Raw genomic sequence first — 72,089 nt, 5'->3', positions numbered from 1 at the left:
ACCCCTTTTGATATGTCTCCTAGAATATTCTTCATAGGATGGTCCTTTGAAGATTTCCATTCAATAGGTAGATCACTTTTATTACTTGAAAATGTGAAATGTTTGGCTTTCTTCCTTTTAAGAGTTCAGATGGTATTTTGTTTTAAATAGGAGGTATTAGGATCCTATTTAAAACATAGCACGCCGTATTTATGGCATCGGCCCAAAAATATTTTGGAAGCCCATGTTCATTAATCATAGTTCTTCCAAGTTCTTCTAAAACACGGTTTTTACGTTCCACCACTCCATTTTGTTGTGGAGTCCGTGGTGCGGAGAAGTTTTGATTAATGCCATGATTTCCACTAAACTCTTCAAAAAGATGATTTTCAAACTCATCCCCATGATCACTTCGGATGGAGACAATGCTAGTGTTCAATTTATTTTGAAGCATTTTGGCAAATTTTTCAAATGCGGAGAAAGTGTCACTTTTGCTTGCTAAGAAGATCCTCCAACGATACCTATATAAATCATCTACTATGACAAACCCATAACGGTTCCCACCTAGACTTTTTATTCTAAATGGTCCAAAAAGGTCCGTATGAAGAACTTCAAGGGGTCTCATTGTTATTAGAGGGCTTTCTCTTCTTCTTATCCTTCTCAGCAGTCTCCTTCTTACTCTTCTCATTTGCAACTGAAGTAACCTGAACTCCTTCAGCAACAACTTCTTCTTGAACAGCTTTCTCAACAGTAGCAGCAGCTACACTTTGGACTACCTTCTCTTGGTTATCAGAAGGATGATCAAATTTTCTTTTTGTTCTTCTTTCCTTCTTGACAACCGCTTCAGGGGCAGCTTCTGAAACATCTTCTAAAGCAGCAGGCTTGGAGGTGGAAGCTTTCTTGCGACCTCCTTTAGCAGGAGCACCTTTTACTTTTACTTTTTCTTCTTTTTCTTCCCTGAGAGAATTCAGATATCTAGTTCTGACTTCTGGCATCTCACTTCTGAAGAAAGGTTCAAAGTCAGCAAGAATAAGATCTCTTCTGCTTCTTGCTTCAGGAAGAGGTTGAGGGGTTTTGATGATAGCATCAATAATACTCATCTTTCTCAAGGTGAGAGCATTCAAGCAACTTCCAGTATTAACAACCAGATCTTTGATGGTACCTTCAACTTCCAAGTTCTCAACAATCTTGGAATGAACCAGAAGGTTTCTAATGATTCTTCCAAAAGGAATAATAGTACACTTCTTTATTCTGAAGGCATTTCTGGAATCCCTCACAGCATTCCACATGTGGTTGAAGATTATGTAGATAACATCAACCTTCTTCTTAGTGGCAATGCAATACAGAATGTATTTCTGCTCATTGTTGACAAAATCTGCAGCATGTGTTCCTTTCCTGTGATAGAAACACCCCAGAAGAATCTTGGTCCAGATTTTGGAGAGGTCCCTCATGTCCTTGACACGCTTTGTCTCCTTTACGTCTGTATAAAGAGTAGTCAAAACCTCTTCCCAATCAGCCCTTTGATCAATTTCATGAGCACCCTCAGGGTTTCTTAGATCAAACATCATTCTCAGGATGTTTTCAGTAACAACCACAAACTTCCCATGGACAAAGGACAGAATAGATTTAGGGGCAACAACAGCATGCACCCAAAATTCCTTTACTAGATCTGGGTAAACCGGTCCATAGAACTCAGCAAATAAAGAGGTCCATCCCTGAAAGATGATATCTTCTTTAAGATGATATCCATGTTCTTCAAGATTGTCAAAGTCTACCATAAGTTCACAGATAACTTCTAACTCCTTTTTGGGAATAGAGCAGGAGATAACTGGAACAAGTTCCTGATCTACTTCTTGAAGATGGAGAGGAGCAGATTAACCGATGTTGAGAGATGATGAGGCAGCCATTGAAACAGTACTGAGATTGCAAGAACAAATTATGGGTTTGCGCTTAGGGTTAGAGAAAAGGGCAAAGAGGTTACAAAAATGCATGCACAAGGAGAGAGAGAGAATGGGAGCGAAAAAGATAAACGTTATGATTTGAAATGTATTTATAGAGACGGATTTGAAAAAGAATGCAATAAAATTATGAGAATGAACAGTTACAGAATCAAATGAAATCAACTGCATTAAATGATGAGTGACGTTAAGTGAGAGAACGTGGTAATTGAAATGATTTACACAGTTACCTAGGACGGCGTCCCATCAGATTCACTCACGCTTTTACCATTCGTGCAGACACGTGTTCACCATCAGAAACACTTCATGACAGTTGTGTTGTATTGCATTTGCTTCTGATGATGAGTAGAGCTTTTCATCTTCTGATTCTGGTCACTGATTCTGACTACCATTCTTTAGAAATGATCTAGTTCTGATAGGATCATCTTTCTTTCCAAGGATCACATCTTCTGAGTGAGCTGAGGTGAGTCTAGAAGATCTTCTGACTGTTGGCTCTTCAGAAATTCTGAGATTCTCTAAAGATGCAGCAGCTTGATCTTTTGATTCTTTGCTTCTGAGATTTTCAGCTTCTGAAACTTTGCTTCTTGGTTCTACAGCTTCTGATATATCAATATCTATATCTGCAAAATTCTCAAACTGCTTTGGCTTTTCAAGACCAAGCTTATCATCAAATCTGATATTGATTGATTCTTCTACAACCAACGTTTCAGTATTGTATACTCTGTAGCCTTTAGAGCGTTCAGAATATCCAAGAAGGAAACATTTTTGTGCCTTAGAATCAAACTTACCAAGATGATCTTTAGTATTCAGAATGAAACAAACACATCCAAAAGGATGAAAATATAAAATGTTGGGCTTTCTGTTCTTCCACAATTCATAAGGAGTCTTATTTAAAATAGGTCTTATAGAGATTCTATTCTGAATATAACATGCAGTGTTTATTGCTTCTGCCCAGAAGTGCTTAGCCATATTGGTTTCATTGATCATGGTTCTGGCCATTTCTTGAAGAGTCCTATTCTTTCGCTCTACAACTCCATTTTGCTGTGGAGTTCTAGGGCAAGAGAAATCATGGGCAATACCATTTTCTTTGAAGAACTCCTCAAAGAATCTGTTCTCAAATTTACCACCATGATCACTTCTGACCTTTATGATTTTGCACTCCTTCTCAGATTGAATCTGAGTGCAGAATTCAAAGAACACTGAATGAGACTCATCCTTGTGTTTTAAGAACTTTACCCATGTCCAGCGGCTATAATCATCTACGATGACTAATCCATATTTCTTCCCTCTGACAGATGCTGTTTTGACTGGACCAAACAGATCAATGTGCAGAAGTTCTAACGGCCTTGAGTAAGAGACAACATTCTTAGATTTGAATGCAGGTCTGGAGAACTTGCCCTTCTGACATGCTTCACAAAGAGCATCTGATTTGTATTTCAGATTTGGGAGTCCTCTGACCAGATTTAGTTTGTTAATCTGAGAAATCTTTCTCAAACTAGCATGTCCTAATCTTCTGTGCCAGACCCATTGCTCTTCAGAAACAGACATAAGGCAAGTCACCTTCTGCTTCTCAAGATCTGAAAGATCAATCTTATAAATGTTTTTCTTTCTCTTTCCTGAAAATAGGATTGAGCCATCCTTCTGACTTACAGCCTTGCAAGACTTTTGATTGAAGATTATGTCATAAACATTGTCACTTAATTGACTTATGGACAATAAGTTATGCGCTAATCCTTCTACAAGAAGTACATTAGTTATGGAAGGAGAGTTACCAATACTTATGGTTCCAGAGCCAATAATTTTGCCCTTCTGATCTCCTCCAAACTTGACTTCTCCACCAGACTTAAACACCAGGTCTTGGAACATAGACCTTCTTCCTGTCATGTGTCGCGAGCACCCAGAGTCCAGGTACCATGACATTTTGTGCTTTGTCTTCTTTGCTGCTAAGGATATCTGCAACAGAAATTATCTTCTCCTTAGGTACCCACAATTTCTTGGGTCCTTTCTTGTTAGTTTTCCTCAAGTTCTAATTGAACTTGGGTTTAGCATGATTAGTAACAGGAGGAACATCATGATATTCTTTAGGTTTGGCAGCATGATATTTTTTAGGTTGTGTCACTTGCTTTTTGGTGTGTGTAGTGTTAAAGCTTTTGGCATGTGAAGTGAGCTTAATATCATGTGAATGGCCATATTTGAACTGATCATACAATGGCTTGTATGTGATTTTCAAATCATCAACAGGTTCAAATTTATGTGAGGTATCACCCTCATAGCCAAAACCAAACCTTTTGTTTCCAGAAACACCATATATCGTAGAAGCAAGGTGACTTCTGCCAATACTCCTAGATAGGAACTTTCTGAAGCTCGAGTCATATTCTTTCAGAATATGATTGAGACTAGGAATGGATTTTTCTGATTCAGAAGGAGATCCAATATCTTTGGATAATTTTAAAACTTTTTCCTTCAGTTCAGAATTTTCCACTTCCAGCTTCTTAGTTTCAAATTCAAATTGCTTTTTCAGCTTTTTGTATTTGATACTAAGATGAGCCTTGAGTTCCAGAAATTCAGTTAAACTGGAAACTAACTCTTCTCTAGATAGTTCAGAAAATACCTCTTAAGAATCTGATTCTGATGTAGATTCTAATCCATCATCCACTGTGGCCATCAGTGCAAGATTTGCTTGCTCTCCTTCAGAGTCTGATTCTGATTCTGATTCTGATTCAGAATCATCCCATGTTGCCATAAGACCTTTCTTCTTATGAAACTTCTTCTTGGGATTCTCCTTCTGAAGTTTTGAACATTCATTCTTGATGTGTCTAGGCTCATTGCACTCATAGCAGATGATCTTCTTCTTGTCAGATCTTCTGCCTCCAGAAGATTCTCCTCTTTCAGGCTTCTTTGAACTTCTGAAGCTCTTGAATTTCCTTTGCTTGCTCTTCCAGAGATGGTTTACCCTTCTGGAGATCATGGACGGTTCATCTTCTTCTTCTGATTCTGATTCTTCAGAATCTACTTCTTCAGCCTGAAAAGCGTTAGTGCATTTTTTAAAATTAGATTTTAATGCAATAGACTTACCTTTCTTCTGAGGCTCATTTGCATACAGCTCTATCTCATGGCTTCCTAAGGCACTGATTAGCTCTTCCAAAGAGACTTCATTCAGATTCTTTGCTATCTTGAATGCAGTCACCAATGGACCCCATCTTCTGGGCAAGCTTCTGATGATCTTCATTCATTTCTTGTCTTGTAAGCCGTACGCCAGTAGCTTTCACTGGATGTTTGTAACCATCCATCAGCAGATCCCATAGGTCACCATCTAGACCAAGGAAGTAACTTTTAAGTTTATCTTTCCAGTATTCAAAGTTTTCACCATCAAATACTTGTGGTCTAGTATAACCATTGTTACCATTTCCATTGTATTGCTCAGTAGAGCCAGAGCCTGATGTAGATGTATTTGATGGATCTTCACCAGCCATCTTGTACTGAAGCGTTTTTCTCTTCCTGAATCTTTTCTAAACACGGTTAAGTGCTTGCACCTTAGAACCGACGCTCTGATGCCAATTCAAAGATAGAAAAACACTTAGAAAAGGGGGGGGGGTTTGAATAAGTGTAGCTTTTAAAACTTGTAAGATAAAAACAGTTTGCACAATGATTTTTATCCTGGTTCGTTGTTAACTAAACTACTCCAGTCCACCCCCTTGGAGTGATTTACCTCACCTGAGGATTTAATCCACTAATCACACGAGATTACAATGGTTCCAGTTTGACAACTTCTAAGTCTTCTAGAGTATACTGATCACAACCTGATCACTCTAGGAACAATCTGCTTAGATACCCTCTAAGACTTTCTAGAGTATACTGATCAACAACCTGATCACTCTAGTTCTTACAACTTAATGTAAACAAATTCTTTTAAGAGTTACAATGCTTCTTATAAAGCTATTATCACAACTGTGATTTTCTCTTAAGTTTAAGCTTAATCTCACTAAAGTATTACAACAGCAATGTAGTGAGGTTGATGAAGTTTGAGAGCTTTTGATTTGAACAGCATTTCAGCGTTTTTGCATAAGAGTCTTGTATACAGAATTCGTAACTTAGCTTCTCATCAGAACTTCATATTTATAGGCGTTTGAGAAGATGACCGTCGGGAGCATTTAATGCTTTGCGTATTCCGTACGACATTGCATTTAATGTTTCACTCTTTTGTCAACTACCTCGAGCCTTGCTTTCGTTGTGTCTACTGACGTTGCCTTTAATAGCTTTCAACGTTCCTTTTGTCAGTCAGCGTAGCCTGTCAGCTAGTACTTGCTTCTGATCTGATGTTTGTGTGAACAACGTTTGAATATCATCAAAGTCAAACAGCTTGGTGCAGAGCATCTTCTTGTCTTCTGACCTTGAAGTGCATCTGAGCGTGATACCATGAGAACTTCAGTGCTTCTGCTTCTGATCTCAAGTCCTTCTGATGCTTCCATAGACCCATGTTCTGATTCTGCTTGACCATCTTCTGATGTCTTGTCAGACCATGTTCTGATGTTGCATGCTGAACCTTCTGAGTCAGTGCTTCTTGCGTTGATCTTGTGCGTACTCTTTATATAATTCCTGAAATGAAAATTGCATAGTATTAGAGTACCACATTATCTCATACAAAATTCATATACATTGTTATCATCAAAACTAAGAATATTGATCAGAACAAATCTTGTTCTAACATATTTTGTGTGCCTTGTACAAAGCCCAAGGTTGTGGCTGACTCTCTAGGGAAAGGACTAAAAGGGTATTAATCTTTTGACATAGAAGAGGATGTTTATCTACCTTGTACAAAGCCCAAGGTTGTGACTACTTAGTGGGGAAAAGATCCTAAAGGTTAGAAATCTTTTGACACATGGAAATGATATTTATTTGCCTTGTACAAAGCCCAAGGTTATGGCTGTTTGATGGGGAAGGACTCACTGTGGAGACTCTATTATCTGCCTTGTACAAAGTGTAACACCCTCCTAAACCCCGCGGAAATTAAATAAATATTTCAGAGTACATGAAACAAGGGTGCCACAATTCAATTTAAAAGATAAACATCATACGTCATTGCCATGCATTCACTGGGGAAATTCAACATAATTCATCATAACTCATAAAATATTCTCATGTCAACACAGCGGAAATCCAACATTCGGATGAGTATAACATCTTTAATACTACATCCCAAAATAAAATCAAGATCATAAAAATAGAGTTATTAAAACATGAACCTTAAGCTAACGTTCCCCAGTGTTACAATTATCAGAGCATGACATTTGACGCTAAACTAACACACTGACTCATGAGCTAATCCTCACCGAGTCGAAAAACGCTATCATCAATCTGAAAATGACAACATGTAAGGGTGAGTCTCATTCAAAATTAATGAGTATTATACATTCATCGGCAGTAAAACATCATACAATTATTTTTCACCCAATTATAACATGTATTTCAGATACCCAACAGTTAATCAATTACTCATGCCAACCAAACACATCGCTAAACATAATACACAATCCATCCAGTCATACTCTATCATTATGCACATGAATGAACTGACTCTATGCATGTGGTACCATACATGGGCTAAACCCATCCAACTGATCTTTTCATCATCAAGATACAGTCCAACCGGCACAAATTCCGCACAATGGGAATTATGCCCACCATTTTGTCCACAACATCACCGGGATCCATCACCAAAATGCGTATGAATGAATGCACACATATGACATACTTACAACATCACTGATCCGATGAATAATATCGTCTCACATAACTCAGCATAGTTATCACCATCAAGTATGTACATGTATCATGCATCATTCAAAACAAATCAATCATTATCATACGATCAAACAATCACCACATGTTCATGTTATACACACATTATCAACATTATAATCATGTTGTCACAGCATCACCACTGGACCAAAATGAACAATGTCATCACCAATAACTCACCAAAAGCAACACCGAATGATATATTCAGTTTCAACACCATCCACAATTATATCACACATAATCATACCAACATGTATTCAATCCTAGCATCTTCATTATTCAATTATATCACATATATTCATGTCAAAATACCACCCAATCACAATGAATTCGAAGTGGTTACATCACCATAACAACACATTGTTACATCCACACATATATGCACACAATGCTACAATCCATCAATTTAATTAAATCAACATTTAAAATAAAATAGGGCCACTGCCCATTTCATCAATTCATCATATAAAGCTTTAAATCAGCTTCGCAACGCTCAAAACGGCGCTCAAAACGGATGTACGGTTTGAAAGTTATGGCCTTCGGAAAATTTGTCAAAAATTGGAAGTTATGCGTCGACGCATTAGATTTTTTGTCCCCCTCGGGTATGCGCACGCTGACCCTATAGGTCGACGCATTCTTCGCAGATGCAGAATTTTTCTGTGATTTTAACATATTTCTTCCCCCAATCTCATCCAAATCGCACCAAAACAGTTCCATACCAAAACCACATCAAATAACATAACATAATACAAATATAACACGTTTTAAAGTCATCTAACACCAAACCATTCATCAAGTTCATCAATTGCATCAAATCAACATAAACAACCTAAATCCCCAAAAACCCCAAAAACCAAAACATGCCATCGAACCAAACAACAATCCTAATCAGTTCAACTACCCTTGATTGCATAATTATCACTAACCCGAAGAGTCCCCCCTTACCTCAGAGTCGAATCTTCAAAGGTCCTCTTCTTCCTCTTCTTCTCCTTTTCACGTATCTTCTCTGTTTCTCAGACTTTTGCTCTTTTGCTTCTAATTTTCCTTTTTCGCAATTCCTTTATTTTATTAAAACATAAAATAAATTAGTAATGGGCTCACTCACTTAGCACCCCCACATTACTAACACCACCATTTGGCCCAACGACTAACATTTTATAATTTCCCAATAATTCCAATAAAAATACCAATAATCCAAGAAATTAATTTAAACTCCAATTAAATTAATAAATGTAAAATATGGGGTGTTACAACTCTCCCCCACTAAAAGAGTTTCCGTCCTAAAAAACATACTCCCAGTGAAAAGTTCCGGGTAGGAGTCCTTCATCTGACTCTCTAGTCCCCAGGTAACATTTCACTAGTTGATCCTCAAAATTCATTTGAGATAACCAACATAAAGCATGTCTCATGCATTCAATCTCTGCTCTTACGTCGCATTCGACCAATCCAAAGGTGTACCACTCACTATACCTCCAAAAGGTTAACAACAATAGAACATTAAGGTACAACCCCTACAATGCGCCCAAAAACCGAATAATATAATTACACAACCATGGTATGACCACATCTGATCAACACTCCAGTAATGCATTCCATCCACCGAACATACCAACCTTAGACACACTTTTCCATCTGAGCGATAAAATAATGCTTACACTTTTCACCAACTGCTCCCTTCAAGAAACTCAATAATAATATTCCTATACCATTGAATTTCAACTATCTAACTCCTCTCAAGTCACACCAGCAATTATCTGACACAGTACATTCCGCTTTTGCTGCACTATTCTGATTACTCATTATAATCATCATCACCAATTAGATTTCTTAGTTTTACCCAATTCTTGCTCTCTTTACTCATTCGTTAAAGAATCATTCTTTATCATACATGGTACTAATATACCACTTAGCAACACTTACTCGCACTCAAAAACAATTTCCAAATTTACTTCACCCTTTAAAACATTCCAACCATCAGAACGAGTACACACAAGTAATTATAATCATGCTCATCAGCCTCAATATACCATTGCTTACAAAATAGCTCAACTGAGTCTCGCTCTTCTTTAAGGATCAAATCAACTTCGTCCTTCATAGGGTATAATTCCTCATTATATCTGGAAATCTACAATAACATCTTACAACAGCACAAAATTATTATAGCATCATATAATATCAACTCGTCCTCTTAACTTCGCCGAATACATACTTGTCAACCACGTACAACCATAATAACATGCTCATCATCTCGACAATTCAAAAGGGTTCTCATTCTCTGGTACAACACCCTTACATCCACTAGATCCTAAATCCAACACATAGATCAATACATACTCTCTACATTAGCTTCTGACATATTAATTCCTTACTGCCCACGAGTAGTACTCCTAGCACCACTCCATATCACACTTCTTCATAGGTTCACACAACATGGTGAGTGATTATTCTCATGGCTTATTATTCATCACATCTTATACCATTAAGATAACAAACAATCTCATCCCATATATATGATTCCGTCTACTATCAACAAGAGATTAAGGGTCATCAAGTCCTCAATTTGTCAATAGATAGTTGACAACCATATTTAAGCATAAACTATCGTTACTACATAATAGTGTCCTTTCTGAGTTTGCACTCAAACTCATTAAAATCGTCATAGTCCAATAATTCACTATTGTGTCCTTCTTCTAGAATATTCTTTCGAAGCTCAAAACATTAGTAACACAAACCCGATCACCAAACCACATTATATTATTCTTGTCGATCCTGAGTTTACCGCCTTTACCTCGATACTTCAAAGTCAACTTATCGCTCGACTCAACATCAGCTGTTTGGCCTCCTCTAATCTCGTCAAGAATACCACTAGTCAGCTTAGCATACCCAATCTAACACTATTAGGAGTGCCTGCACATACCAACTCAAATCTCTTAATTGTTCAATTAAATCCAACTCTTCCACCATTAGCACAACACTTTCTTTACCAGGATGGTAATTCAACCCAAAAGTCATAATCTTAAAAACTCTATCCATATTCGTTGCCTCATATTAAGCCCTTCCTGATCAAAGAGGTACTTCAGACTTTATGATCACTAAACACTTTGAATCTCGAAACAGACAAATAATGTCACCGCAACTTCAAAACAAAACCACGGCTGCCAACTCTAAATCATGAGTCGGATAATTCCTTTCATGCACTTTGAGTTGTCTCGATGCATAAGCTACTACTTGCTGACTTTGCATTAATACACCACTCAAACCCATCAGTGACGCATCACAAATACGACTTCAACCGTTCTAAAGTTTAATTCGGCTTTACTACTAATTAAATCCTTACTAAGATTTGTCGGAACTAAAATCATCTATATTACCGAACATCTCCTCCACTTATTCATCAACAACATGTTCTACTCAACTTTGTTTAAAACAATCGCGGTAGTAGGCATTCGTTTCCAACAAATTTCACGCTTCCTTAACCGACCTCAGAATCTCTCCTCATAGGATCACTCTACTGTATTTATAACTCTCCCATAAGGTAGAATATAATCTCTCCTCCTCGTAGGTTCAAACGGCACACTAATCCGACGCTCGGAACTCAAAATATGAATTTTCCAACGTCGTCTGAAATGCAACATCGACATCATGCAGCGACACTCTATACGATATCTCCAAAACTCCACGAATGGTACATTTAATTCCTAAAATTTATTCTCAACCAACCTTTTAATTATTCCTTCAATCCGTTCAACTCTGACACTATCATTCCGTACAGTACCAACAAACAAGTCTAGTTCTAAGAAAAAGCGTAACCACGACTTCGCCTCTTTCCAACATCATTCTGTCACACTTAAATATCTTACAACTGCTGCAACCATTTTTATAACAAAGTTCATCTCGTTAGCTTTCCGACGCTTACAACAAAACTCAAATCGGATGTCCAGAACTCTAGTTATGAATTTCTGAAGTTTCATAATGATTCAGCAACCTTCCTGCGTTTTTCTTACGGAAATTCCGCTCCAAAACTCATCATCTTCAAATCAATCACATTCCAAACAGCCCTTTATCCTATCTCTTCGCTTCCAGAATTCTTATATCTTGAACAACATATTCCATCGCTGAAGTGCGATTTCTAAAACATCACAACAGCAATCAACTTTGCAAACTTGCAACTGAATTTCTTCCGAGACGCAAGGCTACTCAACTGACAACTTCGCAGTCCACCAGCGGAGCTGATACATTGCAACTTTCTAATTTCCCTCTCCTACAAATAATCATCAATTACATATAATCATCCTCCTTCAAGATGCTCCAACTTAATTACTAGTCAAGTCCTAATTCCAGGTCACCTTCGATTCGGGAAGCAACAACTCCAACAACGCTTGCACTATTGCCAATAACAGTCTACTGAACCAATCATCTTATAACTGAAACATAACCGAGAAGCAAACCTTCTCCCCCACTTGTTTCAATCCCATCTATGCAGAAAAATAACTAGGAACACCCGAGTACCGACAGTGTTTTGCACACATGTCGCATACCAAAGGAATAATTAACAATAAGACTCTAGTCACAACGACCGACTATGCTCTGATACCACTATTGTAACACCCTCCTAAACCCCACGGCAATTAAATAAATATTTCAGAGTACATGAAACAAGGGTGCCACAATTCAATTTAAAAGATAAACATCATACGTCATTACCATGCATTCAATGGGGAAATTCAACATAATTCATCATAACTCATAAAATAATCTCATGTCAACACAGCGGAAATCCAACATTCGGATGAGTATAACATCTTTAATACTACATCCCAAAATAAAATCAAGATCATAAAAATTCAGTTATTAAAACATGAACCCTAAGATAACGTTCCCCAGTGTTACAATTATCAGAGCATGACACTTGACGCTAAACTAACACACTGACTCATGAGCTAATCCTCACCGAGTCGAAAGCCGCTATCATCAATCTGAAAATGAAAACATGTAAGGGTGAGTCTCATTCGAAATTAATAAGTTTTATACATTCATCGGCAGTAAAACATCATACAATTATTATTCACCCAATTATAACACGTATTTTAGATACCCAACAGTTAATCAATTACTCATGCCAACCAAACACATCGCTAAACATAATACGCAATCCATCCAGTCATATTCTATCATTATGCACATGAATGAACTGACTCTATGCATGTGGTACCATACATGGGCTAAACCCATCCAACTGATCTTTTCATCATCAAGATACAGCAAACCGGCACAAATTCCGCACAATGGGAATTATGCCCACCATTTGATCCATAACATCACCGAGATCCATCACCAAAATGCGTATGAATGAATGCACACATATGACATACTTACAACATCACTGATCCGATGAATAATATCGTCTCACATAACTCAGCATAGTTATCACCATCAAGTATGTACATGTATCATGCATCATTCAAAACAAATCAATCATTATCATACGATCAAACAATCACCACATGTTCATCTTATACACACATTATCAACATTATAATCATGTTGTCACAGCATCACCACTGGACCAAAATGAACAATGTCATCACCAATAACTCACCAAAAGCAACACCGAATGATATATTCAGTTTCAACACCATCCACAATTATATCACACATAATCATACCAACATGTATTCAATCCTAGCATCTTCATTATTCAATTATATCACATATATTCATGTCAAAATACCACCCAATCACAATGAATTCGAAGTGGTTACATCACCATAACAACACATTGTTACATCCACACATATATGCACACAATGCTACAATCCATCAATTAAATTAAATTAACATTTAAAATAAAATAGGGCCACTTCCCATTTCATCAATTCATCATATAAAGCTTTAAATCAGCTTCGCAACGCTCAAAACGGCGCTCAAAATGGATGTACGGTTTGAAAGTTATGGCCTTCGGAAAATTTGTCAAAAATTGGATGTTATGCGTCGACGCAAAACCCCCTTCAGGTCGACGCATTAGATTTTTTGTCCTCCTCGGGTATGCGCATGCTGACCCTATAGGTCGACGCATGCTGACACTTAGGTCGACGCATTCTTCGCAGATGCAGAATTTTTCTGCGATTTTAACATATTTCTTCCCCCAATCTCGTCCAAATCGCACCAAAACAGTCCCATACCAAAACCACATCAAATAACATAACATAATACAAATATAACATGTTTTAAAGTCATCTAACACCAAACCATTCATCAAGTTCATCAATTGCATCAAATCAACATAAACAACCTAAATCCCCAAAAACCCCAAAAATCAAAACATGCAATCGAACCAAACAACAATCCTAATCAGTTCAACTACCCGTGATTGCATAATAATCACTAACCTAAAGAGTCCCCCCTTACCTCAGAGTCGAATCTTTGAAGGTCTTCTTCTTCCTCTTCTTCTCCTTTTCACGTATCTTCTCTGTTTCTCAGACTTTTTCTCTTTTGCTTCTAATTTTCCTTTTTCACAATTCCTTTATTTTATTAAAACATAAAATAAATTAGTAATGGGCTCACTCACTTAGCACCCCCACATTAATAACAACACCATTTGGCCCAACGACTAACATTTTATAATTTCCCAATAATTCTAATAAAAATACCAATAATCCAAGAAATTAATTTAAACTCCAATTAAATTAATAAATGTAAAATATGGGGTGTTACAACTCTCCCCCACTAAAAGAGTTTCTCTCCTCGAAAACATACTCCCAGTGAAAAGTTCCGGGTAGGAGTCCTTCATCTGACTCTCTAGTCCCCAGGTAACATTTCACTAGTTGATGCTCAAAATTCATCTGACATAACCAAGATTAAGGAATGATTTTAAGGAATGATTTGAGACTTCTTGTTTAAAGCCCAAGATTAAGGCTGACTCTAACTGGAGATATTCAGATATGGAACCTAGACTCTATTAAGGAGGAGACTCACTAGAGATTAAAGATATGTGTGACAGAGACTGTCCATGTCTCTCATTCCAAAAGGTGAACTCAATACTGAGATTGAGACATTCTTAGCTTGTTTAAAGTCTGGTTTGAAGAATAGAAGAAACTCACCAGGGTAAGCTAAAAGGTGACTAAAGACCTGTTCCTATGTTTATAAGAAACCTGATGGGTCCTTGTATACAATATTACGAGAAAGCTGGGAATATGATTTTTAGAAGCCTGTGGGTCCTTGCATTGTAAGCCCAAGAGGAGGCTAATCGAGGGTCATTGAGGGTCCTTGTTATAGCACAAGAAAAAGCTATGTTGGTTTTAAACTTATTATGGCTCTAAGAAAATGGGTAAGAGGTTTCACCGGGAATAATTCCTCTTGGGTGGATGTGTCCTATTTTTGTTCTAAGGCTTTTTTCAAGATGTTTCACCGGGAATAATTCATCTCGAGGTTTGAACTAAGGAAATCTAATTAGGAAAGAGCCTTCACCGGGAAGACATTCTCTATCATAGGCCATAGTCCTATAATATATATGTATAGTTTATTTGTCCTAAGGTTGTTCTCAGACGGAGTTCTAAACAATAAATATACAGTTTATGTTTGACAGTAATTTAAATGAAAGCTGTAAATTGAAAGCTGTAAAGCCTAACCTGGATGGAGTGGAGGCCTTTGAAAGATGTATGTAAAAAGCTTTACCATCAGCTTGGTTGTTTATTGATAATAGTTGAATGTTTATTGAAAATAGTTTTGAAATGTTTTTGTTTTGAAAACAAAAGAAGTGAAGATGGACACTAGGTCACATAGGTATCTGAAGAGTTTCACCGGGAATAATGCCCTTCAAATACCAGAAGAAAGTTTTGAAAACAGATGAGAAGATTTTGTAAGGAAATACAGTTTTGAAAACAAACTATGAAAAGAAAAAGGTGTTGGGTTTTACACTCTATTAGACGCCCAAGTGTTTATGATTTGCTGTTGAAAGATTTTGAAAGATACAAGGTTTTGTTGTTTGAAAACCTATATCGTCTGTTTAATCGGAGATTAGAAAACAGTTTGAAAATTGACAAAAGTCAACTTAATTAAGGTAAAGACAAAATTTATACCTAATTAAGACCTAAATGATTAGGGTTTTATCACAAAATATTTACAAAGATATTTAGGTTTTGAAAATAAAAAGGAAAATTATATTTTAAAGTAATAAACATACTTAAAAACATGTGATTTTAAACCTAATTAAAATATATTAAGATTAATATATTTTTGTGATTTTTTTAGATATTCATAAAATAGATATATTAAATGAAGAGTGTGTGAAAAATCAAGTGAAAATGACTTAATTTGAAGTGTGAATCAAATGGTTAAAGTTGTGAAGAAATTGTATGGGAAAAGTGATAAAAAATATGGTTTTGTCTCCCAAAGGGCTTGAACTCACGCCCTCTAGGTCACCCCTCAAAACACTTACCATCTGGACCACGCGCGTGGCTTGTTTAACAAAGACCTCCAACTTATTATATTTGAAAACAATTGCTTAAAATGAGTTAAAAATAAAAAGAACAAAATAAAAGGTTTGGGGGGGGGGGGGGGGGTCGAACCCCAGACCTTGGGCAAGGCAAAGGCTTATTGGATGCGCGTTGTAACCATTGGGACACTGCGATGAATTCGTAGGTTAAACACAAACCATTCAAAATATAATAAACTTAAACCTGGGAAATTTGAAAAATGGCGCCATCACCACCATCGTCTTCAACCTCAAGTTCTCCCATTTTGAAATTCTGAACTCTCTCAATTCTCAACCATTTGCAAAGATGTAAAGAGCAAACTTGCTCTAAATCCACTCACGATTCCAGATATATGACTAATATAAATTTATATTAACTATATCTACTGAATTAAACAAAATACGTGAAGAACCCTAAAATTCAAAAATAAAATTAAATGATGATGCTGATGAATAAATGCATGAGAGTAGAGGGCTTTTGATCCTCTAATGACACTGAATGAACTGGCATCAAGCTTTATCAAAAATAGGTACGTGAATTAAAGAGGTGGAGTTCAAAAACTTACCTCTAAAACTGAAGGTCGTGAGGATGGTGGAGAGCTTCTGGCTATGATTGAATGATTGCAAAAGCTTCCTGGGACCTTGTTAATGCTATCTGGGCACTTGAATTGCTTTGAAAGCTTCTGAAATGCTCTGCTCGACCCTTCTTGCTCGAGCTCCAATGAGAATGGCTGATGATGATTCTACACTTACAGATGAGATACGACTATCTGAATAGCTTCACTACACCCCAAGGAATGTGTTGGAATGCTTAGAATGCTTTGACGCCTTCTGAATTGTTCTACAGACCTCCAACCGACCTTGCTCCAAATTGAAAGCGAAGATGATGTTCTTGCACTTACAAAAGTATTCCAGGTGTTTGGATCACTTTTGATGGACCTCCTTGAGATGTTTGAATGCTTAGTTTCAAAGGAAAAGCTCTGGTTTGAAGAACCCGAGTCTTATTGCCAAAGAACCTTTGAAAAACCTAAGTATGAGAGGGAGGAGGAGAAAGCAAGAATTGGAGTTGCTTTGGTGTGCTTATTACTGAGGTATCCACTTCTATTTATAGGCAAATGATGCAGAGTAGTTTGGGAGAGTGAGCTTGCTTAGTGAGGTAGTCTTGGTTTCTTGGCCATGAAGAAATTCAAGGAATCTCACAAATGTTATGATGGCCAATCCGAGCAAGCTCCCTAGCCATTGATCTTTTCTGATATTAGGAGACATTTCTGATGTCCAGAGGCTTTCCATTGGATTAGGAGAAGATTCCATTTGATGAATCATCATTTACCATAAATTCTCAAGAGATTCAATCTTATCCCTTATGATGTTTCTGAAGTTTAGAAGCACCAATTAGTGTAGGCTCTTGCATAAAAATGACCAAACCCAAATTGGTCATGACTTGTAATTTCACTTCATGAGCCCATCTTTGGACAAGCATAACTCCTAGCTCAAAATGAATTTAGAGGAGGTTAAGGACAATTTGGAAAGCTCTTAACATGTACTTCAATTCATTAGTTTGAAGTTTCTTCAAAATCATTTGGGAAAATTGTGTAAAATGGGTTTAAAGTTTGAAGAAAACTAGGTTAAAAAACACTTAGAAATTTTCTAAGTGTTTATGACCTAAAACTTCCAAAACTCATATCTCTCAAATGATTGATCTTTTGAAAAAATCTCCAATGTGAAAATTTGTTTTATTTTGTAAGATCTACAACTTTCATGTTGGAAGTTTTTTGAGTTGTGTAGGTGAAATTTTGAGATCCATGAACTAGGTCAAAAATACACTAGTTTGACTTTTTGTTGACTTTTTTATCCTTGATGGATTTTCTTGATTTCCTTTGGTCAAATGAATTCAATAATCATATATTGATAATACTAATCCTTAAAAGTCATGGTTTGATCCAAAACCCTAAAAGTCAAAGGTGATCTTGTATAGTATCTAGGAGTAATAATCATGAATAATGTCAAAACGTGGAAGCGCACGTACTGAAGGAACATTTTGAAAATGACAATACGTCTTTGAAATAAAGGTCATAAGTGATTATGACGTTATTCAGAGTCTTGGAACTCAAGGAGATCGAAATCTCATAATGACAAGAAATGCCTATGTCCATTTACTTCCCGAAATAGACATTTATTGAGGGAAATTTGTTAGCTGGAGATTTCAAATGTTATATATATTCTTCGAAGATTTAAGTTTAGAGGAAAGAATGGCTTTGGATGGCTATTTTTGAGAATGTTATTTGTGATGAAGATTCCTAAATCGAAGCTGAATCGAGATAGGTGGTCTTCGAGGCCTTGAATGGTCTTCGAAATACAAAGGTCGTTGAAACTTAGGATATTTTGACACATTCTCACGAAGGACACATTTTTTCGCGAATCGAATAAGGTTCAAGCGGGAAGGTTTGAATTTCGAAAAGTTCTGTTTGAATCGGGAAGGACAGTTGGAGCCTCAGGGATTCGAAGCGCATGCATACGGGCAACGTGGCGTTCCGTTAGTGTATGACCGTTAAGGTCGAACTAGTATAAATAAGGGTCTTAGTATTAGGATCTGGTGTGTTCATTTTGTACAAATTACTCACAAATCACTCAAGTATTAAGCGTTAGAGAAAGAGTTTCGCTGAGAAATGTACGTGTAACACCAACACCTTATATATGTTTATCTTTCTATTTAAGATCTAAGTGTCTTTAATTTCCTTTACTTTCTTTTCAAGTCTTTCCATATTCGCAATTTAAATTTCCTTTACATTCTTGTTGAAATTTATTTATGTTTATTGTTTAACTAGTTTATTTCGTTGCAATTTTACTTAGTTTTATTTCGTAGTCGTTCATAGATTTATACCCTCACATTATAACATAACCAAAAAACCAAGAGAACATGAACCAAATTATCATAAAAGATGACTTTTTGCCAAATGTCCTAGGATCAATCTAGTCGATCATGCAAGTAACCAAAGTATATTCATAGTTTGGAGGACTAGCGGTTGTTTACCGGAAATCACCGTAAACAGATACATCCTCTCTCCCTCTCTCTCTCTCTCTCTATATATATATATATATATATATATATATATATATATATAGAGAGAGAGAGAGAGAGATAGAGAGAGAGGGAGAGAGGGAGATAAGACGTATCATATGAGAATGACACTTTTATGAGAACATGAGAATATCTGAACCCTTAGATTTAAAAATAAATGGTGGAGATTATGTGTCAATATTATTTTCTTTCTCCTCCATCATTTATTTTAATAATGGAGGAGAGAGAAAATATAATTGACACATAATCTCCACAATTTATTTTAAAATCTAATGGTTCTGATTCATTCTCATGTTCTCCTATAAAAATGTCATTCACATACGATATGTCATTGTCGCTACCGCCAAAAATGGATCAGAGTCGCCACTAACATATTTATCTCATCGCGGGAAAGGAATATCAGGAAACCTAACTCAAAATAAGAGCAAGGTCTTACGACAAGAAAACAGGGTACGGGAGTCAGTTACGCAAGGGGATGATGCTAGCACCCCTCACACCCGTCGTACTCGACGGTATCCACCTATGTTTGTTTCTATCTAAAGGGTGTATCTATCACTAATGCAATGCATGATTGAACCTAAAGTTTTTTAATAATTATTGTGCTCGTTAGAGTTGTCTCTATGCCTACGCATCCTCTTAAGAAGAATCAGAGCGCCGTAGTTCTGCTCAAGATTTTCTATGTTTTTTAGGATTTGTTGGTATTTTTTAGTGAACAGTTACATCAAACTCCGCCGCTCGACCTTTGGAGACTTATGTTGGGAATGAAGTGGAAGTAACCTGCTCTTAAAAGCAAAAGAAAAAGTGTGTCGAGCGATTCGAATGACACCCTTAAACAAGAGAGGTTCGGGCAACTCTTGGTAGGTATTTTTTATGGTTGGGAACTTCCACTCAAGTGATCCCCTTAAACAAGAGGGACAAGAGCTTCCATTCCCTTTTTAATATTTTCAACCTTTATTAATGTTTTATTGTGTTTTATTTATTTTCTGTTTTTATGCAAAAGGGGAACATACATTTCTAACCTAATGCTACCATATAAGCATGGCCCTAAGGTCGAGGATAACAATCTTAAAAACCTATCTCAATTCCTATTAACCAAAACATAAGAGTCTAAGGGAACATGGTAATAAAAATATAACATGGAATGGAGTTACAACTCCAACAAAATAGGATAAGAAAGAACACATGAGCATCTAGCAAAAGAAGTAAACAAAACGATGTTAACTAGCTAACAATGTTCAAATTGTGAATGAAGTTAGAATAGTCTGAACATAAGGTATGTTCAGTGGCAAACAAACCCTAATAAGTTCCTAAACAACCATGAGATCATACCAAAAGGTTCATACAAGATTACACGTCAATTGCACGAATTATGACACAATCGTTAACAAAAAAACAAGTATTTACGCATGGAAAGGAAAATTCAAGTAAAATAAGAGGAAATGATTTAAAAATTCAACTTCAGGTCTAAAGGCCCCTAAACATCTCTAATTATATGCATAAAAGGGATCTAAGTCAATTGCACAAGTGCATTTCACATTATGAGCAAAAACAACACAAACATCTTTTAGAAACCTACATAAATCGGGTCTAAAACCCTAAGCAAAATCCTAATAAGAAAGGGGAATTAGAACTTTATTTTTTTATACACAATATCATATGGGAGTCTACTGAAACCATACAAAAAATGGTAATTAAATTCTACTCCTAAGGCCTCTAAACAAATTCATTTGTAAAACACACCAAAATATGAGAAAATATGAACATATTGAAGAAACATATTTATTAAAAATAGGAAAATAAATTCTAAAACTCTACAATAAATACTACAATTATCTATATATCCTAAAGTATATAAAAGTATTTTTTATGTATTTTTTTATTTGAAAAAGAACAAAATTAAAACAAAATTAGAATGTTAACAAATAGGAGGTGTCTCACTAATTTGTAACCTGAACTAACTTCTTGTTAATGGCGCGTGGGCCTAGAACTTGGATGGTGTAGAAAGCAAAAACGCCAGGCCCACTACATCAGATTCATGACGGTATGAGCAATGGAAGGGTGCAAAGCAGAAGAAATATCTCAAGCACATTATTCATGGCTCAACAACACAAGTATTATGCCACTTTTTATATCTCATCAGCATGGGTTACTATATTTTTAATCATGGTTTCATTTAACGTGACATACATGTGGGACTAGTATCAATTGGGCCATGGAGATTTAAGTCATAAAGGACAAAATAACTCAATGAGCCAATCAGGATTCAACAAGCAATTTCTCAATCATTGGAATAAAACAAAAACGCAAAGAATTGGGAATCGGGGCCAGTAACATAGAGCCACGCGTGCAATTTGGGGAGAATAAAATTCAGAAGACTCAGACGCTGGAGCGCCGCTCCGGTCGTCTTCTCCGACGACACGCCACCAGACCTCAACCAAAACACCCAGAAAATGATGAGGACACCACCGTTAGACTCGAATTTCGCCACTCAGTTCAAATATGCCATTATTTGCCATTAACTCTACCTCTACCGTTCTAACCGAAATCACTTTGTAAACCCTAACATCTAAAACTTCCATGAAAATGCAAGATACACCCCAGAATAATCTTATCCCAGATTCTGTAGGGAGGCTTTAGATCCTTGGTATTGGTTGAACCTTGTCCAGATGTAAATACTTCAGAATATACTGCTTCCTAGTCAGTTCTACCAGCAACTGCTCTAGTTACGCCACCCAAACCTTTAAGATTTAGTAACTGCCTTATGAGACTTCAGTGATGGAGATCTCTTCCCCTAAAACAAAAAAGATGATTGCCTTAGGAGTAAGAGTAGCATGAATCCAAAACTCTTTCACCAAATCTGGGTAGACAGGCCCAATGAGACGATCAAAGAATGTTTCCCAGCCTTAAACTGTTATATTTGCTTTCAAATTGAAATCATGCTCCCTGAGATGATCAAAATCTACCATAAGCTCACAAAGAACTTCCAGTTCTGCTGTTGGAATGGGACATGTTCTCACAGGTGGAGAGAACTTTGGTGGTTGTTGTTGTAGAAGAAGGATTGAGATTTCTGGTTTTTGGTTTTGGGTTTTGGTAGAGACGAAAGAGAGAAGAAAAATGCATAAACGAAGAAGGAAAGAATGAAAAGAGGAAAAATGTAATTGAAACAAGAATATAAAGAGACAGATCTGAAAGAATATGCAATAGAATTATGAATGAGAGACGGTTACAAAATATGCATTAATGATGAATGACGTTAATGGGGAGTAACGTAAGATTTGAAAAGATTTTTCACAGTTACCTAGCGCGGCGTCTCATCAACTGAATGCGTGCTTATCCCTTCAGATTAGATGAACACGTGGTCATCATCTTGGGGTAACTGGTAGCAGCTTTTTTGCTTTAACAGAAGTTCTGAGTCATACTAGGCATATGAAACGTTAATGATAACTATTTCAGAGTGTCCTTATGAGAAAACACAATTAGAACATCTGATAATAGGAAAAATAAATAAAAACATATTCTTCAAACTAAAAACATATCAGAGCTTCACAAGCACTTCTATCTGGGCATAAGTCCATACCAATATGTTTCAGAATGAACTTAAATCTATCTTCAGCAAGGGGTTTTATGAAGATATCAGCCCATTGATGGTCTGTATCCACAAAGTTTAAAGAAAGAACACCCTTCTGAATATAGTCCCTAATAAAATGATGCTTAATCTCTATATGCTTAGCTTTAGAGTGTAAGATAAGATTTTTAGAAAGACCTATAGTAGAAGTATTATCACAGAATATAGGAATGTTACTCTCATATATCTGATAGTCTTCTAGCTGACTTTTCATCCAGAGAATCTGTGTACTACATGCATCAGCAGCTACATATTCGGCTTCAGTTGTAGACAAAGAAATTGTGGCTTGTTTCTTGCTGTACCAGGAGATCAGATTTCTTCCCAAAAACTGAAAGCTTCTAGAAGTACTTTTCCTTTCAACTCTATCTCCAGCGCAATCAGCATCACAATAACCTACTAAGTTGAATTCTTTTGATCTCCTGTAAGACAAACCAACATTAGTAGTACCTTTCAGATACCTAAGTATTCTCTTAAAAACAGTTAAGTGAGATTCTGTAGGATCTGATTGGAATCTAGCACACAAACATACACTAAATAAGATGTCAGGCCTAGAAGCAGTCAGATAGAGAAGAGATCCTATCATACCTCTGTAGATCTTCTAATCTACCTTCTTACTTACCTCATCCTTACCTAAAATGCTAGTTGGATGCATTGGAGTTTTAGCTTCCTTACAGTCTGATAGCTTAAACTTCTTCAGAAGTTCCTTGACATACTTCGTCTGATGTATGTAAGTCCCTTCATAGGTTTTGTTTATTTGAATGCCTAGAAAGTATTTTAGCTCTCCCATCATGCTCATTTCAAACTTTGCCTGCATAGACTTAGCAAAATTCTTTCCAAGAGAGGCATTAGATGTTTCAAATATAATATCATCAACATAAATTTGGCAAATTAGAATATCTTTTTTAAATGTTTTACAGAAGAGAGTTGTGTCTACTTTTCCTCTTGTGAAACCATTATCTAGAAGGAAAGAACTTAATCTTTCATACCAAGCTCTGGGAGCTTGCTTTAGACCATATAATGATTTCTTAAGTTTGAAAACATGTTTTGGAGACTTAGAGTCTTCAAAACCAGGAGGTTGGTGAACATAAACTTCTTCATCTATATAAACATTTAAAAAAGCACTATTAACATTCATATGATACAGAGTGATGTTAGTCTGAGTGGCAAAAGAAATTAATAATCTTATAGACTCTAACCTGGCAACTGGTGCAAAAGTTTCATTATAATCAATACCTTCTTGTTGACTATAACCTTGAGCAACCAGTCTGGCCTTGTTTCTGATTACTTCACCTTTTTCATTTATCTTGTTTCTGAAAACCCACTTCGTTCCAGTAATGTTAAATCCTTTAAGTCTTGGAACCAGATCCCACACATCATTTCTTGTAAACTGATTTAACTCTTCTTGCATTACAATAATCCAATCAGCATCTTCCAGAGCTTCATCAATAGATGTTAGCTCAATTAGAGACACTAATCCAAATAGAGACTCTGCGTTGTTCTTTAGAAATGATCTTGTTCTGATGGGATCATCTTTCTTTCCAATAATGACATCTTCTGGATGAGGTGAGTTGAATCTTGAAGTTCTTCTGAATGTTGGTTCTTCAGATATTCTGAGATTCTCTAAAGAAGCAGCAACTTTATCTTCAGAATCATCCTTTCCTCTGGGCTCTTCATGATCTGGATCAGAAATGTCTATATCTGCAAAATTCTCATTCTGCTTTGGCTTTGAAATGCCAAGCTTATCATCAAATCTGACATTGATTGATTCCTCAACTATCAGAGTTTAAGTATTGTATACTTTGTAGCCCTTAGAGCGTTCAGAATATCCAAGAAGAAAACACTTCTGAGCTTTGGAATCAAACTTGTTCAGATGATCCTTAGTACTCAAAATATAACAAATACATCCAAAAGGATGGAAATATGAAATGTTGGGTTTTCTGTTCTTCCACAGTTCATAAAGCGTCTTATTCAGAATAGGTCTTATGGAGATTCTATTTTGAATGTACATGATGTGTTAATTGCTTCTGCTCAGAAATGTTTAGCCATATTAGTCTCATTGATAATGGTTCTGGCCATTTCTTGAAGAGTCCTATTCTTTCGTTCTACAACTCCATTTTGTTGTGGAGTTCTAGGACAAGAGAAATCATGGGCAATACCATTTTCTTTGAAATAAATTTCAAAGAATCTGTTCTCAAATTCACCACCATGATCACTTCTGATTTTTATGATTTTACATTCCTTTTCAGATTGAATCTGTTTGCAGAAATCAAAGAACACATAATGTGACTCATCTTGTGTTTTAAGAACTTTACCCATGTCCATCTGCTGTAATCATCTACAATGACCAATCCATATTTCTTGCCTCTGATTGTTGCTGTTTTGACTGGACCAAACAGATCAATATGCAGAAATTCTAAAGGCCTTGAAAAAGAAACAACATTTTTAGACTTAAAAGCAGATTTTGAAAACTTCTTTTTCTGACATGCTTCACAAAGAGCATCTGATTTATATTTCAGATTAGGGAGTCCTCTGACCAGATTGTGTTTGTTAATTTGAGAAATTTTTCTCATGCTAACATGAACCAAACTTCTAGGCCACACCCACTGCTCTTCGTTAACAGAAAGAAGGCAAGTAACCTGCTGGTTTTTAAGATCTGAAAGATCAATTTTATAAATGTTGTTCTTTCCTTTACCTGTAAATAGGATTGAGCCATCCTTTTGACTAACAGCTCTACAAGACTTTTGATTAAAGATTATGTCATAACCATTGTCACTTAATTGACTTATGGACAATAAATTATGAGCTAATCCATCTACTAGCAGAACATTAGTTATAGAGGGAGAGTTACCAATACCAATGGTTCCATATCCTTTGATTTTGCCCTTTTGGTTCCCTCGAAACTTTACATCTCCTCCAAATTTAACTTCCAGACTTTGGAACATAGACCTTTTTCCCGTCATATATCGTGAGCATCCAGAGTCCAGGTACCATGACATGTTTGTCCTTTGTGCTGTTAAGGAGATCTGCAACATGCATGATTTTATCCTTAGGTACCCACATTCTCTTGGGTCCTTTAAGGTTAGTTTTTCTCACGTTCTGGTTGAACTGAGGTTTAGCATCAGAAGCATCAGAACGTGCAATAGAATATTTCTTGGTGTGTGTGACATGGAAATTCTTAGGATTTGATGTATATTTAATATCATGTGAATGTCCATACTGAAATTGTTTATACAGGGGTTTGTATTCAATAATCATCTTGTCAACAGGTTCTAGTTTATATGGAACATTGCCTTCATATCTTATACCTATTCTTTTATTTCCACTAACACCATATATCATAGAGGCCATCTGACTTCTACCTATACTTCTAGATAGAAACTTCCTGAAACTCAAATCATATTCTTTAAGAATATAGTTTGTGCTTGGAATAGAAGTATCTGGACTAGAAGATGTTTTTAGAGTTTCAACATTTTTTGTTAGTTTTAAAACTTTTTCTTTGAGTCCTGAGTTTTTATCTCAAGTTTCTTAGTTTCAGATGCAAAAGCCTTTTTGAGACCTTTGTATTTGATACTAAGTTTACTTTTCATTTCAAGATGTTCTGAGAGACTAGAAACAAGTTCTTCTCTAGTTAGATCAGAAAATACCTCTTCAGAATCTGAGTCAGAGGCAGATTCTTCTTCACCATCTACAGTTGCCATGAATGCTATATTTGCTTGCTCATCTTCAGATTCCGACTCTTGATCAGAGGAATCTTAGTCATCCAAAGTAGCCATCATACCTTTCTTTTTCTCAAATCTTTTGCTGGGCTTTTCTCTCTGAAGCTTAGGACATTCATTCTTGAAGTGTCCTGGTTCTTTCTATTCATAATAGACTATGCTTTTCTTTCCAGATCTTCTGGGTCCAGAAGATTCTCCCTTTTCAGGTTTCTTGAAACTTTTAAATCTTCTTTTTCTTGCTTTTCCAGAGTTGATTTACTCTTCTGGAAAGAAGAGATAACTCATCTTCTTCTTCAGACTCTGAGTGGTCTGATCTTTATTCTTTAGCCTGGAAAGCATTAGTACAATTTTTATTGTTATATTTAAAAGCAATAGATTTACATTTCTTTTGGGGTTAATTTGCGTCAAGTTCAATTTCATGACTCCTTAGGGCGCTTATGAGCTCTTCAAGGGATACTTCATTCAGATTCTTAGCTATCTTGAAGGCTGTAACCATTGGTCCCCATCTTTTGGGAAAACTTTTGATTATCTTCTTGACATGATCAGCTTTGGTGTATCCTTTGTCTATAACTCTTAGTCCAGCTGTCAGAGTCTGGAATCTAGAAAACATTGCTTCAATGCTTTCATCATCTTCCATCTTGAAAGCCTCATACTTCTGGATGAGATCCAGAGCTTTGGTCTCCTTGACTTGAGCGTTCCCTTCATGATTAATTTTTAAAGATTCAAAAATATCATGGGTTGTTTCCCTGTTGGTTATCTTCTCATACTCAGCATGAGATATAACATTTAACAATATAGTTCTTGCTTTATGATGATTTTTGAAATCTTTCTTTTGTGCATCACTCGTAGCTTGTCTACTGTTTTTGACTCCACCAGTTTTTTGATGTTTGTAACCATCCAACACCAAGTCCCATAGGTCACCATCTTGACATAGAAAGTAGCTCTCTAGCCTATCTTTCCAATATTCAAAATTTTCACCATCAAAGACTGGTGGTCTGTTGTATCCAATGAAGCTATTACTACCATTGTTACCATTGTTGTTTTGTTCAGTAGTGGTTGGTACTGGAGCTGCCATATGCATGCTTTTCTCCTGAATCTTTTGTCTAACACTGTTAAGTGTTTGCACCTAGAACCAAGGCGCTCTGATACCAATTGAAGGAGTGAAAAACACTTAGAAAGGGGGGATTGAATAAGGGTTGTTTCTTTTTGGCAAATAAAAATAATGAACGCAATTATTTTTATCCTGGTTCGTTTGAACTCAAACTACCTCTAGTCCACCCTCACAAGTGATTTACCTCCACTGAGGATTTAACCCACTAATCAAAAACTGATTACAATGGTTCTCCGCTTAGATCAACCTCTAAGTCTTCTTGAGTCTACAGATCACAACTTGATCACTCAAGGAATTTTGATTAACAAATATATAATCAAATAAGAGATTAAAGTTGCTTCTCCAAAGCTGTAATCACCAAGTGATTTTTCTCTTAAGTTTAAGTTCCATAACTCACTAAAAATACAAAAGTATGTGAGTTTGAATATGAAGATTGTTTGCTTGTTCAAGAGCTTTTTGCATGAGAAAGAATCAGAGTGTGTGAGTATGTAACGTAAGCTCTAGCTCTTTTTCTTTGGTTGACATGTTCCTTTTATAAGCATGAGAATGTGACCCTTGAACAGTTCTGCATTTAATGCTTTGGGTAAACAGTACAATGCTGCATTTAATGTTGCATACTTTGGTCAACTACCTCAAGCCTTGCTTCAACTAATTTTTATTACTTTGCCTTTTCTAGCCATACTTCTAACGTTCCTTTTGTCAGACACACAGACTAGCCTTTCTAGCTTTTCGTCATTTGCTTTTGTTCTAGAATCAGAATTTGTGATCTGCTTTGTTCATCAGAGTTTCTAGCTTTTAGTACAAGTTAGAACTTCTGCGCTTCAGACTATGGAAGTTCTTTAGAGCGTGATATCTTCAGATCTTCAGAGCTTGCTTCTGATAGTCACGATCTGATAACTTCAAGACCATGTTGTGATGTCTTTAGGACCATGTTCTGATGTAGCCATCCAGAACATCTGGGTCAGAGCTTCTGAAAGATAAGATATTGCATACTCTTTTACACTTTTCCTGAAATGGAAAAAGTAACTTATTAGAGTACCATATTGTCTTATACAAAATTCAACCCTAATGTTATCATCAAAACTAGAAAGTATGATCAGAACATTTCATGTTCTAACAACTTCCTTGATGTTTAAGCAAATGTTTTATATGCAAAAGGATATTAATTCTAAGAATGATAATTCTAATGCAAAGCCTATGCTATTCTTGAAGTTTAAATAAACATTTTTATTGGAATGAGGTGGCCACCTCTTGCAAAATGAAAGATAAAGCGGGCATACGGTACCAACATATATATGTGTCACGCTTCATTGGGAGTCGGTTAAATGCTATCTCAACGGAGTTCTTTTTCGAAATAAACCCTACTTCAATTAGGACTTTTAAGGGTTGTAACTTGGCCTGGTTCATAGTTTTCAGAAAACAAATGATTTTTAGGCTCAAAATTTTTTGGTACCCACCCCCTTCATGATGTTCTCCAGTCCTTTGTTAAGTTAACTCAATCATGAGTGTTAATCCTTCACAAGGAATTTTGAAACGGTTGAGGAATCAATGAGGTTTTTTGGACATGGCAGTCGTTCACCTTTTATTCTTCTGATTAATTACCACACGACTTTGTTCTTGTTTTACTTTCAACATCATTTTTTATCCTCTCTTTCATCATTTTTATTTTCATTTTTCATATTTTTTCGCCATCTATTTTTTTTGAACAAGTCGTGTGACCTCGCGTTGTCTTTGATTTGTTCGAAGTGATTGCGACTGCCTCATTCCATGACTGATGAAGGATTACCATTGTGGTATTGTCATCTTTTGACCTCTTGATGGGTGAAGGATAAATATTGTGGTTTTGACTTTCCTCAACCTTTTGAAGGATAACCATTGTTGTATCCCACCCTTGATGAGTTTTGTACACTCGATCAAGTTAAATGAACATTACCCAGCCCCTGGGTAAAAAATAAGGGTTTTTTTTATCAGAAAAGAAACTCCTACTTTAAGGCTCAAAGGGGTTAACGGGGGTCTATCTCCCTTATATCTCCGGTGTTTAGGGGTTTGAGACAATGTATGTACATCATCAACAGGGTCTTTTTATTTGTCATCATTCTCCCTCTGCTCTTTGCCTAAGCCAGCGATTAGTAAAGTTGGTATCGTAATGCCAAAAATATAGAGTGAAAACGAATGGATTACCTCAAGACAAACAGATTCTTTTATTACAATTTCCATTCAGGAATTAACAAGTTTTTACACACGATCAATGCTTAATCCAACAAGGAAATATTACAAATGAAAATGCAGTAAAGAACTAAATGAATGTCATTGTTGAGGAGACCTGACTCCGTCTGGACTTATTGCTCTAGAAAGCTTTCTGCAGTTTTGATACCTCATTGAGACTTCAATTTATGCAGTGGAGCAAATATGATTGCGTTGGAATCAACGAGGTATTGAACTTTGTCTCTGAATGGATGACAGTTCTTAGTTGAATGACCAGGTTCCCCAGCATGGTAGTCACAACTGACATTTGGATCAAATCCCAAATGGTAAGGAAAAAGGATAGGATCTAGTTGCTTGGGCTCCACCAAAGAAATATTTAGCAAATGGGAGAAAAATTCACTATAGGACATAGGAACCTCGTCATACACTCTTTTTGGCTTCCTAGATATCTGTCTCAGGTACCCATTTTATTTAGGCATCTTACCCTTCTGATTTCGCTGAGAAATATGCAAAGATGAAGGATCTAGGGCCCAGGATGGTGGAGCGTTCCTCTGACTTTAGGTAGACCCTTGATAGAAGACATAATCAACCTTCTCTTCAATAGTTGGAATCATATTTCCTTGCACTTTTAAACCATTTGGGGCGAATGTGATCATTGGCAACTTTTAAACCTTGGAATGATGAGATCTTGGACTTTATATTTCAACGCCTTACAATTCTCGATGTCATGACCAGGTTCCCCAGAATGGTACTCGCAGTGAGCATTGGCATCATGATCAAGTGGAAGCTTCGAATGGATAGTCAAGTTGTGAGGCTTAATCAACTGAAGTTCTATCAAGCGAGGAAGTAACTGAGCATAAAGCACTGGAATCGGATCGAAAACCTTCTCAGGCATCTTAGGTCTTTGTCCATATATTTGGCCCCTCTGATTCAATCTACTAACATGAACTGGCTGACAAGGAGATTTTGACACTTGATGTCGTCGAGGGACTCCGTGTGGTATTCCATGAACGGAAAGAGATCCCAACGAAGAGGAGAGATTAACAACCTCTGTTGTAGCAGGAGGAATAACATCACCTTCCTTTCTCAGTACCGTCCTCATAAATTCCATGATCAGGATCACTTGAGTCTTGAACAGAATGTTTTCCTCCTTTAACACACCCTTATCATGAACCAAGACTTGTATCTTCATCATAAGATGACCCATCTGGGCCCTTGATCGGAAAAATAGTTGTCATACCCCAAAATTTGCCCGATCAAATCTGCGTCTATTAATTCATCAGGGGTATCAGAATAAGGGTTATGGGGTTTAACATTTCTATTGTTAAACTCATTCTTTTATAAACCGCTTTGAGTTAAAACAAGGGTGTAATCAACAGGTATTTGGGCCCAATCAGTTGACCCAATTTATCCTTAGAAGGTTTGATTTCTTTTACAATAATTTATCAATATTTTTTATTGTTATAATTTTATTAAAACCATTATTATTTACTAATATTAGGATTTAGTATTATTATTAAGCATTTGAAATAATATTATTATGATTATTATTATTTGGATTAAAGTTATTATTATTATTAGGATTAGGATAATTAGTATTTTATTTTTATTCAGGGTTAATATTATAACAGGATTATTTTCAATTTTGGTTTAGCTTACTTTGAGTTATTAGGTTAATTGGGCACTAGGCCCATTAGGAATAAAAAATCCTAGTATTAAGCACTATAAAAGGAGGCTCACTCTAACTCTTAAGGGGGGGAGGAAGACATTCATACAACTTGACTAATCCTTATTTTCTCCCTCACACGTTCCACTTTCATACACAAAAAAAAACTATCTCCAAAAGGCCAATTCCATTCCCAACAAATTCACAAAACTAACTTGTCTTTTTCACATTTTTTTATTCACAGTAGAGCCAACAATTCACATGCACTACGAACCTTTCCCGTCAAAAAGGCTAACCACTATTTTCTTCCACGTATGTACACTATGCTGATGTTCATTAACACTATTTTTTCTTTCTAAATAACCAAATCACGGCCACATAGTATTCATGCTTCACTATAGCCAACAAACCATTAACATCATCATCAACAAAGACAACAGGCCATCACACAGCACAGCCGCACCGTTATTCACCTTCCTAAACTTCATACAGCCGAAGATCCATCAACAACCATCCCCTCTGAACTGATTCCTTCCATCAATGCCCCCATCCAAATCACCAGGGTCGGCCCAATGAATTTGGAGGCCTAAGGCAAAATTTAAATAAATTATTTTTATAAAAACTATTAATGAAAAATTTAAATTATTATTTTCTTCAATTAAATCATTAAATAATAAAAAATTTATTTATAATCTTTTAAATATTTAATTTTATTAATTTAATCATTATATTAAAAAAAATACATCATGTTATTTTTTATTATCTTAATAGTTTGAATTAATTTATTATTTTCTTCAATTAAATCTTTAAATAATATAAACTTAATTCATAATATTTTAAATATATTAATTTTAATAATTTAATTCTTAATTATTATTAAAAATATCATATTATGTTGTATAATCTTAATAGTTTGAATAAAATATTATAATTTTTTGGAATTCATGAACTAAAATATTATAATTTTTTGGAATTCATGAACTACATAATAAAAATAATTACTTATTATATTTATATAGTTTAAAAAATATATTAAAAAGAGTACGATTTTAGAAATTTAATTTAGAATTATTCATTCAAAATATTTATTTTTAGTTGGGTGAAAACAAGAAGATCATAGTGATTTTTTTTATAACCAAATGAAAATATATATAAGATATTAAAATCCAAATTATATATGATTTGCTTAAATAAAAAATAAAATATAGCTATATATATTTAACATTAATTTTAAATATTTACCATATATATTGAATGAAAATGCTTACGGATGAAAATTGATTAAAGAACAGGAAAATTTGAAAAATGAGAGTAAACTAAAAATACGTGAACAGTAGGTATTGAACCACCAACCTGTAAAACATTGCAATCTAAATTTACCGCTGAGCTATCATACATATTATGTAATCCATTCACCTTTACTTTATATATTTAATGATAAAATTATTTGGAGGCCTCCAATATAACCCAAAAATGTGATGCCCAAGGCGAAGGCCTTACTTGCCTTGCCCTTGGGCCGGGCCTGCAAATCACAACGACATAGCTGCGACATCACCATATCCAACGATCTTCAACGACTCAACACCGATGCTACCACCAGAACGTAACTCGTCCACCACCGGAAACAGCACCAATTCTCCGACTGGACAACTACAATCGCACAACAACGATTGATAGCCACACGTCATCACCATCAAACCAATCACGGCAGAAGAAGAAACGCAACAAAACCGGCAAAGTGCACCTCAAACGCACCTTCTCCGGTATCAACACGAAAGCGTCAACAAACTCATAGCACTCACCGTTCCAACTCCGATCAGCGTCGTATCGGACTCCCTATCCAACGGAGCAGCGAAAATCGCAACCAGGGAGTAGCACCAACACGCATCAACAGATCGAAGACGTTCAAATTCGTTTGCATATGGATTAAATTCTTTTAGATCCGCGACTTTGAGGTGCGTTTTCTTTATGATATAGGCTTTTTTTGCTTCAAATATGTGACGATGTGGTTCATGGCATTTAGATCTACAATTTTGGTTTAAATTTTGTTGGATTTAGTTGAGAATTGATTTGGTTATAGCCATGTGAAGACTGGATGAGGAAGTTGTTTTTAGGACTTCCATGGTGTTGTTTGTCACGACTTATATGTAGTATGGAGAAGAAGATGTTGTGTTGGCGACTTGCTATTGGCCATAGGTCTTGTTTTGTCTTTTAGTAACTAAAGTAGAAGTTGACCAATTGATGACAGTCTACATAAATTTATCATTTTTTTATTCCATTAAAAATCAGAATTGTGTAATAGTCCAAAGTGTGATAGGCTTGCTCCAAGCAGCCCATTCAATTTTCTTCTATTGGTACCCCCTCCTGCTGCTGATGGATCTAATGATGTTGGGTTTTGTTGGTTTTTTGAGCCCATTCGGATACCTTGTTTTCATACCCTACCTGAGAATTTTCACCACCCTTTGGCTGAGTTTTTTTAAATTATTTTGGGCCAACGGACCCAACCCAATTGCTCTTAACACCCCTTCAATTTACTAGCAAAAACAAAATACACCTGTCGTACGCTCGGTTTTTTACTACCTCTCGTGTGAGAGATACGAACTGACTCTTCTTTTGCTTTTTGAATTTTGAAAATCAGAGATTCGCCACCGACTTTTATTTAATCCAATTAAGGAAAGGTTTATAAAAGAAACAGAAAAAGACCTTTAAGAGATTTTGGGTAAGGGGGTAGGTTATACAAAGGGAAGGTGTTAGCACCCTTTGTATCCATGGTTATCTATGGGCTCTTAATTTCTTAGCTCACTCGTTTTGAATCATTTGTCTTGCCTTGAAATGCTTGTATGTGGTCTTAAAATTCATTTTGTAAATTGACTTTATAATGATCCTTGTGCGGATGTATACAAAGGGTTTTACCTTTCGAAGGATGTTTTGAAAAAAAGAACGTTAACTTCGTAATGATCCTTGTTTGGATATATACCAAGTATTGTCTTTTTTGAAAGTTTTGTTTTGAAAAACAACGATATATGAGACATTTGTTTGTTTTGATTTGAGCAAGCAATTAGGAGGACTCCCCTAAGTTTATAATGTTCTTTCCTATTTCCTTTAGAAAATTCTCCTTTTACCGGATGTAAACAAAGGTTCGATTTTGTATTTGAAACAGTAGAATTTGGATTTTGAAAAGAGTAACAGAGGGATTACCCTAAGAGGTGCAAGTGTGATTGTGTTTTGATTCAGATATTTTTATCTTTGAAGCTAGTGATCTAACGCTTCGGTTTTTATCTTTGACATACACGCAGTTTTATATGTACTGGAATTAAAATGCGGGAATGTAAAATGCGGAAAGTAAATCACGCTATTACATCGATTGTGCGGGAAATGTAAACTACGCTATTTACATGAATTTGACAACCTATACACTTTATCTAGGAATTTAAATTGCTATAAGATAAAAGAAATATTTTTTGGTTTTTTGGATGGTTGATTTTAATTAGAATTAATGCATAATTAATTTAATTAAAATGCTATGCATTAGAAATAAAATTTAAACCTAAAAAATTAAGTCTAAAATATGTTCATATTGCTTGTTAATTAATTTTAAAATAAAACTAATTTTTTTTGATTTTTTGAAGTTATTTTGAAAATTAATAAGTTAAATTAACATATAATTATATAAACAATTATACAAATAATTAAAACTTAAAGAGAAAAATATTCTAAATATGTAGAAAATTAGTCTATAATATATAAACTAAATATAATAAAAAAGAACAATTTTTTTCTGATTTTTTGATTGGTTGAAATAATTAAAAAGCAAATATATAAATATATACTAATTAATTAGACAAAATATTTTAATTATTAAGAAAAATAAAATATTTTTATGTCACAAATTAATAGATTATTTTATAAACCTAAAAATGAAATTAAAATTATTTTTGGATTTTTGAAGGTATTTTTAATTAATTATGCAAGAAAAAAAACAAATTAATTAAGAAAATACTAATTTATATGATTCAGTGTGGCAAACCCCTAGGGTCTATGGTGAACCTGCAAGACAAGGAGCGTTAGATGAGAGAATCAGGATGATCTGATGGTCATAGATGCGTGGCACATGGAAATAGCCTAGTCAGCGAAGCATCAGATCCAAGGATAAAACAAAACGCGCTTTTTTCAAACTGGCCAATCAGATGGCGCCACGCCTTCGTCTTCAACCTCCAGCCTTCACTTTTAACAGCGTTTTTGCCAAAAAACGCTGTAATAGATGAACTTCATCCCTGCAAAATAGCGAATAGGGGTAAACATGCACAAAAAAATTTCGCGACCTGTCCATTCTATTTGTCATGATCCACTGAATTCAATCATGCCATTATTTTTGTCTAATTTTGCCTCTAACGAAAAACCCCAAAATAGAGTTGAAGAACCCTAAAATGGTATCTTCATGGATACGTGACCAAACATCAATTAACTATCTAGAAACGATCAGAACAATAAACTAAACTCAAATATATGTCTACATCTTGTTAAACATGCATGAATGATCAGATATGAGGTGATTTATGTTTGAACAAACTGTGGCTTGTGTGGCTCGATTTGTGAGGCTTTAATGCTTAAAACTTATTTGGATAGGTTCAATGAAGTTCAGAGATGGTGTTTGAATACTTAGTTTGGATTGAACCTAACTGAAACTTAAAATTCGAATTTTAAATTTCTTACAAAATTTCAAGTGTGTTACAAGTGTGTTACAAGCATAGCAATGGTTCTGAATTTGTGTCTCTTGATTAATGAAGTATTCTACTTCATTTATAGGCCATAGAAGTACTTAAAAACTAAGCTAAGAAGCTTTGATGGCTTTGTTGAATTTTTGACTTTTTTAATAATATGTAGCTTTGAATTCAAGCAACCATGGCTTAATTTTCTTCAACCTTCTGTTGTACCATCTCTTTGGGGCAGAGCTTTGAATGATTCTTGATGACTCATGCTTAAGATCAAAGCTACATAACATTGTCTTGCACCATTTCTTTTTCAATTTAATTTTAAATGTAATAAAATTAAACCAAAAAAAGAAATAAAATGTTATGGGCCTTAGGTTGGTCGTGGGAGGCCCTTAACATTATTGGGAACATGTTTGGATCATGTAAACTTGGCCCCTTTTGGAAAAAAAACATTTTTGATGAATGTTGATTTCATGCATTTTCCCAAAAAATAGCCAACTTCAACAAGGCATAAATCCCTCAATTTTTATCATATGAAGGAGTTCTTGTACTTTTTAGAAGTTATCTTGATGTTATGGCCTTTGACAAAAAACCACTTTTGGTTGACTTTGAAAATGACCTGTAATGTCTAAGCTCATATTTTTCAAATGGTGAATCCAATGACCATGGGACCAATTGCATTTGAAAGATAATTGAATTTTCTTCAAAACAAGCTTTGGTTGGAATTTTTTGAATGAACGATGAGAGAGTTATGGCTGGTCAAATTTCAGTTGACTTTTTAGGAGAAAACCCTAATTTTGAAACTTAGGGTTTTGTTGATTTTTGATCTTTCCTTGATGAATTATGATCAACCAATGATAAAATGATGAATCTTTTGACAAAATATGGATGTTGACAAAAAATTTCATTTTTGACTGTCTGTTTACTGTTCGGTCAAACTGGTCGTCTGTTGACTGTTTGAACTGCTGACTGTGTGTCTGAGCGAATTGAAGTTTGAAAATTTGTATGGTGGTACTTTGAGATATATGGAGGTCCATGAAATCCATTTGAGGTCTCAAAAAACTTGTTCTCCTGAAAAAAAACAAAAACCCTAGTTAGGGACTGTTCGTGTAGGAGACAGTTAAGCGTACCTGATTTTTGTGCAGTGCTGAGCTTCTGTTGATCATGTGATGTTCAGAAGACTTCTAGAACAAAAATCTTGGAATTTTGAAATGCAAAAGATTGATTTAACTGATGGTACAAAACACGGAGAATTGCACTGTCAGCGGGTTTGACTGTCAACTGACTGTTCGGGCATTAACGTAACAGTTAAAGTGAAAATTCAACAGTTAAAGTTAATTTTTATTTTTTTGTTTTTTGTTGTGTTAATGGTGAAAACTTATTTACATGAGTGGTTAGAAAAAACACAAACATAATAAATATACTGTACGCGACAAAATTACTGATAATAACCTTGAAAAATATTTAATGCACAGTGAAATAAATATTTAACTGGCAGAAAACACACAAAATATTATCTGGATAATTAAAATACAGTAAGACAAATAATGCGACATTTAATACTGACAGTACAAATATTACATAATATAATGAACAGTACGACAAATAAACGGTTCATTATTTGAAAACAAAAGATACGACAAACTTTAAAAATGACGATTAAAAATCCATGCTATAAACAACAGCATATAGATAATCGGAAGTGTAAACATCGCAGGTCCGCATTTCTCAGGATTATGCAGACAGAAGAAAGACATGATCACCGTAGAAACAGTGATGACTATAAGAAACAGTGTATCCACCCACTTTGCCATTTTTGCCGGGGAAGAAGAGAAAATAAATAAGAGGTAGAAATTTGAGGGATGAGTTGAAATTTGATGTGAGAATTTATGAAAAAAATGAGAGGTATTTATAGAGTGAAAAGAAGGATAGAGACGTTTGGGAATGAAGTGATTCCGTACAAAAAGGAAAATTTGAGTGGTAGTAGGATTTGAAAGAAAGTGTATGGTAGGGTTTGAAAAAGAGAGATGTGTAGAATAAAGTTAGGATTTGATTTTGAAAGAAAGAGATTTGAAAAGAAAGGAAAAGATTTTGAAAATAATAGAATATAGTACAAAAATTAGTGGGAAACAAAAAACTAATAATAATTTACTTGTTACCAGTACAGTCTGAATCCCGGACTCTGCGCCTGCAAAAAGATTTAATTTTGTACCAATTGCGTCAATACTATTTATCTGCAAATAAATCTCAAATAAACAGCGTGTGTGAAGTGATAAACAGTACTTGGCGTTTGTGTAAGAATAAATTCAACAGCGAACCAAAATACCGTATAAGAAAAATTCTAAAAATCGAGTATTCATGAAATCAGGATATTTATGAAATAAAATCCAAGATTATATGAAACTCCCAATTTTTAGACAGAAGTTTGTTGCCTTCTTTCTGAAAAAGATGCGGGCAAATTTTGGGGTATAACAACACCCCTTGCAAAAATTAATTAATTAATTGGTTAATCTTAATTAATTGTTTAAATTGGTTTCATAATTTCTCTTCGATTCGATTATATTTCATAGTCGCGTTGGTGGGAAATCATATTTTATAAAATAATAATAAGATTAATACTCTTTTTAATTAATTGTTCTTAAGGACTTATTCGTTAATCGTTTTAATCGAATCGATCGATTGCGATGATTAGCGACAAAATTAATTTTTGTCAAGCAAATTAAGGGTCAATTTGTTAACCGTTTTAATCGAATTAATCGATTGCGATGGTTAATAATAAAATTATTGAATTTAATCTAATATAATAATTTAAACAAATCAAAATTCAATTTGCTATTTGTTTTGACTGAACCAATTGGTTACGATAATTAGTAATAAAATTAACCTTGTATTAATTTGTTAATTATGTTGATCAAAGCTATTGATCAACGCGATTAACAATACCAAGGTTTAAAATACTAATAAGGGTTATACGCCATTCAAAACACGTCTCTTTCACAAAACCCCGGATTTTCAAAACTGCGATAAGGTAATTCAAAATACCTTGCAAACTGCGAATTTCAAAACTACGATAAGGTAATTCAAAATACCTTCAAACCACCTCATATCAATTCTAAGGCGTACAACCCTGCCTCGAACTACGTAGACTCTGATCCTCCATAAGGAGGTACGTAGGCACTTGGCAACAAGGCGAGTCCCCTTCCCCAAAATCTCACTTTTCACCCTATTCATTTCCTTAGCTATAAACCTTAACACTTTTAGCCACAAACCTTCGCCTTAAACTCAAAATTTTAGGAAAGGGTTAAGGGTGCCTAACACCTTCCCTTGACCCGAATATAATAACTTACCCAGAATTCTCTTAACTGCGTAGGGTTTCCTATTCGCCCTGGTAGAATAGGTGGCGACTCTAAAATCTTAATTTTTAGGGCAGGTTGCTATAGCTGGCGACTCTACTGGGGATACACTAATGGTGAATTATTATGCTCCTAGATTTGTTAAAGGTTTAGGTATATGGTTACTTAACAGGGTTTGGCTAAATTTTCAGAGTTAGAATTTTGGGGTTAGGGTTTAGGTTTTTATTAAATATTTAATTTAATTTAATTTAATTTAATTTATTTATTTATATTTTTTATTTATTTACAGTAATTTTTTTAAAGTAATTAAAATAAAAATTTGTTTAATTGCATATTTATTTTTATTATATTTTTTGGATATAAATTGCTGTTTTGTTACATTTCTGGGATATATAAATTATGGTTAAAACATAAGTGTGGGAATTATCCTTAAGACCAGGGAGGACTTGCATCGCCTACGAGTCCTATTGATAATTCCACTCAGAGTGGGTTGAATATCCGGAAATGTCCAAAATGAGGCTTGACTTTTTTGAGGGCAGGACTTGGTATTTGGTTGATCTCTCTGAGAACCTACCCCTAAAACTCGAACCTCATGGGTAAATGAGTTGTTCTAAAATCCAAAGAGACAAATAGTCTCGGAGGCTACAAACGGCCCCATGAGACGTTCTAGAACATGCCCATGGGAATGGTAGACTCCCTAAGCCGTCATGGGGGCCTGGTAGTATAGTCCAGAATGCGAGAAAATAAACATGATATGCAAGCAGAAAATAGACATGATATGCAAGCACAAAATAGACATAATATGCATGAATAAAACAAATGATTCAGAAGATAAGCAATATATAAGCATACCCAATAAACAAACAAACAAAATAAGGCTAGGATCGACTCGCTAAGAGTGGACCCGCATTAGGTTTGACATCCCCAGCAGAGTCGCCAGCTGTCACTACCGCGAAAGATGGACAAGAGTCGCCACCGATATATTTATCCCATGATGGGGAAGGAGTATTAGAAAAGCTAACTCGAATAAGAACAAGGTCTTAGGACCAGAGAACAGGGTATGGGAGTCGGTTGCGCAAGGGGAAGGTGTTAGCACCCATCACGTCCTCCGTACTCGACGGGATCCACCTATGTTTGTTTCTATCTAAAGGGTGTATCTAAGGTCTATGCCTAATGCGAATGCATGCAAAAGAAACACGGGGAAAAGAAAGAATTATTTACAATTTTGCTCGCTTAGTCTCCGCTACCCAATGCCTACGTATCCCTTACCAGGAATCAGAGCTACCGTAGTTCGGCTAAAAAATTTCCATTTTTTTAGTGTTTTTTAGTTGAACAGAGGTTAAGGTCACAATCCACGATGCTCGACCTTTGGAGACTTACACGCCTAAGTATGGAATGGACTTAGCTTGTTCTTAGAAGAAAAGGAATATTGGTTTGTATCTTTTGAGGTAGATTGATGATGAACAATTCCCACTACGGGGTCACTCATCATCTTTCTACTTTGTTTTAATTTTGAACCTTTATTAGGTAGTTTAAGTATTTTTGATTGGGTGTTTTTTTAAAGGGAATTATTTTGCGATTTGAATCATACAAAAGTATGTAAGTGGTGTCAAAGTAGAATAGGGAATACACCCATTCGCTTCTCTCCCACTAAAGTAAGAAAAATTTGATTCACATATTTAGTTATTAAGTGTTTTAAAGTTGAAAAAGAAAAAGAAATGAAAATGGGAGACTAACCTAATACACTAACCTAATGATTGTTGTTTTATTAAGAGTCTAAATACTAATCAAGAGAGATCTAATATCCTAAGGGAACATACTAAGTAAAAAAACGATAAAAAAGTCATTTAAGTTGACCAAAGTCAACTTTAATAACTAGGGGTATTTTGGAAATTTCACAAAGTATAGATAATATTCACAAAATTGAAAGAAATAATTCCTAAACTAATAATGAAATATTCACAGGCACAATTTTATTTGTATCAAGCCTAAAGCTATTTTTATTTATTAAAACTAAAAACTAAGTATTTTTTTTATTATGAACCAATCAAGTATTAAAGAAAAAATAACAAACAATCAATTATAAATCCTAAAATCTATGGATTATTAAAAATTCTAATAGGCCAAGAAAATATTTTTTCTCACCTTTTTTATTTAGGGGAAAAATGATTTAACAAGCAAAAATAAAAAGAAAACCATTTTTTATTATTTTTATAAAATCTGTCAACAAGGGGGATCAATTAGCAATTCTAATATGAACTGAATCTCCTGACAAATGGCGCATGGGCCTCTACTCGAGGGAGTGGAAAGAATTTCGTTGAGGCCCATGTCACAACAACACGTTAGCATCAGCAAACAAGGGGTGCGTTCAGAAAAATCTACATAAGCCCAAGCAACAACACACTTTTGTGGCCCATCAACTAATCCAAACTCATTTTTATTCAGAATTTGATTTACTTCATTATCCAGCATGTGTATTATCATTTGTGCATACATAAAAGAAAATAACTCCACATGACCTAGAAATAATGTATCAATTGGTCCCTTTTATTTTAAATCACAAAAGGACAAAAAAACATGCTAGCCAATCTGAATGCTAAACCCTAAACTCTAAACCCTAAACCCTAAAACAATAATGCCAAAAAGTTGGGAAGAAGAACCACTGGATACACGCCACGTAAGTGAACGAACTAAACACAACACAAAAAGCCATAGCCGCCGGATCCCTGTGCCAGTCATCTTCTCTGTCGATTTCATCACGCCAGAGACCCTCCAAACACCCAAAAATTCAGGCCGTGACCACCGTTCAACTCGGTTTTCACCACTGAGTCCAAATCCATCATCCATTTCCTCCCATTCTCCCTCTAAAATCAAAACTAAATCCAATCTTAAAACCCTAAATTCAACAAACTTCACCAACAACAACACTACGCCTATCAACAAGCTCACAAATATCCATGACTTTCCAACAAGTGAATCAATCATTCAAAAGCGCAAACATTTAGAGCTGAATCAAACTAAACTAAAAAAATATTCACAGAAGATGCATACGGTGCAACACACACATGATTTATCATACTATTCTAACATGCAAAGGCAAATTGAGAAAAAGCTCACCTGTTACAAGTCTTGAGCAAAGGAAAACAAGAAAAACTTTACTTCCTCTTCTTTGGATATTTAAAGGTGATGATGGCTTCAATCTTTGAGAAATAAAATCAAAGATTCTTGGAGCTTGAAGGATATGGATCTTGTTTCAGAAATTGAAGTGGCGAACATAGCTTTTGTGTAGTGCTGATGATGACACGAGGAAGGAATGGAAGCAATGGTGATGTTGATCAATGGAAGAGACTGCTCATGGTGATGATGGAAGATGGAGCTTGGTAGTGCTGGAGGTTGAATGATGAAGATGTAGATGAAGATTTGTGGTGGTTGAAGGTGGATGAAGATCATAAGTTTGTTACAAGTTGTGATAAACTTTTCTTCTTGTTGAGAGAATGAAGAGAGAGAGACAGAGAGAGAGAGAGAGAGATGAGAAAATGAGGAGAAGATTTGAAAACTGAAAAATGAAGAATGAGGCGTGTGTGGGATAGTTTGAAGAGATCTTTCTTTATATAGTGCGAGTTCATGTGTTGTATGGTGAGGGTGAGTGTAGTGGAAAGATTCTCTACGAAACTTAATGTGCAAGTGTTTATATGTAGTAAAATCTCACGTGCCTTTCTTGATTCAGCAATTTGCATGGCTTGTTATGGCAATGTATGAATGTTGCTTATGTGTGGGCTGCAAAAATTTTGTGGTGCCTTGTCAAAATAACACTCATGGTGCCCATTTCGTGTGCTAATACCTCCAGCTACAATTTATCAAATGATTCAATTATGGTATCAATTTGAAGCTGACATGGAGATGAACAAAATACATGTTGAAGACTTCTTACAATGGTGATCGTAGCCTCCTTTAAAATAGCCTTGAAGTGTAGCAATCACCACCATTAGTAACTGGCACGCGTGTGGCTTGAATATTGGCTTGTTACTCTTGTCAACATGAAACTTCCAAATGCATGACTTTGGACCCCATATCTCAACAATCACATGACCAAAATCAAAGATCTTCAGCTTATTGGATAGAGGGCACGTAATAGAACACCTTAGCATTAGAATCAATTCAAGAAGGTATCCAAAATTCTATAAAGTTAGCCTTAGATTTGGCATGCCACCTATTTGTTCAAATGCTCGAGTGCCCAGAATTTTTTTGTGCCCAGCCAAATGCCACAGGATGACTTTGCATGGACATGACTTTGAGCCTTCCTAATTTGTTCAATACCCATCCAGTTGACTTGATTCTTTGTTTTTTTGATAGAGGGCATAGAGGAGAATAGGTTGACATTAGAGTTGATTCCATATGCTGCTTGTGTTTCTTTAAAATTAGCTTCAAAGCTGGCACACCAAGTGTTTGATCAAATGATTGCGTCATGCCTTAAAGTTTGCCCAGCCAAATGCCTTGATCAAATTAAAACTTCCAACTTAAAATATGTGTACCTCTTAATCCACTCTTCAAGTGCAAAAGTGTCCAACTACAAAGTAGTTCTCCTCCATGAGAGGAACAACTTTCAAGTTAAACTTTTCTCCAAAAAATGCCTCTAGCCACGTGTAAATGTGTCGTCAAGTCAGCTGACAAGCCATCTTAAAATCCCTCAAAATATTTCTAAGTATGAACTTTCCTTTTTTGGCAACTTCCATTTTCAACTAACTTTCCAATTTCGACAATTTTTTGATTTTATTATTTGTGTTGACTTTTCTTGACCAATTTTCATCCAAAATTCAATATTGGACAGTTGACCTTGACTTTGACCAAAAATCAACTGTTCTGACATTTCTCAATTCCAGATAAATTTCCCTGATTAATTAGCTTCCAATCCAATTCTCATCCATCTTCAATCAATAAACTCCACTGAATACCTCCTTAGGGCACCCACATTTTTCAAACTCAAAAATCAACTCCTGACTAAATGTTGACCAAAAAGTCAAATGTGTTAACTTTGGTCAAAACCCTAATTTTAGGGAGGCCAGATGATCCAGAAGCTTGTATCTTCCATTTAATGCCTTGAGTTGAATATTGTGAAACCCTAATTTCAGGAGAACTTCAATTGTGATGATTCCACACCATTATAATTCAGATCCTCCTTTTTTTAATCAGAAATTCCTTTCAGGAGAAGCTTTTTTTCTTGTCACTTTTGAGTAGTAACTATGATATGAATGCATGTATTTGAATCATGACCTATATGAAGTATGTATATGAATGTGAAGTGAAAGCGAGTTAGGAATAAATAGGTGGGCAAATTTTGGGGTGCAACAATGCGTACCAATTATTGGTGCAAGTGTGAGAAGACTAATGTTAGTTTTCCGAAGCTGAATAGCAATATTCTGAAACGATTGAATGAAGATATTAATATGGATGAAGTCAATCTTTCTTTGTTCTTCATGAAACTGCGAAAGGCTTCGGGGCCTGACGGATTCCATGCAGGTTTCTATTAGATAGCTTAGGATGTGGTAGGTGTTGGGTTAAGTGAATTTGTTAAGGATGCTTGGAATAACCCTAGTATCATTGCTAATATAAACGAGAATGATATTTGTCTGACTCCGAAAGTTGATTACCCATAAAAAGTTACTTAATTTCGACTTATTTCTTTGTGTAATACTATATATGGTGTTTGGGAGATTGAAGCTATATATGTCGCAAACTTTATCTCCCTATCAATCAAGGTTTGTATCGGGTAGATCAATCCATGAGAATATTATCATTGCTAATGAAGTCATTCATAGAATGAGTAATAAGAAAAAGGAGAAAGGTTATTTTGTAGTGAAGATAGATTATCTAAAGTTTGCGATAAACTCAATAGGAAGTTTATATGGATAACCTTTGAGTAAATAAAATTTCCTTAGAAAATGATCAACATTATCATGCATGGAGTTACGAGTATGGAGACCAATATGAACTGTGTTAGAACATAGTTTGGTTCTAATCGCATCTTAGTATTTTGATGATAACAATTAAATAAATTTTGTATAAGTTAATATGATACTCTAATTATATATCTCTTATTTCAGAAGAAGTTCTAACATATGCTGAAGTTGAAGCAAAACAAGTACCATCAGAACTTTGACTATATAGAATGTTGAAAGGAACAATATAAAGAAAGTCACGCTGAAGTCTAAAGAAGTTCTAATGAAGAAACTTCTTAAAGCAGCAACCGCTGAAGCAAAATTCTGATAGACGTTATTTCTACAAAGTCAGAAAGAAGTTTTCTTGAAGAAATACAAAATAAATTACTCTGACTGAAGAAAGATTACCGTTAGAGACATAATGATTATTAACGGTTAAGAGAAGAATTAGTAACAAGTCTCAAGAAGCGTGGAAAACAAGTTTATCCAAGATAACACACAAACATGGAGAGCTAAGCTAGCTTATTATCCAGCATCGGACGAAATCTTCAAATCATTATAAATAGAAGATTATTTGAAAAAGAAAAAGATATACAAGAAAGCTCTTACATGATATAGAAATACACGCAAGGTACAAGCAAGTGTGTGAGAAAGTGTGAAGAGATCTTTCTGTATATAGTGTGATTTCATGTGTTGTATGGTGAGGGTGAGTGTAGTGGAAAGATTCTCTACGAAACTTAATGTGCAAGTGTTTATATATAGTAAAATCTCACGTGCATTTCTTGATTCAGCAATTTGCATGGCTTGTTATGGCAATGTATTAATGTTGCTTATGTGTGGGCTGCAAAAATTTTGTGGTGCCTTATCAAAATAACACTTATGGTGCCCATTTTGTGTGCTAATACCTCCAGCTACAGTTTATCAAATGATTCAATTTTGGTATCAAATTGAAGCTAACATGGAGATGAACAAAATACATGTCGAAGACTTCTTACAATGGTGATCGTAGCCTCCTTTAAAATAGCCTTGAAGTGTAGCAACACCACCATTATAACTGGCACGCGTGTGGCTTAAATATTGGCTTGTTACCCTTGTCAACATGAAACTTCCAAGTGCATGACTTTGAGACCCCATATCTCAACAATCACATGACCAAAATCAAAGATATTTAGCTTATTGGATAGAGGGCACATAATAGAACACCTTAGCATTATAATCAATTCAAGAAGGTATGAAAAATTATCTAAAGTTAGCCTTAGATTTGGCATACCACTTGTTTGTTCAAATGCTCGCGTGCCCAGAATTTTTTTTGTGCCCACCCAAATGCCACAAGATGACTTTGCATAGACATGACTTTGAGCCTTCCTAATTTGTTCAATACCCATCCAATTGACATGATTCTTTGTTTGTTTGATAGAGGGCTTAGAGGAGAATAGGTTGACATTAGAGTTGATTCCATATGCTTCTTGTGTTTCTTTGAAATTAGCTTCAAACTTGGCACACCAAGTGTCTGATCAAATGCTTGCGTCATGCCCAGAAGTTTGCCCAACCAAATGCCTTGAATCAAATTAAAACTTCCAACTTCTAATCTCTGTACCTCTTAATCCACTATTCAAATGCAAAAGTGTCCAACTACAAAGTTGTTCTCCTCCATGAGAGGAACAACTTTCATGTTAAACTTTTCTCCAAAAAATGCCTCTAGCCACGTGTAAATGTGTCATGAAGTCAGTTGACAAGCCATCTTAAAATCCCTCAAAATATTTCTAAGTATGAACTTTCCTTTTATGGCAACTTCCATTTTCAACTAACTTTCTAATTTTGGTAATTTCTACAATTTATTGAATTTATTATTTGTGTTGACTTTTCTTGACCAATTTTCATCCAAAATTCAATATTGGACAGTTGACCTTGACTTTGACCAAAAATCAACTGTTATGACTTTTCTCAATTCTAGATGAACTTCTCTTATTAATCAGCTTCCAATCCAATTCTCACCCATCTTCAGTCAATAAACTCCACTGAATACCTCCCCAGGGAACCCACATTTTTCATACTAAAAAATCAACTCCTGATTAAATATTGACCAAAAAGTCAACTGTGTTGACTTTGGTCAAAACCCTAACTATAGGGAGGCCAGATGATCTAGAAGCTTGTATCTTCCATTTAATGCCTTGAGTTGAATATTGTGAAACCCTAATTTTAGGAGAACTTTAATGGCGATGATTCCACACCATTAGACCTCAAATTCTCCTTTTTTAATCAGAAATTCCTCTTAGGAGAAGCTTCTTTTCTTGTCACTTTTGAGTAGTAACTATGATATGAATGCATGTATTTGAATCATGACCTATATGAAGTATGTATATGAATATGACGTGAAAGCGAGTTAGGAATAAATAGGCGGGAAAATTTTGGGGTTCAACAGCTGCCCCTATTCAACCTTCTTGGACCTGAATGTACGAACGTCGTGGGTTCTGGACATGTAAGGTGTAAGTGGATTGAATACCAAAGAACCAAAAAATTTGCACTCTAAGAGAACAGAGAATATATGCTTGAGAGAGACATCCATAATCATAGGATCTGAAGGGGTATGCCGATAATCACCGGACTTGAATGAAGAGGACTAATAGTCATGAGACCCGATTACGGAAAACTAATCAACACTAGACTCCATTGCATACCCATAATCACGAGACTTTGAAAAAGGACACCAGTCATCACTAAATTTATTAGGAAGGACTAATCACCACTAGACTGAAGGTGGAGAAAAACATAAGAAAGTGGGGATTGAAGTGTGTTCTTTATCAATTTAAAAATCCCTTTCTTTAATTTCTTTTCTTTCTCTTAATTTATCTCATCTTCTGGATATGCTTTTGTGTTGCGGAAGCATGCTTGGAATGGATATGCATAACCAATGTGATGTTCATTATTAACTTATTTGTATCATCAGAACTTCTTACTTGCTCAGTACAGTTTTGAACTTGTTTACATGATTAGAACGAAGTTAAATGAATAGTACAGAAAGTAAGGAACACGTTTATTTTTATCCTGGTTCACCTTCTGAATAAGGCTACCTCCATTCCACCTTCTTAAGGTGGTTTTCCTCTCTACAGAGGTCTTAATTCACTATAACCAAACTTGATTACCTCTGCACGATCCTCCGTCGTGACTAACAACCTGCACAGCCAACTGCTGCGACTAACCATCTGGACAATGACCCGTTCAGTGATCTCCACGAGATATAACGTCCATTGACTCAAGAACCCTGCACAAGCTACCCGCGAGTGACTAACCCCTAGATGACTGAACCGTTCAGTGATCTCAGCGAGATATAATGTTCATCAATCTAGTAACCTGCACAACCAACTACTGTGACTGACTCCTGCACAACCATCCTGTTGTGACTCCCCCCACACAAGCCAACTGCTTGTGACTAACTTCTAATGATGAATCAGTCAGTGATCTCAGCGAGATATAACGTTCATCTATCTTCTGGAGATTACAGGTGTGCTTCTTAATTAAGCAGATGGTCTCCTATTCTCAATACGTATGTTTACAACAGACTGACTAACAGTCACTTCTGGTGCCTAAATAATCTATCAGAAGTTTCTAAGATATAACACATTACGAGCAATAACTCTATGTGTTTTACATTTAAATATAAGAACAATACATAGTCTTGTAGTCTTCTATTCTTGAACTTTTAGATGAGATCCTTTTCTTCCAAAAGCAGATAAAGAGCAGCAAGTCCTATGTTGATTTCTTTTTGTCATGGTCTTCATCTTTAGATCTTCTTAAGCTGATTTAGAGTAACAACTCCATTGTTGATTACTTCTGATTTGATCTGCATTTCTTCTTTCTCCTAAGCAGATTTAGAGCAGCCGCTCTATCTTGATTGCTTCTTGTGAATAGATCTTCATCTTATTCTTGGATACTGATCACAAAGCTTGTTACAGCTGATAACACATTTAATGATCATAAGCAAACATGAAACACTTCTTTAAGCAACAACTCAGTGTATTCAATTTCTCAAGTCATTCAATGTGAACAATGTATGAACTGATCAGGTATCAGTGAACTTCTAATAACTCCAGTTGAGGATATTGCTTAACAACAGAGATTTCTTATTTGCTTATATTAGGCATATGGTTTGTGTATCACAACACAGTGGAATATCACATACTAAGTATGTGTGTTCCTCTTGTGGAACTTCTGATGCATGGTTTCGTGTAGTTTCTTTTCTGCTTTTCATGCTCAGCTTCTCTCTACAGATTTTCTCCTAAGATATTTCTTGTTCTTCACTCCGTAGATGTATCCTGGATACATACTTTGATGCTCACTCTGGATGCATACTCATATGAATACACGAACGCATACCTTCAAGTATGAATTTGATCTATTTATAGAGCTTGATATGTTACCGTTGGGATCTAGCCGTTGAGATTTGTTTGAATATTGCTTTGAATGTTTCGTTTAGTTTGAGCCTTTTGTGACAAGTGTTGTTCTTGGCAGAACCTTATCTTTAACCTGATGATTATAGTGGATGACATTTTTCTTTTGGTTAAGCTTGTCTTTCCAATGCGTTGCATGTGGGTTGCTTCTTCTTTCAACCTAGGGAGTTGTTCCTTTTAAATGTTGCAACTGTTTTGCATGTGATGACGTTTATAGCGACTCTTACTTTGATTCTAAGCACTTGTATTTTATTTAATTTATATGTATGCTGAGCTGTAGATTCTTCATTGGTTCACAAGTGACTTTTTTTTTGTTTGTGTTTTGAATGTTGCTGCCTTGTGTCTTAAGAACTTCTAACTTAAGAACTTCTGATCTTTCTTCTTGCGTGATCTTCTGATGTTGCGTGCTCTTTTTGAATAAGCTTATTTTCCATCTTTGCTTGTTTGCTTCTTGATCTGCTGAATTTGGCAGTTTGATGTGTTCTGGATCAGAACATCTGATGACTGATGTCTCGGCATTGTTAATCTTCTGAATGTTTAATTCTTCATATATTCTTTCATATATGAGCCAGTTTCTGATGTATTCATTGTGCTCTTTTTCTGGTGAATCCTGTATAAGCATAATATCTACATACTAAATGAAACCATTAGTAATAAAATTGTTACCCACAAAATATATGCTTGTTATCATCAAAATTAAATTTTGAACACAGATTCTCAATCTTGTTCCAACATAGACCTAACCACGAAACACCCATAATCACGGGTTTTGAAAAAGGATGCCGATAATCACCGAACTTCAAAGGGAAAGACTAATAATCACTAGTCTTGACTACCGAGTTCCCATCATCACGGGATTCAGAAAGAAACGCCAATCATCATTGGATTTGAAGGAGGAGGACTAATCAACACTAGACCTAACCAAAGGATAACCATATTCACGGGACTTAAAAGCGGGATGCCAATAATCACTAGACCCTATTGAGGAAAACTAATCAACACTAGACTCTATTGCATACCCATAATCACAGGACTTGGCTAAAGAGTACTCATAATCACAAGACTCGAAGGGGTAAGTCCAATAATCACCTGACTTGAAAGGAAAGGACTAATAATCACTAGACCTAGCAAAAAATGCCCATCATCACGGGACTTGGAAAAGGATGCCAATAATCACTGGACCTTCAAGATGAGAAATAACCAAGAAAAACAAAAAACTCCGACAAAGAGGTAACGTTGTACCCAATCCACACAGGATAGAAAAAGTGAAACCTCTACTAGGGATGTTATTAAACACTGGATTTGAAAACGATGCCAATATGCCATTGGGCTTGACCGGGAGAAGACTAGTAACGACTAGACTCAATTAAGGGACGCCAATAAACACTGGACGTTAAGGTGGTGCCAATAAACCATTGGACTTGACTGAAGAAAGATTAGTAACGACTAGACTCAATCAAGGAACGTTATTAAACATTGGGTTTTCAAGGAAACACTGATGCTCTCGAAGCACAAGAACTACATGAATCCCTCAAGCCAAAGGCGGGGTGTAACTCCTCAAGAGTTACAATCATTCAAATTGCCACACACCAAGTATGGCCATCCAAATGATGGAGATATAAGATATTAACCTCATTCTAATTGCACTCGGCAAATGGGAAAATAACCACAAAGACTAGTGACGACCAGGCTCGACTAGAAGGCATTATTAAACACTGAAAAAGCACGGAGATATTAATGTTTGCGAAGCATAAGAACTACATGGATCCCACAGGCCAAAAGACGGGTGCAATTCTACAAGAGTGGCAATCATACGAACTTCCGCACACTAAGTATGGTTATCCAAACTATTGAAAAATGAGATGGTTTGAACGCCCATCCTCATTCTCACCCTTACTGTGCGCAACACGCGGGAATGTAACCACAACAAGACTATTAACAACTAGACTCAACAACCAGGTGACAGTAACCACTGAATATTCACAGAGATAAAGATACCTGCGAAGCATGAGAATTACATGAATCCCTCAGGCCAAAAGTGGAGTGTAACTCTTCTAGAGCGACAATCATTTGAACTTCCACGCACCAAGTATGGTTGATCGGAAAAATAGCAAGTGTACTATTTTCACCGACGTAGTAATACTGGGTTTTACCCCAAGTATCGATCACGAGGATTGCGTAGGAAATATAAATTCTTGTAAATAGTCAATTAAACAAAAGAGCATATGGGGTTTTTATATTGGAATAATACAATTCAATTAAATAAGCTGAAAGTAAAATAGCTTTTGTGTATAAATTTAGAGTAATGCCAAGGTAGGTGTATGATCAGCCTTCTAATGACTCTGTAATAAGATCTCTTTAACAAGTTCATATGATGCAACTATTTGTTCTTAAGGGTGTTTTCCTAAGTCCTTAGTGAAAACCTTTTGGTTTGCAATCCTAATGCCTAAGTCCTTAGAAACAAAGGTTTGTGAACCAAAGATGTAAATAATCAAGAATTTTTCAAATAACCTTACGGTATCCCTAGGCCTAGGTGATAACAATAAGATTTAATTGTTTAAAAACCTTAACAACCGTAGTCCTACAGATTGTTAACCGTGGATCAATCTTGTTTTGCCGACAAAGAAAGCAATAAAAACATTAAACAATTAAATTGCAAAATATGAAAGCTTGATTAAAGAACAACGATATTCAGAGTCATTACAATGCAAATCAGGGACACCCCCCTGGCATTGGGGGGTTTAGCCTCTCATAATATTCAAGAAAACAGAATCAAAGAGTTTAGACATTACAACAATTAAGAGAACTCGGATCTTCAATGGTGTCCACCGTTGAATCTCTTCGTCTTCCCAATCCTTGATGAAGCTATCTCTCCTTTCTTGTGAATTCTATCGTACGATCCAAAAAGTGTCTTCTCTTTGTCTCTCAATCCTCTTTTAATCCCTCTAGGTTTTCAGATCTCCGCCGCAATACCCAAACTGCCCCTGAACTTTAAAAAGATTGGAAAAACCAAAATTCAGAAATTCTGCCCGCACCGCTGACACGGCCGTGTCCCTTGACACGGGCAGACCGTGTCCGCTTCTGGTCTGGGAGATCAATTCTTCTTGAGGCCTGACACGGCCGTGTCAGGTGACACGGTCAGACCGTGTCCGCCTCTGCCCATATGCTTTTTCCTTGCTTTTTGCTTCTTTCTTCACATCTTTTGGCCACGCGATCTTCCATCACTCTAAAGCTAACCTGAAACCATTACCAAACGAGATCAAAAGCACCTAATTGACAAAGAAAACGACATAAAAATACATTGCTCATAGAATAACTTGAATTAGATGAATTAAAGAAAAATACTTAAAAACAACCACAAAGTGTTACCAAGTATGGCGATCTTATGCCGAATGTATGACGAAATTAAGTAGAAATGGTGACCGATCAATGGTTGTTCAAACAATTGAAAAATGAGTTAGGTTGAATGCCCACCCTCATTACCACTCTAATCTGCAGGCGGCATACGGGAAAATAACCAAGGAATCAAAAACTCTGACGGAGAAGATGATAATGTATTCAATCCGCACGGGGGAGAGAAGGTGAGACTTCTTCTAGGGTATATGACTGTGTGCTTTCGAAGCATGCACAAACAGGCTTATGCATTGATGCATGTTTGAATTTTTCAACGGCGTAAAGCTCTATATTCATGGACATGCTACGCGTTTTTTATAGATGAAATGTAATGATGATTACTATATGCAAAACGATGAGGATCCTTTAGAGAATATTCCACGGACTCGTCAATTGAACTTTGTCTCTGACCTCGGGTGATGAAAACACTAGGGAGAATCCCCTTAGTGTTAAGAACTATGTAGAGATACCAATAGACATTGGACTTTAACTTGCAAGATAAACCTTCTGGTTGTGGACTTGTGGAGCAAAGAAGAATAAATTCTAACTTCTCACCATGTTCCAGTGCTTGGAAGATTTTTAGCTTGAGGAGATTCCTTCAGCTCATGATGTTGGGGATTAGAAACCCTGATGAGGAACCCTTGTTGGAAGGAATGGAACAACACCTAGGAGAAATAAACTCATATGCTTGGGGAACAGAACAAACTCTCGGGAGGAATAAACTCCTATGCTCGGGGAGATTAACTTCAGACATCTTGCTGGGGAAAAGCATTATGATACTTCTCAATTATGTGATGGCCAACTGCACCTTACAGGTGAACAATGGTTCCTCTAGTGTAAACCAAAACGATCATGCCCCAGGCTGCCCGACTTATGAAAGAATTTTCCTCGAAAGGATCTTTACACCCTAAAAACTTGATATAATATTCCCCAGTATATTCATACATTTGAAATAGTCCCTCCTGATCAACGAATCCTTGAAGAGATTTTGTTAGTGCTTTTATTGGCTGATTGGCATCTATGTTTGGCTAAAACATAATAGCAGTAAAACATAATATCATTGTGAATATTGAAAATATAAAAAGAACAAAACAGGTACAAGCAAGATGTTAGATGGAATGTCATGACATCAACTCATGACATCGCGCCTGCAAAACTGGAAGAAAGATTCAGTTTGTACTTAACAGATACAGTATATTCGCAGAATATTTTGTAATAATATGTGGCGCAAATTTAAAGGTCAAACGAATATTTGAAGAATCAGATCAGAAGATTAAAGATTCAGGAAGAATCAGATCAGAAGATTGAAGATTCAGTAGTTTCTAATTTAGGAGATAAATTATGAAACTCATGATTAAAAGACCTTACTTGTAGCAGAATATTTCTGCATATTTGTAACAGCAAGGAGTGCTACGATTTGTAATCCCAAGTCCAATTGGGATCAGGTTATAAATAGGAAACTTTGTAACCTAGTTTGATATAGGAAACCTTGTTTAGAAACGATGTAGTCATTAGGGTTTCTATAGGTAGACAACCCAGGTTGTGGGATGGCTGCCATGTCCTTCTCGAAACCTTTAGGTTAGAGAAGTGATTGTCCTCACTTGAAACCTGTAGGTAAGAGTTGAGTATTGTATTCTTGATCGAAGCTGTGAAGCAAGATCAAGTTATTGTTCATTGTTAATAGTGTAAATAGTTGTGCAGGGTTGTAACAGTTAGGTATCACTAGGGAGTGAGCAGAGGTTCTCTTGTCTTGGATGTAGTTCAGAGATAAAGGTTGCATTGGGTAGTGACTAGGTAAACCAGAGGTTTTTGTTCTGTAAACCTGAGGTTGTTTACATAAAATAGTACTACTAATAGTGGAATCTTCTTCCTGGCTGGGTAGCCCCCAGAGTAGGTCGTTAGACCGAACTGGGTTAACAATTAACTGTGTTATTTATCTTTTGCATTGTTTGTTCAGTTATGAATGTTATGACATTGTTTATAACATCAAGTTCAGAAGTGTTAGCTGTTCCTATACAGAACCATCTAAAGATTATAATCTGGTTATGTCTACTAAACATGTGTGATCCTAGGTCTCATTGGCTCCTGTTTAGGAGTAATTAATAAATGGGGGATCTTTCTATTCTGCCTATGCTACATTAATAACAGATCAGATGTCTTGACATCCGGATTGACATCAGAGTCTGTCATACCAGAATTACATATTTTTTGAATCTCGACGTAACTGCCCCAGATTTACTGAATTTGAGAGAGGTGTCTCGACTTGGTTGACCCAGATTGAATGAATTTGAGAGGTCAAACCTCGATTTGATTTCCCCTGATTGTGAACTCACGAGAGAGATTCCTTGTCGTGACTGCCCCTGATTATGTGCATCTTATTAGAATCCTCAAGTTCACTTCCCTTGAAGTCAACCAAACTATGGAAGCAACTTTATCACGTTCAGCGGAGTTTTCAAATTTTTCCCTCAAGATACTTAATAAAAATGCATCTACTCAACAGAGTATTCAGGCTTCTCCCCCCAGAGTAGTCAACCAAAGAAGGTATCAACTGATTTGTTCAATGGAGCATTTAAACCTGTCCTTTAGGTTAATCAATCAAAGCAAGTATCAACTGCTCATGCTCAACGGATTATTTAGGCAACATTCCCTTTGATAATCAATCAACGAAGGCCACAAACTGCACATGCTAAATGGAGCCTTCAGACAACTTTCTTTGATAACCAGTCTTTGAAATGATTGCTTTTTACTCTACAGAGTTCTCAAGTCCCTTTTACTTTGGCATAATCAAGCTCTTCATGGATTCTTATCATGGCAACTTCTGAAGGAGTGAAAAACACTTAGAAAGGGGGGATTGAATAAGGGTTGTTTCTTTTTGGCAAATAAAAATAATGAACACAATTATTTTTATCCTGGTTCGTTTGAACTCAAACTACCTCCAGTCCACCCTCATAGGTGATTTACCTCCACTGAGGATTTAATCCACTAATCAAAAACTGATTACAATTGTTCTCCACTTAGATCAACCTCTAAGTCTTATTGAGTCTACATATCACAACTTGATCACTCAAGTAATTTTGGTTTACAAATATATAATCAAATACAAGAGATTAAAGTTGCTTCTAAAAAGCTGTAATCACCAAGTGATTTTTCTCTTAAGTTTAAGTTCTATAATTCACTAAAAATACAAAAGTATGTGAGCTTGAAGATGAAGATTGTTTGCTTGTTCAAGAGCTTTTTGTGTGAGAAAGAATCAGAGAAGAAGCACATCAAAACCTTCATGCGGGAGTGAAGATATTGATAAGGTAATCTCTGTATTTTTGTGAGTTTGTCAGGTCAGGATTTTGGTTAGGTCTAGTCAGTTGCTTGATGCAGAAGCAAGCATTGTGCAAGGTTGAGCAGCAATCAATCTGTAATTTTCATGCTTACTACTAACACTTAAAGTAAGCATTGTGTGAATTCTGTTGCGGTATGACTATTATCCGCTGCATAGTCTCTGAGAAACCCTAGGGTTATGTATAGTCAACAAAATGTATGGCAGGTATTGACAGCTATAATTAAAGTGTCAAAGATACTCGAGTAACCTCTAAAGTCCACTCATAATGGCATGGTTTATTAGAGCTGATGAATATCAACTGATCAATGATATTCATAATTATATGCATGTGTGTACCTTGAATGCAGCTACCAGCTGAAGAACAGATGTTCTGGTGCTAAACTAATGTAGTGTGAGAACATTGGTTTGGAACCTACTCCTGGTCTGGAAGAGGAGACATCTGACTAAGTTAATCAGGACACGGTTAACATGTGCTCAGTTCTACTAAGAACACTCATGAAGGTATTCCTTTTTGATCCTTTGTGTTGTACTTATGAAGAGCCTATATTTGCGAGTTTCCTCTGATCAACGAAACCAGATAAGTATTCATAACCATAAAGCATTTGTTGGAGCTTAATATTGTGTCTCAATCACAGTGAAATATGGTTAAGGATGTGTACTGCCCTAGTTGTTATCCAGAAAGGGTAGTGTTGTTTGAAATCAAGGAGGTCAGATGAATCTAACTAATTCAGTGTCATGCTATAGCTATGTCTGTTCCAGAAACCTAACTGAGGGAATCTCCTCTATAGGTAAAGACTATGGCATCCATCATCTCAAAATCAGAATGAAAGTCTAAAGAAAAGCTTATTGAGATGCTGGCTACTTTATCCCTTAATATGTCTGGATATTGCTGATAATTGGATTATTTTATTATTACCCCGAGTGTTGTCAATTTGACATTAAAGATGTTAACCAAGAACCATGAAGGATGATCTCATATATGATGTTACAACATCATCTCAAGATCTTCAGTTATTTTGTTTATTTGCCAAGTAAAGAAAGTATAAACGTGAAGAGGTAATCAGTCAGGATGACCTAGTGTGAGTAACAAATTCTAACTGAAAAGCTGGTAAGTACTTTGACGGGAGACTTAGTACTTATTAGGTTTAGAACCTGGATGCTGAACTGAGAAGAAGTTCTACTAGCCATGAGTTCTCAATTATCTTCACAAATCAAAGAAGAAGGCAAGAGTCTCTGATGTGGCATACTGATTCTGTTAAATATCTTGATGGGAGCTGGATATTTACAATGTCTATATAAAATTACTCAGACGTGTATATTGAAGATCAACTTATGGTTATACAATCATAGTTTCTTTTATTTCAAGTTGCAGAGTGTGACAATCTAAATCTTGTGTAGCAAGCAAACTGAGGTTTCTAAACTTGGAAACTGTGGCTAATTCCAAATGAAGGGAACTTCAAGGACTAACATCAAAAAAGTCTTAAAGTTGTATATCTCAGGGGGAGTAAAAGAGTATGAAGATCAGCAAAGACAATGTTTTTCTGCTTCTATCCATTTGAAAAGTTTTCTTAAAGACTAATTTTGAAGAAGGAATAACAAAGTCACACAAAAACCTCAAAGCATAACTCAAATCATGTTTATTCTCAAAGACCAGCAAAGAATATTCTTTGCATTATCATCTGACGACATGAATTGATGGTGTGTATCACTTGTTATGATCTAAGTGCATGATCCAACCTATGATCAAGTCCACCTGGTGCAGTTCGTCCTCAAATAACTTTTCCTGATGAAGAATTTGGTTAAAGTCTAGGTATGTTGTTTAAATTGCTCAGGTTTATACAGTCTTTTCGTTTTGTTTGAGTCTTGTTTGAGTCCCTCATGTTCTTATTTCGGATATGAGAAGTTTCTAGAGTCTAGTTTATGATTGTCTAATTGAGTCAATCACAGGGTTTAAGGGTAGTGTTCAGGCATTGTTAAGTCTGAGGTCATTCTTTACAATTGTTTGGTAAAGAATAAAGAGTCTTATTTCGTGTCGTGAACACAAATTGTTTCTTGTGTTCCAAGTCCTCTATAGAGAAGAGAATCTCTTTTGTTCAAGGAGCGTGTTAATTAATGTGTGAGATTGAAAATCACCATATCAAGAAGGATTTCGAATTGTCTTAAGCAGACCATGATCTGATTCAAACATGGTAAGGTTATGCTCAACAAAATTCAAGGAGTGGCAGTTCTGTTTGTTGAGATTGTGGCAACCTCTCTGTGTTTGCTTCTAGTATCAAGAGGTCATATGTTGATCGTTTCTGAAGGAGATAAGTTAATAGGCAAGGGTCTGGTGAAGAAAGAGATGAAACTTGTGGAGAATACTGGTAGTACAAATTTCAGACACAATGTTATGACATTCTACTTCTGGTGTAAGTATTTATTATAAGGAACAAATTTGCTATAGTGAGTGTATTCAGCAGGATTGTTAAACAGAGGGTGCGGCTCTTGAAGATATGAAGATGAGTCTTATATTTTCCATTCATCATTTCAAGCTTATTCCGTTGGGGAAGCTCAGATTATCTTAGATAGGGGATTAACTTCTTTTGTCAAGAAAAATTTCTTAGTTAAAAATACTTTAAACATCATGAAGAAAATGTGATACTTTTGTCATCTATTTGTGAATGGTTCAAGCTAACCATGTTCAACTGGTAACCACGATTCCTTCTCAACACTAATGAGGTAGTTGTGTGTCTAACAGTATCAAGGTGTTCAGAACAACAGAAGTCTAAGTCTATGACTAGTGAGTAAGTAGGGAGTCTGTTAATTGGTCCAAAAGATGCTTTGTCTTAATCTTTTACGTAATCTTGAGCTATGTGCTTAAAGGGAAGAAAAGTGACAATGTCTGACACGATGTCATGACATGTCTAAAGACATTGAATCTTCTAAGTCAAACAAGGAAATCTGACTTGAAGTTTATCTACACATCAGTGGTCGGTGTAAAGTACAAACAATGACTATGCATGCACTGGTAATTCAAGATAACTCATACCAGAAAAATAGTCAAAAACTGCTTTGGAAAGAGTAATTTCTTTTGGAATTGTTTCCTAATTAACCGTTTGATCATTGAGCAAGACCAAAGACCATCGTTATTTCCTATAATCTCTAATGGCTATATAATAACATCTCCATGAATTGCAGAAATCAAAATCTCTCAAAATGTCGTTTGTGTGCGTTCTTGTGAGTCGTGTCTGGGTTTGGTATTGCGATGGGTTGCTGTACCAAAACCTCTTCAGAAAAAGAAAAACACGGGTTGGGGATGTTGATGGTCTCTACCGTGGGTTTTTCTGCAATAATAACAAAGGTGTTCCACTGCATATTATGACATCGGTCCATTCTTTGTCATATTGTGTCCAAAAAGGGGGAGAGAATACCATCTACCATCTTCTGATTTTGCTACTGTAAAAAGAAACAAAGGATTTTGTAGCAGACTAACGATGTTATGATGTGGTTCAAGTCCTGAAGAACAAAAGGTAAAAGCCCAATTCTGAGAATGAAAAATTCTATTCTTCCTTGGTGTCTTGAAAGTTGAAGTAGTTATGTTTTGCTGCACGTTTAATGAATGTTTAAGTTTTAGCAAAAATATGCCAAAGTGGGAGATTGTTAGTGCTTTTATTGGCTGATTGGCATCTATGTTTGGCTAAAACATAATAGCAGTAAAACATAATATCATTGTGAATCTTGCAAATATAAAAAGAACAAAACAGGTACAAGCAAGATGTTAGATGGAATGTCATGACATCAACTCATGACATCGCGCCTGCAGAACTGGAAGAAAGATTTAGTTTGTACTTAACAGATACAGGATATTCGCAAAATATTTTGTAATCCTATGTGGCACAAATTTAAAGGTCAAAAGAATATTTGAAGAATCAGATCAGAAGATTGAAGATCTAGGAAGAATCAGATCAAAAGATTGAAGATTCAGCAGTTTCTAATTTAGGAGATAAATTATGAAACTCATGATTAAAAGACCTTACTTGTAGCGGAATATTTCTGCATATTTGTAACATCAAGGAGTGCTGCGATTTGTAAGCTCAAGTCCAATTGGGATCAGGCTATAAATAGGAAACTTTGTAACCTAGTTTGATATAGAAAACCTTATTTAGAAACGATGTAGTCATTAGGGTTTCTATAGGTAGACAACCCAGGTTGTGGGATGGCTGCCATGTCCTTCTCGAAACCTGTAGGTTATAGAAGTGATTGTCCTCTGTTATCCTCGGTTTTTTTGTGGGATGCGAACTGACTCTTCTTTTATTTTTTGAGTTGTGAAAATCAGAGAGTCGCCATCGACTTTTATTTTATCCAATTAAGTAAAGGTTTATAAAAGAAACAGAAAAAGACCTTAAAGGGAAGGTGTTAGCACTCTTTGTATCCATGGTTATCCATGGGCTCTTAATTGCTTAGCTCACTTGTTTGAATCGTTTGTTTTGCTTTGAAATGCTTGTATGTGGTTTTAAATATTTTGTAAAGAATTAACTTTGTAATGATCCTTGTGCGGATGTATACAAAGTGTTTATCTTTCGAAAGATATTTTGATGGTTCGAAAAAAAGATTTTTAACTTCGTAATGATCCTTGTTTGGATATATACAAAGTGTTGTCTTTTTGAAAGTTTTTTTTGAAAAAATAGTGATGTGTAAGAACTTCTGTTGTTTTTGATTGAGCAAGCAATTAGGAGGTATACCCTAAGTTCATAAGGTTCTTTCCCATTTCTTTTAGAAAATTTTCTTTGACTGGATACAGAAATAAATTTGAATTGTATTTCAACAGTAGAATTGATTTTTGAAAAGAGTAACAGAGGGATTACCCTAAGAGGTGCAAGTGTGATTGTGATTTATTTTCAGATACGTTATCTTGAGATTAGTGATCTAGCACTTCAGTTTTATTCTTGTCATATACGCAGTTTTATATGTACAGGAATTAAAGTGGGGGAATGTAAAATGCGGAAAGTAAATCTACGCTATTACATCGATTGTGCGAGAAATGTAAACTACGCTATTTGCATGAATTTGACAACCTATACACTTATCTATGAATTTAAATTGCAATAAGATAAAGGGAAAATATTTTTTTGGATTTTTGGATGGTTGATTTTAATTAAAATAGATGCATAATTAATTTAATTAAAAGTTTAAGAATTAGAAATAAAATTTAAACCTAAAAAATTAAGTCTAAAATATGTCCAAATTGTTTGTTAATTAATTTTAAAATAAAATTAATTTTTTTGTGATTTTTGAAATTGTTTTTAAGATTATTAAGTTAATTAACATATAATTATACAAATAATTATACACATAAATTAAACTTAAAGAGAAAAATACTCTAAATATGTGCAAAATTAGTTTATAATATATAAACTTAATTTAATAAAAAGAAGATTTTTTTTTTTTTGATTTTTTGATAAGTTAGAAATAACTAAAAGATGAATGTATAAATATTATCTAATTAATTAAACAAGATATTTTAATTATTAAAAAAAATAAAATATTTTTGTGTCAAAAATTAATACAATATTTTATCACCCTAAAAATATTTTTTGCATATTTTTCTGATTTTTTAAACTATTTTTAAATAATTTTGCAAAAGAAAATTAAATAAAATAGAAAATATATTAAATTTGGATCAAGTGTGGTAGACCGGAGGGTCTATGGTATGGAAGGCGTGATCAGGTGCGTTGGATCTTGAATTAATGAAATCTGAGGGCTTCAAATGATAGGGTGCATCCCATGTGTGTGGGATTAAAAACACTGGATCTGTCAGTTTAAAAACATTTCACGTGGGACCAGGATTTAAACCAGAGCCAATCAGAGCTCTTCCCTCCGCCACGCAAGCATTGACCGAGCCTGGAAATGTCAAACCACCACGCACGGTGGTTACCACCTTCTTCTCCGGCAACGCAAACCCTAGCTACGGCGGAATAGCGTGATTCGAGAAGGTTGAACACCCTTACCCCCCTAAATCAGACCTTGCGAATGCAATGGAGTGGTCCATTTGTCCTGAAAAGGCCTGTATAAAGAGCTACGAAGAAGAACTTGAGAACACGGTTAGCAATGGCAACCTATGATCTGGACGTTAGATCTTTCATGTTAAGGTTCAAACCTGACCTGATGATCACTATAAACTCAACCATAACCATTAGACATGATAACAATGCATAAATGAAGAGTTTGAATTCAATGAAAGTTACCAAACCGGAGAGTGATGGAACTCGTGTTTCAGGTCCTTCTGAACTTGGCTATTGATCCAAACCTACCTAAACATGTCCTAGGAGATGATTTATGGACTTAGTTTGTTTTGAAACTAACTGCAAAATCAAACACGAAAAGTAAAGTTTCTTGTAAAATTTTTTAGTTTTGTGAAGTTTTTGAGCTATTCTTTGTGAACTATTTCGTGTGTCCTTTGTTGCTGAAGTGTTCATGTCATTTATAAGCAATATGAGTGCTGAAATCTTAAGCTACCAAGCTCTTTAGTGTCTTTGAACTTTTGATTTTTTTAATAATAAAAGCTTTGAATTTCTTGGCCATGGCTTTAATTTTCTTCACCCCTCTTGCCATAGGTCTTCTGTACCTCTATGCTGCAGAACTTGGATCAAACTTGGTGACTCAAGCTAAGGACAAAAGCCTTGAATCATTATCTTGAACCATTTCTTTTTTAATTTAACTTTAAATGAAATAAAATTAAATTAAAAAAGAAATAAAAATGTCATGGGCCTAATGTTGGTCGTGGGAGCCCTTTAACATCATTAGAAACATGTTTGGATCATGAATGCTTGGCCTCTTTTGAAAAAAAACAATTTTGATCAATGCTAGTTTCATGCATTTTCCAAAAAATTGCCAACTTCAACAAGGCATAAATCCCTCAATTTTGATCATATGAAGGAGTTCTTGTACTTTTTAGAAACCTCAAGATGTCCTCTACAAGCTACCTTGAAAGCTTTTTTGCATTTGGAGAAGTTATCTTGATGTTATGGGCTTTGACAAAAAACTGCTTTTGGTTGACTTTGAAAATGACCTGTAATGTCTTGGCTCATATTTTCCAAATGGTAAATCCAATGACCATGGGACCAATTTCATTTGAAATATAATTTAATTTCCTTCAAAATAAGCTTTGGTTGGAATATTTCGGATGAACGAGGAGAGAGTTATGGCCGGTCAAAGTTCAGTTGACTTTTTAGGAGAAAACCCTAATTTTGAAACTTAGAGTTTTGTCGATTTTTGAACTTTTCTTGATGAATTATGATCAACCATTGATCAAATGATAAATCTTTTGACAAAATATGGATGTTGACAAAAAATTTCATTTTTTGACTGTCTGTTGACTTTTCGGTCAAACTGGTCGTCTGTTGACTGTGCGTCCGAGCGAATTGAAGTTTGAAAATTTGTCTGGTGGTACTTTGAGACATATGGAGATCCATGAAATCCATTTGAGGTCTCAAAAAACTTGTTCTCCTAAAAAAACAAAAACCCTAGTTAGGGACTGTTTGTGTAGGAGACAGTTAAGCGTACCTGATTTTTATGCAGTGTTGAGTCTCTGCTGATCATGTGATTATCAGAAGACTTCTAGAACAAAAATCTTGGAATTTTGAAATGCAAAAGATTGACTTGACTGATGGTACAAACACGGAGAATCATGCTGTCAGCGGGTTTGACTGTTAACTGGCTGTCCGGGTATTATCATAGCAGTTAGAGGGAAAACTTAACAGTTAAAGTTAATTTTTTTCTTTTTGTTTTTGTTGTGTTAATGGTGAAAAAATTGTTTACATGATTTGTTAGAAAAACACAAACATAATAAATATACTGTACGCGAACGAAATTACCGATAATAATATTGAAAAGGATTTAATGCACAGAAATATAAATATTTAACTAGCAATAAACACACATAATATTATCTCGATAATTAAATGACGCTACAACAGACAATACAATATTTAATACTGACAGTACAAATATTACATAAGAATATAGCGAACAGTACGACAAATATAATGAACGGTACGTTATTTGAAAGCGAAAGATACGACAAACTTTAAGTATGACGATTAAAAACCCATGCTATAAACAACAATATATAGATGTACGGGAGTGCAAGCATCCCAGGTCCGCATTTTTCAGGACTATGCAGACAGAAAAAGGACATGATCACCACAAAAACACTGATGACAACAAGAAAAAACGTATCCACCCACATTGCCATTTTTTGCCGGGGAAGAGGAGGAAATAATTATGAGATAGTATGATAGAAATTTGGGGGGGGGGGGATGAGTGAAATTTGATATGAGATTTTATGGAAAAAATGAGGGGTATTTATAGAGTGAAAAGAAGGATGGGGACGTTGGGGAATGAAGTGATACCGTTCAAAAAAGGAAAGTTTGAAAGATAGTAGGTTTTGAAAAAATATATGGTAGGGTTTGAAAAGAAAGATGTATAGAATAAATTTAGGATTTGATATGAAAGAAAGAGATTTGAAAACAATAATATAGTACAAAAATTAGTGGGAAACAAAACCAATAATAATTTAATTGTTACCAGTACAGTCCGAATCCCCGGATTCTGCGCCTGCAAAATTTAATTCTGTACCAATTGCGTCAGTATCATTTATCTAAAAATAAATCTCAAATAAACAGTGTATGAAGTGATAAACAGTATTTGGCGTTTGTGTAAGAATAAATTCAACAGCGAACCAAAATACCGTACAAAAACATTCTAAAAACTGAGTATTCATAAAATCAGGATGTTTATGAAATAAAATCCAAGATTATATAAAACTCCCAATTTTTAGACAGAAGTCTGTTGCCTTCTCTTTGAAAAAAGATGCGGGCAAATTTTGGGGTATAACATCCTCACTCGAAACCTGTAGGTAAGAGTTGAGTATTGTATTCTTGATCGAAGCTGTGAAGCAATATCAAGTTATTGTTCATTGTTAATTGTGTAAATAGCTGTGCAGGGTTGTAACAGTTAGGTATCACTAGGGTGTGAGCAGAGGTTCTCTTGTCTTGGATGGAGTTATGAGATAAAGGTTGCATTGGGTAGTGACTAGGTAAACCAGGGGTTTTTTATCTGTAAACCTGAGGTTGTTTACATAAAATAGTACTACTAATAGTGGAATCTTCTTCCTGGCTTGGTAGCCCCCAAAGTAGGTAGTTAGACCGAACTGGGTTAACAATTAACTGTGTTATTTATCTTTTGCATTGTTTGTTCAGTTATGAATGTTATGACATTGTTTATAACATCAAGTTCAGAAGTCTTAGCTGTCACTAAACAGAACCCTCTAAAGATTATAATCTGGTTATGTCTACTGAACATGTGTGATCCTAGGTCTCATTGACTCCTGTTTAGGAGTAATTAATAAATGGGGGATCTTTCTATTTTGCCTATGCTACATTAATAACAGATCAAATGTCTTGACATCGGGACTTACATCCGAGTCTGTCATACCAGAATTACATATTTTTTGAATCTCGACGTAACTGCCCCAGATTTACTGAATTTGAGAGAGGTGTCTCGACTTGATTGAATGAATTTGAGAGGTCAAACCTCGATTTGATTCCCCCTGATTATGAACTCACGAGAGAGATTCCTTGTCGTGACTGCCCCTGATTATGTGCATCTTATCAGAATCCTCGAGTTCACTTCCCTTGAAGTCAACCAAACTATGGAAGCAACTTTATCACGCTCAGCGGAGTTTTCAAAATTTTCCCTCAAGATACTTAATCAAAATGCATCTACTCAACAGAGTATTCAGACTTCTCCCCCAAGGGTAGTCAATCAAAGAAGGTATCAACTGATTTGCTCAATGGAGCATTTAAACATTTCCTTTAGGTTAATCAATTAAAGCAAGTATCAACTGCTCATGCTCAACGGAGTATTTAGGCAACGTTCCCTTTGATAATCAATCAACGAAGGCCACAAACTGCACATGCTCAATGGAGCCTTCAGACAACTTTCTTTGATAACCAGTCTCTGAAATTATTGCTTTTTACTCTACAGAGTTCTCAAGTCCCTTTTACTTAGGCATAATCAAGCTCTTCATGGATTCTTATCATGACAACTTCTGAAGGAGTGAAAAACACTTAAAAAGGGGGGGATTGAATAAGGGTTGTTTCTTTTTGCTAAATAAAAATAATGAACACAATTATTTTTATCCTGGTTCGTTTGAACTCAAACTACCTCCAGTCCACCCTCACAGGTGATTTACCTCCACTGAGGATTTAATCCACTAATAAAAAACTGATTACAATGGTTTTCCACTTAGATCAACCTCTAAGTCTTCTTGAGTCTACAGATCACAACTTGATCACTCAAGGAATTTTGGTTTACAAATATATAATCAAATACAAGAGATTAAAGTTGCTTCTAAAAAGCTGTAATCACCAAGTGATTTTTCTCTTAAGTTTAAGTTCTATAACTCACTAAAAATACAAAAGTATGTGAGCTTGAAGATGAAGATTGTTTGCTTGTTCAAGAGCTTTTTGCGTGAGAAAGAGTCAGAGTGTGTGAGTATGTAACGTAAGCTCTAGCTCTTTTTCTGGGGCTGACATGTCCCTTTTATAGGCATGAGAATGTGACGGTTGAATAGTTCAGCATTTAATGCTTTGCTTAAACACTACAATGCTGCATTTAATGTTGCATACTTTTGTCAACTACCTCGAGCCTTGCTTCAACTACTTTTTCTGACTTTTCCTTTTGTTGCCATACTTCTAACATTCCTTTTGTCAGACACACAGACTAGCCTTTCTAGATTTTCATCATTTTCTTTTGTTCTGGAATCAGACTTTGTGATCTGCTTTGTTCATCAGAGTTTCTAGTGTTTGGTGAAAGTTAGAACTTCAGCGCTTCAGACTATGGAAGTTCTTTAGAGCGTGATACCTTCAGATCTTCAGAGCTTGCTTCTGATAGTCACGATCTGATATCTTCAAGACCATGTTGAAATGTCTTCAGGACCATGTTCTAATGTAGTCATCCAGAACATCTAGGTCAGAGCTTCTGAAATATAAGATATTGCATACTCTTTTACAATTTTCCTGAAATGGAAAAAGTAACTTATTAGAGTACCATATTGTCTTATACAAAATTCATTCCTAATGTTATCATCAAATCTAGAAAGTATGATCGGAACATTTCATGCTCTAACAACTTCCTTGATGTTTAAGCAAATGTTTTATATGGAAAAGGATGTTAATTCTAAGAATGATAATTCTAATGCAAAGCCTATGCTAGTCTTGAAGTTTAAATAAACATTTTTATTGGAATGAGGTGGCCATCTCTTGTGAATGAATCACAACTTCGATTTTTGCAATATGAAAGATAAAGCGGGCATACGGTACCAACATATATATGTGTCACGCTTATTTGGGAGTCAGTTAAACGCTATCTCAACGGAGTGCTTTTTCGAAATAAACCCTACTTCAATTAAGACTTTTAACGGTTGTAACTTGGCCTGGTTCATGGTTTTCGAAAAACAAAGGATTTTTAGGCTCAAAATTATTTGGTACCCACCCCCTTCATGATGTTCTCCAATCCTATGTTCAATTAACTCAATCATGAGTGTTCATCCCTCACAAGGAATTTTGAAACGGTTGAGGAATCAATTAGGTTTTTCGGCCATGGCAGTCGCTGACCTTTTATTCTTCTGATTAATAATCACACGACTTTGTTCTTGCTTTACTTTCAACATCATTTTTTTATCCTCTCTTTCATCATTTTTATTTTCATTTTTCATATTTTTTCGCCATCTATTTTTTTTGAACAAGTCGTGTGACCTCGCATTGTCTTTGATTTGTAGGAAGTGACTGCGACTGCCTCATTCCATGATTGGTGAAGGATTACCATTGTGGAATTGTCATCTTTTGACCTCTTGATGGGTGAATGATAAACATTTTGGTTTTGAATTTCCTCAACCCTTTGAAGGATAACCATTGTTGTATCCCACCCTTGATGAGTTTTGTACGCTCGATCAAGTTAAATGAACACTACCCAGCCCCTGGGTAAAAAATAAGGGTTTTTTCTGATCGGAAAAGAAACTCCTACTTTAAGGCTCAAAGGGGTTAACAAGGGTCTATCTCCCTTATATCTCCGGTGTTTGGGGGATTGAAACAATGTCTGTACATCATCAACAGGGTCTTATTCAAAAACACACAATTAGAGATTTTGCATTTGTTTTATTTGTCATCATTCTCCCTCTGCTCTTTGCCTAAGCCAGCGATTAGTAAAGTTGGTATCGTAATGCCAAAAATATAGAGTGAAAACGAATGGATTACCTCAAGACAAACACATTCTTTTATTACAATTTCCATTCAGGAATTAACAAGTTTTTACACGCGATCAGTGCTTAAACAAACAAGGAAATATTACAAATGAAAATTCAGTAAAGAACTAAATGAATGTCATTGTTGAGGAGACTTGACTCCGTCTGGACTTATTTCTCTGGAAAGCTTTCTGCAGTTTTGATACCTCGTTGAGACTTCAATTTATGCATTGGATCAAATGTGATTGCGTTGGAATCAACGAGGTATTGAACTTTGTCTCTAAATGGGTGACAGCTCTTAGTTGAATGACCAGGTTCCCCAGCATGGTAGTCACAATTGACATTTGGATCAAATCCCAAAGGGTAAGGAAAAAGGATAAGATCCAGTTGCTTGGGCTCCACCAAAGAAATATTTAGCAAATGGGAGAAAAATTCACTATAAGACATGGGAACCTCGTCATACACTCTTTTTGGCTTCCTAGATCTCTGTCTCAGGTACCCATTTTGTTTAGGCATCTTACCCTTCTGATTTGGCTGAGAAACATGCAAAGATGGAGGATCTAGGGCCCAAGAAGGTGGAGCGTTCCTCTGAATTTAGGTAGACCCTTGATAGAAGACATAATCAACCTTCTCTTCAATAGTTGGAATTAGATTTCCTTGCACATTTAAACCATTCGGGGTGAATGTGATCACCTTGGAATCAATGAGATCTTGGACTTTATATTTCAACGCCTTACAATTCTCGATGTCATGACCAGGTTCCCCATAATGGAACTCGTAGTGAGCATTGGCATCATGATCAAGGGGAAGCTTCGCATGGATAGTCAAGTTACGAGGCTTAAACAACTGAAGTTCCAGCAAGCGAGGAAGTAACTGAGCATAAAGCACTGGAATCGTATTGAAAACCTTCTCAAGCATCTTAGGTCTTTTTCCATATATTTAGCCCCTCTGATTCATTCTAGGAACATGAACTGGCTGACGAGGAGATTTTGACACTTGAGGTCGTTGAGGGACTCCGTGAGGCATTCCATGAACGGAAAGAGATCCCAACGACGAGGAGAGATTAACAACCTTTGTTGTAGCAGCAGGAATAGCATCACCTTCCTTTCTCAATACCGTCCTCAAAACTTCCATGATCAGGATCACTTGAGTCTTTGAACAGAATGTTTTCCTCCTTTAACACATCCTGATCATGAACCAAGACTTTCATTTCATCATAAGATGACCCATCTGGGCCCTTGATCGGAAAAATATCAAGTGTACTATTTTCACCGGTGTAGTTATAATGGGTTTAACCCCAAGTATCGATCTCGGGACTGCGTAAGAAATACAGATTTTTAAAGTATGATTCAATTGAACAAAAACTAAGGTTTTGGTTTTGTTGGATTAAATCCTTGCAAAGAAATAATAATGAGAAAATAAACTGACTTTTGTTATCAAATATATGAAATGCTAGAGTGAGTGGGTGATTTGGCTTGTAACACTTTGATTTGAGATCTCTTCAACAAGTTCATGACATTCAGTTACCAATCCTTAGGATGTTTTCTCCTAAGCCCTTAGTGGGAAAACCTTTGGTCTTTCACCCTAATACCTAAGTCCTGAGATACGTAAGATGAAGCCAAGCCTTTATTATATCAAGATTTAATTGGTGGTTATAGGGTATCCCTAATCCTAGGTGATATCTACTATAATCACATTATACACAAACCCTAACAACTATAGTCATGTATTGTTAGCCCGTAGATGAATCCTTATTTGACCGATAAAGACAACATGAAGAACATTGCCTAATTTAACAAAATAATATAAACCAATGTATTGACTAAATCACAAATTCATAGTTATTACAAAACCAAACCAGGACCACCCCCTAGTATTGGGGGGTTTAGCCTCTCATAATATTCAAAAACGACATAATAAACAATTTAGGCATTACTAAAAAATAACGGTGACTTTGATCTTCAATGGTGGAAACCCTTAAATTTCCTCGTCTCCACAGTTCTTGATGAAGCTATCTTCTCTCTTCTGTAATTTTTATCGTATGATGCAAAAAAAGTCCCTTTCTTCTTACAAAAACTTCGTTAAATAGTATTAGCATCAGTCTCAGTGTCAGCAAAAATTCCAAAGTACCCTTATTGACAAGACAAATTGAAACAAATCACAAAGTGAACTTTCCACTCGCATCCATCTACACGGGCCGTGTTGATTCACACGGGTGCCCGTGTTGATCTTCTAACCCACGTGTCTTTGTGGTTTGCATTAGACTCATCAACACGGGCCGTGTTGATGCACACGGGTGCCCCGTGTTGATCCACTTACTTTAGCTCTTTTCATATATTCCTGAAGCTTTTGAACACGGGCAGTGTAGATGCACACAGGGGCCCGTGTTGACCTGCTGATTCTTAAAAACCTTCAATCTCTTAGCCTTCTAGAGTCCCCAAATTACATCTATTGTTTCCTCTGATCACACACATCAACCTGAAACACTGACACTACCAAACGAAGGCATAAAAAGAATCTTTTGACATAAATTAAGAAAAATGCAATGCAATGCAATAGATTTAAGAAACACACTAAAGTTACTTGAAACAAGTAAAAACAAACAAAAGTATTACCAAAGTGATGGAATTGTACCGGATAAACGATGAAAACTTAATAGAATTGGAGACCGATCAGCCCTCATCTCATCCATTTCACTGCGGAGTTTTTCCATAGTTGATCTCAGAGCACGTAGCGGTGAGAAGTCAAATATGTGGTCGATGTTGAAATCTGAATAGGAAGGGCCCCCATAAGCTTCTGATAGAACCATGAAATGCATGATAGTATGAATGCATGTTTCATTTATGGGGAATCCTAAAGTATTTTCGCACACTTTTGTCTCTCTTTTCTTTTCTTGAAATCAAAGCTTTGTTTTATATGGAGTATCTTTTCCTTTTTTTTTCTTTCCTGTTTATATATATATTTTTTGAAATCAAGGCTTTAGGATCCCCCACAAATGAAGTGGATAAAACAATGATGTTAT

Source organism: Vicia villosa, linkage group LG2 (assembly GCF_029867415.1).
Source record: "Vicia villosa cultivar HV-30 ecotype Madison, WI linkage group LG2, Vvil1.0, whole genome shotgun sequence".
In the NCBI taxonomy this organism is placed as follows: domain Eukaryota; kingdom Viridiplantae; phylum Streptophyta; class Magnoliopsida; order Fabales; family Fabaceae; genus Vicia; species Vicia villosa.
The sequence above is the reverse complement of the archived record's forward strand: the minus strand, read 5'-3'. Positions refer to the sequence as shown.